At 35.8% G+C, this 72,089-nt stretch overlaps 1 protein-coding gene across 1 annotated transcript; it reads left to right on the top strand.

Annotated features, from left to right (window-relative positions):
* The first annotated feature begins 45,462 nt into the window (after positions 1-45,462).
* On the top strand, positions 45,463-45,885 carry LOC110920334 (putative uncharacterized protein DDB_G0290521). Its single transcript, XM_022164549.1, has one exon. The coding sequence runs from the start codon at positions 45,463-45,465 to the stop codon at positions 45,883-45,885; it is 423 nt and encodes a 140-aa protein (XP_022020241.1).
* The last annotated feature ends 26,204 nt before the right edge of the window (positions 45,886-72,089 follow it).

Genomic DNA, 72,089 nt, shown 5'->3' with positions numbered 1-72,089 from the left:
TGGTAGACTAGGTCATGTTAATTATAATTCCATTCGTCGTTTAATTAAACTTGATTGCACACCAACATTAGATATCGACTCAATTAATAAATGTGAAACTTGCGTGGAAGCAAAACAAACGAAATCGTCATTCAAAAAGGTTGAACGAAACACCGAACCCCTCGAGATGATCCACACTGATGTGTGTGATCTAAAGGCAATTCCTACTCATGGTGAGAATAAGTACTTCATCACGTTCATTGATGATAGTACTAGGTATTGCTATGTGTACTTACGTAAGAGTAAGGACGAGGCTATTGACAAGTTTATCTTGTTCAAATCCGAAGTTGAGAATCAACTAAATCAGAAAATCAAAATCGTAAGGAGCAATCGAGGAGGTGAATATGTTTCACCTTTTATTGACGTATGTTCAAAAAGTGGAATCATCCACGAACTCATGGCTCCTTACTCCCCTCAATCAAATGGCATAGCGGAACGGAAAAATCGTACTTTGAAAGAAATGATGAATGCCATGATGATAAGTTCTGGTGTAAACCAAAACATGTGGGGGGGAAGCAATCTTATCGGCAAATTATGTGTTAAACATGATACCCAATAAGAAAAAGGATGTAACGCCTTATGAATTATGGACGGGAAAGAAACCACCACATAAATCCTTGAAAGTGTGGGGGTTTTTAGCTAAGGTGGTGGTCACACCACCTAAGCGCCTACTAATAGGACCCAAAACGGTGGATTGTGTATTTATAGGATACACCCGTCCTTATGGTCCTTATCGTTTTCTTGTGCATGATTCTAAGAATCATGGAATATGCAAAGGCACCATAATGGAATCTAAGGATGCATCATGGTTTGAACATATGTTCCCATGCTTAGATAAAAGTGATCCGAGTTCTTCTAGACCCGTTGAGGAAATTGTTTCCGAGGGTGAAGTTGAAATCGATGAACCTCGAGAACAATCTAATACTGAGGAAGTTGAAATCAGGAAAAGTAAACGGCAAAGGACTGAAAAATCCTTTGGCCCTGAGTTTCTTACCTATATGGTAGAAGATGAACCTCAAACGTACCAACAAGCGGTGCATTCCTCAGAAGGACCTCAGTGGAGGGAAGCAATCAAAAGTGAGATAGACTCTATCTTACAAAACCATACTTGGGAACTAGTGGATCTTCCTCAAGGATGTAAACCACTAGGATATCGATGCATCTTCAAGAAGAAGATGAAACCAGATGGGACCATCGATAAATACAAAGCAAGGTTGGTGAGCAAAGGATATAAACAACAAGAAGGTTTAGATTACTTTGATACATATTCGCCAGTTACGCGAATAACATCCATCAGGATGGTGCTTGCCATTGCCGCCATTAGAAATTTGGATGTCCACCAAATGGATGTGAAAACAGCTTTCTTGAATGGAAATCTAGAGGAAGAAATCTACATGGAGCAACCCGAAGGCTTCACAGCTATTGGGCAAGAAAAGAAAGTGTGTAAACTTGTAAAATCCTTGTATGGATTGAAACAAGCTCCAAAACAATGGCACCAAAAGTTTGATCACGTCATGCTTGATACTGGGTTCAAAATCAATGAATGTGACAAGTGTGTGTATGTGAAGGACACAACTTATGGATATATCATTTTATGTCTATATGTAGACAATATGCTCATTGCTGGAAGTGATGACAAAATCATAAAATAAACAAAGAACATGCTAAAGGCAAGATTTGACATGAAAGACATGGGTCTTGCAGATGTGATTTTGGGGGTCAAAATCACGCGAACCCAAAGTGGACTTGTTTTAAGTCCATCCCACTATGTGGACAAAATTCTTGAGAAGTTCAATGAAAATGACTCTAATGAAGCTAGAACTCCACTTGACACAAGTCAACATCTATCCAAGAATAGAGGTGAACCCGTAAACCAGTTGGAATACTCAAGAGTTATTGGTAGCTTGATGTATCTTATGAGTTGTACTAGACCAGACATAGCATATGCTATGAGCAAGCTAAGTAGATACACGAGCAACCCAAGTTTAATGCATTGGAACTGTATCAATCGGTTGCTTCGCTACTTAAGATACACTCGGGAATACGGGTTGCATTATAACAGATATCCAGCAGTGATAGAAGGACACTGCGATGCAAATTGGATATCTGACACGAATGATTCCAGAGCAACAAGTGGGTATGTATTCACACTTGGAGGTGCTACTATATCGTGGAAATCGTCAAAACAAACAGTTATCGCTAGATCCACGATGGAATTAGAGTTCATCGCTTTAGCTAAAGCAGGTGAAGAGGCAGAATGGCTACGTCAATTTGTTGAGGATATACCAAGATGGCCTAAGCCGGCATCGGCCATTTGTATACATTGTGTGTAACACCCCAATCGCGTAATATAACAGCATGCGGCGGAAATATCGGGGAGTCACGTTACAAATTTCTCACAACTACTGGTACTAAATTGTTTCAATATCATTAACATCGTTTTACAAACAAAGAATACATGTAATTGTTCTTTTTAGAAGTCTAAGGCCTGTATGCAGTCCTATGTGTTGCATGCTTGAACAGTCGAAAACCTGAAACATATGCAAAAACAGTCAGCATAAAAATGCCGGCGAATACATAGGTTTTATTAGCCAATAAATGGCAAAACATTTGGTATAAATCTTAATTGTGAAAACTCGTGACAAAATAGGTTTGTATATGGTAATATGATATTTACTAAGTCATTTTATGCCTTATATTGAAATCTCGATTAAACCATTGTAAAAACTTGTTATTATGTTATTAGGAATCCAATCAAGGTTTAGTAATAACTGTTTTGAAATAATTCAAAACTTATATAAGTATTATATAAATCAAATCAATGAGTCATGATAATACTTCAGATATCTTTCTAAGAATCTAACATATAAAAATATGGGAGATTCTACAAAGATTTTGATAATCAAACATTGAAACAATTGTACACAAAATCCTAAAGTGATCCAGATAACGCTACAAGAATAATAAAATAAGAACACTTATATATAGGAAGTACCAGCGGTGTATCCACCATGTTCTTATTTTATTACACCCGTTTCGTTATCCAAATCACAACTACCACATAACACATAAATCGTCAATTTGTACCAACTTGTAAACACGGATTAAAGCACACAATGAATCCAATCAAGGACTCCAATATCAGTACTTTAAACATCCTACAAGAATAAACCTATGAAGATAGATAGATGCTATAAGGATTCGGGTTCTGTCACATTGAATCATTGAATCAAAACAATCCTAAATCCTAATGGTGATTCGGGATAACGCCACGAAAGGTAATACAATAAGCACACTTATATATAGGAAGTACCAGCGGCGTATCCACCATGTGCTTATTGTATTATCTAGTTTCGTTATCTAAATCACCAACAAACTACACAAAAACCAACCATCGAGTTGTAAAGTACTTCTTAAAAATCTCACTATGAAGATAGGAAGATCTAAGACTGTACTTCAAATATCCTATATGAATATAACTATGAAGATATGTAGATCACTTAAGGATAAAACATTACATTTGCATAATCGGAATAATACACATAAAAGCACTTAGTGAACACACGTATGCCATACATTTTGAAAACAGATCGATTACACATATGAATCACCCCAAAACATTTGAAAATAGTAAAAAAGGGGAACTATGTACTCGCCTGGGGTTGTGTATAGTCCCGATTCAAAGGGTATAACAAAGCTCAAAAGACCAAGAGTTCAAGTGTTGAAGCGATTCCTAGGGTAACAAATACCATGTTAGGGAATCGACATCTAAATCGGAAGATTGGGTAGAATGAGGTCTTGTAAACCAAATGAGTGTCGGAACTCATGTGATATGGTTTAACAAAGCCTATATTCTAAATCGAAACCTATCCTAAGCGCTTACGACCCATTAAGGTAGCTTACGCCACTTTAATGCGTCGTTCGCGCAAAAGCGCGTTCGAGACGCCTAACTAGTCCTATGACAAGTATTATATGCCTTAGCATATCTAATTATGTTATATAATCAGTTTAGATGTCAAAACATGTCTTACATATGCTTAAAATGAAATTATGCGGAAAAAGGGCATTTTGGTCATTTTCCTAAGGCATATAAACTACCTATCATACTACTAACTAAACGAAGTGGCCATAAGGTATAACCTTGGAAGGTTATTCCCTATACAACTATGGTCACATTATATGTTTGGTCGGATCCTAATGATCGAACAAACGGGTCGGGTTCGAAAGCCTAAGCGGTTGTTTAGACCGCTTATCTTACGACCCTATATAAGCACCCTCCTAAAAGTGACGAGCTAAACATGTTAAAATATTTTTAATGAAGTTAGAAAATAAGTTTGGTATCAAAACAAAGGGTCTTGATACCCAAGAGTAGTTTGTTGCAAAATACGCAAGAATACGCATTTTGACCGAAACTACGACTCGTCACTACGCCTAAATAACGTGGTAATCAGTAGGTATAGTCACAAGAGACTAAAACCATCGTGATTACGCTCACGTTATGAAGTTCAAACAAACTTCGTGTTGACCATAAACTGGTCAATGCAGAAAGTCAAACAAAGTTTGACTTTCGTGCTTAAACGTGCAAAAGAACGAAAGAATACTTACAAAAGGTCCAAGAAATGGAAGTTTGATCCGATTATTCTCAGGTATGAAGTATATAACTTCCACTTAGAGAACAAAATTAGATCAAAGGTGTGAAGAATGCAAATGAGGAAGGTGGGTATATATAGGATTCGGTCCACCGTTAAGATCGTTTATCGAAAATTGTGCTTTAATCATGGCCTTACACTTGGGCCCAAGGTTTTAGAATACCATGGGAACATGTAAAACCATCAAATACCTGCCCATAGGGTGCAAAACCATGGGTTAAAACCATCAAAACCTAAAAAATGGGCCAAGTTCAATGTATCTGCCAGAAATTTCAAAAATGGTCCATGCACTTGCAAAACTCAGTTTTTTTTGCACTTTAAGGCCCCGTTAACCCCATTTCAAAGCTCTAAAATGAAGTTAAAGTATAGGGAACTTGAAATGTGCTAAAAATATATCGGATGTCGGTTCGTTTGGCCGTATGGTTGCGTTTTTGGTTAATTACGACCAAACATGAACGAACGCGAAAAACGATCCAAATTACGCGACGAATGGAATTTTATCATACCAATCACTAAAATAAAATATTTTAATGATTACGTAAATTAAGGGTGTCCGGATATATTCAGAACGTAAGTTATGCGCGAAAATGCAAACTTATGCACTTTTTGACGCTTTTAGTCCCTATTGATCAAATAAGTTTATTTTTGCACATTAAACACCTCGAAGCCTATTTCTAAGCTATGTAAAGGATATTTAGGGTATGTTTAACTTATGATCAAGTTCCGGAATGTGCGATACTATGTGAATCAGCAGACTTTCGCAGTTTGACGCAAATAGTCCCTGAGTGTGAATAAACGTGTTTTTGACATACCAAGCTTTCAAAACCTATTTCTAAGTTATCTAAAAGTTATTTAAGGTATGTTAAGCCTATGCCACTATTCCGGAGTGTTTTCCGCATTAAACTGATTACGTTTACGCATCAGTTCGCGTTTAACTTTCTAGAAAGCGATTTAAAGCTTGAAACTGAACTAGAATCAAAATGTGAAATTGTAAAACCAAAGTAAACAAATTTTTGAGACCAAAACACATTGTTTCTTTGATAAACGATAGTGTCTTACATCATGTGTGTTTACGGAGCACAAGTGTCACATTGTGATAACCAGTCGGCACTTTGCAGAGCTCGTAGCACAATGTATAACGGTAGGAACAGACATATCAGACGTAGACATAATACGATACGACAACTAATCTCTACAGGAACTATCACTGTTGACTACGTGAGGTCAAAGGATAATATTGCAGATCCGCTAACAAAAGGCCTAAGTAGAGAGTTAGTACAGAAGTCGTCCATGGGAATGGGACTGAAGCCCTTGAAAATATAAGTTTATATGATGGAAACCTAACTCAGTAGACTGGAGATCCCAAGAGCTGAGTTCAATAGGAAAACCTAATTGTATGAATTAGTAAGGTCATTGTGGGGGATAACCCTACGTATATATATAAGGGAGTTTATTGCAAAGCTTAGCAAACCTCCTAGTCCATTCCTAAAAGTGACAAGTGTGAGGCTAAGCCTATGGCTTTTAATGATTCAACTAAAATAGTGAATCACCTATGTGAGAGAGAAGTGGGGTCGCTTTGAAGGGTATTGTTGGGGCACAATACTTAATGGCTCTCGCAGAACCAGGCATCATGTTCATGACCATAACGAACATAACTATGAGGACTTGACTTTGTCAGGGAGAGTCTTGTGTGAAGTGCATTTTCGTCTACACAAACAGCAGGTGAGTTCAAAGACATCGAGCTCTACTCAGAGCTAGTAGGCTAAGTGCATTTCATGAGTGAAGGATCAAAGGGTAACACCTACCTATCGTATGCAAAACTCAACTGCTGAAATGTAATAAGGAATTATGTTGTTTCTGAGATTAACCTCCATTCATGTGGGGGATTGTTGGAAGTTTAGTGTGAATGAAAGTCTCAAGTTGGTAATTCACCTTGTCGCACATTGGTGTGGGAACAAAAAGATAGGCTATTTATAAGGTGAAACCTTAATGAAGCCTTTGAAGTCTTATGACATGTTTTACCACAAGTCCTACCTGCGCGCGCAGGGGTGGTGCAAAAAATGGAACCGGATTTAGTTGAACTCGCGTATGCCCGCACGTCCTGCGGACATGGATGCAGCTCCGAAAGCCCGGGCTCGCGTGAGGCAATGATTCGTTTTTTTTAAGTTTATAAATGAAATGATTATTAGTATTAATGATCATTATTTTCTGTCAGTATTAAACTGCCATCATTATGAGAATTATTGTGATCATTATGTATCAGTTTTAACAACTACACTAATGACCTTTATTATGGTTTTAATTCTCTGCAATGATGGCCATAATTCAGTTATGCTTCGGTCACTATAAAAGGAGATCAAGCTGATCAGTTTAGATACACCTTAACAAACTTCTCCTCTCTCAATCTCAGTTTCTGCAACAGAGTTTCTTTTCTTTTCAGGTAAGTGTTCAGGTCCGGCAGTGCGCGGTGCTGCTTCGAACCGGCGTACCCTGGGAACAGACCACGAATCTGTTTAAGGGAATTGTGTCAAACACAAGCTCGGTTCACTCGTTTATTATTTCTGCATTTTATTACATTCTGTTATTTCTGTTTCTGATTAATTTTGCAGTTCTGATCAGTACCAGTTTTCTAACATAGTGTTCATGAACTACATCTAGAACTTGCATCACAACATCAATGTTCACCCATTTAACATTCTAATTGTAAGTGTTCATCCTATTGTCATGAAACCCACTTAGCTAGGTGTGGTAATCCATTCGAACACCTAATCATGGCAATTTTACTTTAAATCTCTACTTAGGGTTTGTTCCTAAGCAATCATATTTCACTAATTCGGCCATAGCCTCTACGATTCATACTTAAATCGCATCTTGTAATGTTAATCAAAATTCCACAACTTCATGAATGTCAAAAATTAGACATGCCTTACGATCCCCTTGACTTGGTGATCGTTTATATATATTCAAATCCGAATTTGGCCTTCGATTGATCCTTCAATTTGAAGATTTGGTTGAGCTAGGGTTTATAACCATGTTTTCCTTGCTCCTGGTCGATCGACACACACACACACACACACACTATGTGTGTGTTGTGTTTTCAATTTTATTAAATAAAACTTTGTTTCCTTTTTAACGATTTTGGTCCCTCAAGTTTAATTTTAGTTATTTGGGACTAGAACTCCATGTTTTATTACTTATTTACACATCACTAACTAGGTTAATTATTCCTAGTTAACTTAGTGGGTTCAGGGAGTTATAACCCGTTTTATTTTTAAGTCCCGTTAACTCGGGCTCCTTATAACTTTGTCTTCTCAAATCGTTTGCTTTCTTTTTATTTATTATTAGGTTTATTTGTTTAAATCCTAATAATTACCGGGTTGATCTTTACCGCTAACGGTATTTTACCCGCCCTTTAGTATTAACGGTGTTTTATAACCAAACCTCTTTTCGGGGTGTTACAGTGTACGAGCACCGACGTTTTTTTCTTTTATTGTTTGTTGTACAGGAGGCTGTGCGCACTAGCACACGGTCTAGCCCAGTACTTCTCCTCCGCCCATCACCGGCAGGAACACAGATTTTTGTATGGTGGCGCGTACGTGACCGTCATTGCCCGTTCATTGGGCCTCGTACCAGAGGAGAACCCACAGTTACTACCGCCCATAGCGCTGACGCGGATGGGTTTTCAGACGTTGTGGGGGATGCACCTGATTAAGTGGTTTGACCTCCTCGGTGAGCGGTTTAAAACCTGCGGAGGTCTCTTATGGCAACCGCGGGACCTACCGAAGCAGTTCGATCTAGTCTATCCTCCTCCAGATCCTGCTGCATCGGTCATGCAGGACCCTTTGGTGGATTTAGATGGACCAGCGATGCCACAGCCCAGCGCCCTAGTTTCATGGCACATTTTCCAGGTCATGCCCCGGGAGCTGCAGCAGATCCGCAGGTACGAGCCGAGCTTGACAAGCTGAACGATTTGATACGTTGGTTGTGTCGGGAGGCGTAGGATAGACGAGAGAGAGAGGGGTTACCCACCATACCGCTCCCACTACATTGAGCACCACAACAGCCAGATCCAGATTCGGACTCGGACTCGTTCCCGGAGGCATGGATATATTTGGTACTTAATGTTTAGTTGTAGTTTTTATTTTAGTTATGGATGTACAAACTTATATTATATATGTTCAGTTATTCGGTTACTTATTGATTGTTTGTCTTAAATTGATATTTCGTAATAAATGTTGAGAATATAATACGGAAACAATATAGTTTTCAAAATGTTATATAATATTTAAACGAGATAATATTTTAATGGTAGGATAATATTTAAAAAAATAAAATGTTAAAAACAATATAATATTTAAACGATCGAACATATTTAAATGGCCGATCTTGAAAACGGTAAATTTTTTTATTATACAAACAATAAAACTTTTTTTTCAAAAACACAAAATTTTTCACTTAAAAGACATCACCTCCAAAAACTAGGGATGAGCAAATGGTACCCGGTACCGAACCGGGTACATTTTCGGTACCGGTTCGGTACCGCTATTTACCGATTTTTACCCTCAAATACCGGTACCGAACCGTACCGGGTATATTCGGTACCGGTACCTACTTTTGGGGATTTTCGGTACCGTTACTTTCGGTTCCGGTACCGGTTCGGTACCGGTCGGTACCGAGCTCATCCCTACAAAAAACCATCAAATTACCCCACCAAAACATCCATTCTTTCAACCAAAAAAACACCCAATTCCTAGACGTATCGTATAGGCCTATACGAGGCGTCTAGGCCGCTCAAACTTTGGGCCTGACATCCCTCTCAGACCCTCTTGAATTTAGTGCCTACCCGTATAAGTATGTATATACGAGACGTCTAGAGCACCAAAGGTGTCCAAATAGCCCAGCTGGGTGTCCGAATAGATTGTGCCTAAAAATGTCATATCCAAAATAAAGGTGTTGTTGTGTTCTAGCCATTCTGGTTAACATGCAAACTATATTTTCTTGTAAACATTCTGTAAAGCTATATAACAGTATTTCCTTAACAATTAACAATTAAAATTCCAGAATTTGTTAAAAAACTGTAAAAACTTATAAAAAAATTCTAAACTTATTTATACATTTATATTAATATTTTTTAGTAACAATTATTATTATAATGTTTAATCGAGTTATCTACTAACTATCATAACCCAACCACAAGCCAACGGTTTTGCATGTTAGTTTATCTTCTTATGCAACATATATGTATTTATGTTGTAATTTAAAGATATTCATTGAACTACATGCATGGTAAGTCAATCGCCAACCACGTTATTTAATTTTTTCATCGTAAATTTTCTTAGCAAAATCAACATATCTCTAGTAGTGCTTAGATAACATATATACCAACATAAAATTGAAGCTCAAGTATAATATTTATATTGTTGGGTTGTAGGCATTGTGGGCCTTACGTATGCTTAATTTGGAGAGCAAGTTTGGTAAACCCTAGACTCGTTTCTATAAATATTTTGATGCACTTATAGTTATTTGACATCTAAATAAAAATATCATAGTTACTCTCCATGGACGTAGGTCAGTTTAAACCGAACCACGTAAATCCCCGTGTCCGTTTATTGCTTTCGGTGCCGTGTTCGTATTCGTATGTACTTGGTTCTAACATATATAAGTTTGTTGAGCTTAATAAGCCAACAAAGAAATATTATTGTTTTTATCAACATTTTTATTTGTTAATAACAAAAACAAAAACATATCGTTTGGTTCAGGAAACGAAATGAATCAATGATAGTTGATCAGATATATAAATATGATGGTAACTAATCAATGCGTATGTCCTTACATTTGAAACACACATACACACACGAGAGAGGGGTAGTAGATCGAGAGATAAATAGATATATAGAGAGAGTGAGATATATAGATAAGTAGATAGAGAGAGATAAATAGATATATAGAGAGAGGATAATGTATATTGAGACGCTTTTAAGAGTGAAGGGGGCATAATCAGTAAACTCTATCAGGTAATTTGGGTACTTCGGATACACGGCCGCAAACACCTCAAGTAGTGGAATCAGGTAAGAAAACTGGTTCCGAATAAGAATGTTGGAACGGGTTGGAAATTGGATTTAGGCTCATCGGATGTGCAATTAAATCGGGTTTATTCAGGTGTTTTTGAGTTGCAATGAGGTATCACTCAATAATTGTTTGATTAATTTGGGTTCATCGAGTAATTTTAGAGTACCCCTTCACTATAGAGGTATTTGATATAGTGATCATAAAGTAATAAAGTGTATATACTTAACAAGCTAAATCGGCATTAACTGGTCCTACGTGATCTCATATAGATGTCATCTATATGTGATACAAAACTCATCAAAAAAATAAATAAATATAATTCATCAATGGGATTGCTTTCGTTAACTTATTCTCTAGGTAATTTATCAATCATATAGTACAAATGAAATTTAAAAGAGGAGAGACGATTAAATGGACTAAATTAACGGATTCTAACATTTTGTCATATAACATTATGGTACATTGATGATGAATTATTTATTATTTTTTTTGTGGTTAGAATATGTGTCAGGACAGACAAGATGACATTCGGTTATTTAAGGATTGACATGAAAACTTTAATGAAAATAACAATGCACCTTAATTACGTCCATCATCTTGTCTTTAAGGTTATTAAAGGATTGACATGAAAACTTTGATGAAAATAACAATGCACCTTAATTGTGTCCATTATCTTGTCTTAATTTTTTTTTTTAACAGCAAACAGAATCAATCTCGAGCATTCTTGGAATACTCACTGGACCAAATAGAGTACTCCAAGAGTAACCCGAGTCCACCACCAATTCCGGGGAAATTCCGGTAACTCACCCGTCCGTAGACACGACGATAAAAATACTGGTAAAACCTGTTTGACTTAAGAATCGAACTCAAGTTTCTCTGGGTCTCCTATCATATAATACTTTTTATGTATTATATGAAGGTTAGAGTTGAAACCAGTGGCGTCTCTGAGAATTCATGTACCCTGTTTGAGGTCAAAAAAAATGTACCCTTATATCTTAACGATAAACAAGGCATTTACGAAAATGACAAAATCGTATTATTCGATAAACAATGTGTAACATCCGCCAAAAATGGATCTTTGATGCCCATCCGTTTTGAAAACCGGATCCTAAACGAACTTTTTTTTTATTTATATTAGATGTCGCGTATTTAGAAATTACTATAACTAGTTTTTTCGGGTTTAAAATATTAATTTTATGAATGAAACTTGTTAGTCCCGTTAATAATTACAAAATAAATAACTAACCTAGTTATAAATGTTCGATTAAACTAATTTCGTAATTGAAGGGACTGATTTGGTAATTCTTTAAAACTTTTAAGTGCAGGGACCAGTTGTGCAATTATTGGAAACTGTTAGATGAAACTCAATAAAAAAGAAATCAACGAAGGGACTCGAACCCGGGTCTCATCGGGCCCAAAGAACTAACCAAAGCACGCGCACCACTACACCAAAGATCATTTTATGTATATTGTTTGATTCAATTTCTTTTTATTAACGTATATATATCAGTTTAAAAAAAAAACACGTGCCTCTCGAAATCACGGCCCCTGTGCGGAAGTCCTCCCCGCACACCCTCATAGCCGCCCCTTGTTGAAACATTGTTAAAAAAAAAAAAAAAACCTAATGCACCATAACCATTTCAAAACGTTTGTAACTTTTTTTAAATAAAACAATTGTATACTTGAGATAAAGAAAATTCTTCAATTTATGACATAACTTTTTAAAGAATATAATGAAATATATAAAAGCTATTACTTAAAAAAACTAGATAAAAGTTAGCAATAACAGATTTTCTAATTTTGTCATTGAGAGGGACAGAGTGCAAACCCCACACACATCAGGGTAATGTGGTAACATTCAGAAACACTACCTCACACATCTCACGGTCTAGCAACCATTTCCCGAATGTGGGAGAGGATAAAAATGGTCATTGGGAGCGAGTTAATCATTAGAAAATGAAAACAAACCTAATATTTCTTACATAAACAAATTAAATCTAGCATCATTATTACACAATATGATCCTAAGAGACGAAGAGATGACGACATCACTGGAGTACGAGCTCGATCCTCAAAACCAATGAAGAGGTGAACAATTATTTCCTTAGAATGGCGGAATTTTACTTCGCACCATGCCTTTGGAGCGTATCTTCTGAAATTCATTGCGACTATCAACTTAGCACATGATAATAATGACGATGATAATGATTAGTACCTTCATACTTTTTATTTATTTACATGATGTTTGTTAATCAATGAAATGCTAGTTTATACTTTATATTAAACTGACATGGTAAATTACTTATTACTTTTTTTACTAATAAATTAGTTCTTTAAAAAAAGTTTGGGGGAGTTCAGGGAACTCCATCTTGTTTGTTTATGGGAGTTCAGAGAATCCTAGGAGAAAAATGATGGGACAAACTATGATTAGTGATTCATTCGGGAAGTTGAAAGATGGATTCTCGCACCATCACATCCATAAATAAAAAATGCATAAATAACTCATGACATATGACCATTCATTCGTTTGTATTAGGCCTTGGGGTATACCCTAACACCTAGGGTTAAGGTTGACATGATGTTGCAAATCACTCCCTCCATGTGTTAAGGGGCGTTAAAGTGGTTATCTGTTAATACGGTGTTAATTAAGATGCTTAATTAGTTTTTTTTTAAACCAACACCATTAAAAATTGGGTTGAGTGAGGTTAATATGGTTAAACCATTTCCTTGGGGTGAGGTGAAGTGAAATGAAGAAAAGTAAGTGATATGCCACATAGGTGGAGTTGAGAAGGGTTAAAGCATACCCCGCCTAACATGTTAGCGGGATGTTAAGAGATTGAATTGATTTTTTTTTCCTTATTTTATAAAAAACCACTAAGAAAAAGGGTTATGTGGAGTTAACAAGACTGAATCATTTCTTTGGGGTGAGGTGGAGAGAAATGAGGAAAAATGAGTGACGTGGCACCTATGTGGAGTTGAGAAGGGTTATAGTATACCTCAATGCCTTAGTTACTGATTTGGCTAAATCTGTAACACCACAACCCGCTTAGGGCTGACGTGTCACTATAACAATACTTAATCACAAGCATAATTTCATTAATACTTTAATCGTTACAATTTTCAACAAGATAAAAGAATAAAACTAATACATTTATTACATCATGTCTTTTTAACTCTCGAGCACTTCTTCATGTGTTCCCCAAAAGTCGATGCAACCTAATGCACACAAAAACAACAAAACAAAGGCACGTCTGAGCAAAGCGCTCAGTAGGTGGATAATGAAATAAAAGGAAAAAAATAATGTAAACTGGTAACATATAAACGATTAACATTTAAACTTGTAACGTGTAACATATCCACTTGTAACTTGTAACATATCATCTGTAACTAGTAACCACATAACTTGTAAGGATCATATAAAATTGAGCAACTTGTAACCAAAAATATCAAAATCCATAACCGATCTATAAAAAAATTAATAATAACGGGGTGCCTGATAATGTGGTTGAGACGATATTTCTTTTCGAAGGATTAATCCATACACCTAAGACATGCTTTCATTCTTTATACACATACATATTGAGACAGTGTCCCCATTTCTTTTGATCGGTTTGTGAACATTCATACATTTCGAGACGATGTATATTTCCTAGGATCAATTTATATATCTCAACTCACATATATAACACATATTCCTTAAAGCAGAGAAAACATGTAAAACAATTAAAACATGTAAACTAGCAAGACGATCTATCCACCCCAAAACATATGACAAAATCAATAAAAAAACGTATCGATAAAATAAATAACACATATCCACTTATCCACTTATAATAATATTTAGAAATGAAAATTCATGTTAAACCTTCATGTAATCGGTCAAACGGCAAATCACATTACGTTAAAAAATGAGCATATTAAACATTTAGAAACATGTAGGTCGATCGGTTCATATAAAATTCATATGGCAATTCGTATTATAAAAATAAAGATAAACAAATCGTACTATAAAAATAACATATAGGTGTTCGTACTTTGAAGTGAAGATATTCGAGATGTATTCTAGATTAACAAATTTAGGTGAGCATGCTGCCTGTAAATCCTTTTAATTCGATGAGTCTTTCAAGTTTCAAGTACTATGGTCATCAAAGAGATGCGAAATCAAGAGAAAAATTAAGGTGTTGGTACCTTGATGGTTGTTTGTAGAGGGGCGGGAGGGGGCGTCCGACCCCCCGGACTTTTCGCTCAGTAGTGTCATATATTTAGTTTTCGTATAGAAATTTTTGGGTATATACGTTTTCGACCCCCGGTTCTATTCAATTCTTTGGGTATATACGTTTTCGACCCCCCGTCATTCGGGTCAAGCTTCGCCGCTGGTAGCAAGCAACATTAGATAAAAAAAACATGGTCTATGTGGAGATGATGGCAGAAAACGTATGGTCCAAATACAACTACTCTATACATGATTTCTATTAAAATCTCCATTACTCAATAATTAAGATATTTCTTCCATTTGCTCAATTAAATCATTTTATTCAACTCAGTGACCGTAATGACATTTACGTTTTGTAATTCATTGTATATATTAACTAACTAGGTTATAACCCGTGAATACTCACGGGTTGTTAATCTATCTTTCTAAACAAATAAATATAACATATCTATTAATAAATGAAAAATTGTATGATGAATAAAATGTATGAATAAATGATAAAACGGTCTGTGACTGATTATATGAATGGATATCATAACAAAAAATGCATTGGAAGTCGAAACAATTATCGATAAAGTTTGCACACTAAATAATGTCAAAATTGTGTTATCCATTAAAAGAAACACTAATAGTAAACTAACATATGATAAGATGTAATAACTTAAAATTCAAAACCATTAAACATTGTTAAAAACTATTAACCATAACAAAGTAAATGTATATCATATGAAAACCAAATATCCAAAACTTAAATGGAAAACAACTAATCAGTACTCCTTTTGTGAGGTACAACCAATTCAACATTCAAAACTTGATGAGTTTCATCAAAAGAAAAGTGAACCGTATCACTCTGTTAATGCGAGCACGTTTCATGAATCTCGACCATTTGCATAACGCATAACGAAAACCTTCTCCTCTCTTTTCACGTCTGGTATGGTTGGTAAACTCCTCTTGCTCAGTCAAATGCAGAAGTCTGACGATCATAGGTTTTAAATCAGAATCAAGTTTAGCTATCCTTGAAACATTATCAGGCAGCCGCTGTATTGTTTTTAAAATAAAATTAATAAGAAGAAGAATATAAAAATAATAATGTATTTTTATGTGAATAATAAAAATGTAATTTTTAATATATAGTAGTTCCAAGAATAATATTAAAACTTACAAAATCTTTAGAAGCCATACGAACAAACTTATAAACACGACCATCTTGTTGTTCATCAATAGCTGGCTCTTCAACTGCATCAATATGTGCAACTACAGGCTGAAAATCATATGCAACATTTATTAGAATAACAATATAGTAATTAAATATATAAAGAAGCAACCAAATTTATACTTACCTCATCAACTTCTACATCAGCAAAATTAATTTCAACACCATTTTTACCAAAAATTGTTAAATGGAAATAATTCCCAAAACCTCTTGAGAATATTAAATAATAACCGGCCTCCAATTGAAACAGATTAACAATTATATCAATACCAATGGAGAAACCGACTTTACCATCAAGCGTTTCAATCTTGAAGTGAAAGATTTTGTTGCCTATATCTATAATGGAAATAATATCATTTGATGTATAATCAAAGAACTTGGGCAGGATAGACTCGGGAATGAGCTGTAGAAAGAATAATAAGAAAAATAAGAAAAATGTTATATATATATATATATATATATATGTTATAACCGGGAAATTTTCCGGGTAGGAAAATTTAATTTACAACAAATAAAAGTATAAAAATAACACTTTTAACATCTAAAGTATCATCTTTCCATTTTCTCCACCATAAATTTTTAATTCGGTTTCTTAAAGTTTTTCTTGTTGTAAATAGCCATAAAAACATACAAAAGCAAGAATGTATATTAATCATGTATATTTTTTTAAAATTTGTATACACGTATAGACAATACCTCACTGTCACTCAACACTCTAAATCAAACTATTTTGACCCGACTCATACCTATTCCCAACCTTGCCCCACCCACATCAGCTACAACAAAAAAACATCTACAAAAAAATACATGTTTGGATTCTAAAACAAATAATTAAAAAGGAACGGTTTCAAAAAAATATTAAAACCTATTTATTTTGAGAAACACAATCAATAGTCCGTAAAAACATATCACACACTAAAAATTTACATAATCTTTAATGGATTCAAAATTAACACAATATAAAATTTATTAGTTAATCATGAAAAAAGAAAAACAGAAATAAAAAACCAAAACAAAAGAATCATAGTTATTAGTACATATTAATACAATACAAAATTTATTAGTAAAAAAACAAAGATTTTCAAATTTCAAAAAATATCATAGTTAGATTTGCCAAAAAAAATAAACAAAATAACTTAAAAATTATAGAGATTAGCATAAACGATGAAAACTATCATTATACCGGATAAAAAAAAACACAAAAAAAAAAACGATAAAATTAAACTAAGTGAACAAAAACCTTTAAAGTTAGATTTTCATCAACAACAACATTTTATTTCCCCTTCGGATCATCCTAAGAAACATAAAACATTAACCTTTGAAAATGAAAAAATAAAGGTAAAACAATTCAGTTAATTACAAACTCCTATAATTTAGTAAATGAACACAAACCTTTGAACTTTGATTTTCATCACAAAGAACACTTACTTCCCCTATTGGTACAGTTTTTTTATCCCAATCATCTTTGAACTACATATAAGGGAAAAATGGTTAACAATCAAATACGAATAGTAATTAAATATAACAAAATAAGAAAAAAAAAACAATGACAAAAAAATAATAATTAGAAAACAAATAAACATACCAAAAATAATGGGTCATCTTCCTCAATAAGCTTTAAAAATGAAGGACAGTTGTTACTCTGATCCATATCTGGAAATTAAATATGAAGGCTTTTTAAAAGTTAAAACGGTAAACTATTTATAGAAACAAACTTATAATATCGGGAGAAACTTCTAAAACAAATAATTAAAAAGGAAAGGTTTCAAAAAAATTGAAAACCTATTTATTTTTAGAAACACAATCAATATTCCGTAAAAACATATCACACACTAAAAATTTAGATAATTTTTAATTGATTCAAAATTAACACAATATAAAATTTGTTAGTTAATCATGAAAAAAGAAAAACAGAAATAAAAAACCAAAACAAAAGAATCATTAATACATATTAATACAATACAAAATTTATTAGAAAAAAAACAAAGATTTTCAAATTTCAAAAAATATCATAGTTAGATTTGCCAAAAAAAATAAACAAAATAACTTAAAAATTATAGAGATTAACATAAACGATGAAAACTATCATTATACCAGATCAAAAAACACCAAAAAAAACAATAAAATTAAACTAAGTGAACAAAAACCTTTAAAGTTAGATTTTCATCAACAACAACATTTGATTTCCCATTCGGATCATCCTAAGAAACATAAAACATTAACCTTTGAAAATGAAAAAATAAAGGTAAAACAATTCAGTTAATTACAAACTCCTATAATTTAGTAAATGAACATAAACTTTTGAACATTGATTTTTATCACAAAGAACACTTGTTTTCCCTTTCGGTTCAGTTTTTTTATCCCAATCATCTTTGAACTACATATAAGGGAAAAAAATATTTAACAATCTAATACGAATAGTAATTAAATTTAACAAAATAAGAAAAAAAAACAATGACAAAAAAATAATAATTAGAAAACAAATAAACATACCAAAAATAATGGGTCATCTTCCTCAATAAGCTTTAAAAATGAAGGACAGCTGTTACTCTGATCCATATCTGAAAATTAAATATGAAGGCTTTTTAAAAATTAAAAATGGTAAACTATTTATAGAAACAAACTTATAATATCGGGAGAAACTTCTAAAACAAATAATTAAAAAGGAACGGTTCCAAAACAAATTAAAACCTATTTTTTTAGAAACACAATCAATATTCCGTAAAAACATATCACACACTAAAAATTTACATAATCTTTAATGTATTCAAAATTAACACAATATAACATTTATTAGTTAATCATAAAAAAAAAGAAAAACAGAAATATAAAACCAAAACAAAAGAATCATTGATACATATAATACAATACAAAATTTATTAGTAAAAAAACAAAGATTTTCAAATTTCGAAAAATATCATAGTTAGATTTGCCAAAAAAAATAAACAAAATAACTTAAAAATTATAGAGATTAGCATAAACGATGAAAACTATCATTATACCGGATCAAAAAACGATAAAATTAAACTAAGTGAACAAAAACCTTTAAAATTAGATTTTCATCAACAACAACATTTGATTTCCCCTTCGGATCATCCTAAGAAACATAAAACATTAACCTTTGAAAATAAAAAAATAAAGGTAAAACAATTCAGTTAATTACAAACTCCTATAATTTAGTAAATGAACACAAACCTTTGAACTTTGATTTTCATCACAAAGAACACTTGCTTTCCCTTTCGGTTCCGTTTTTTTTATCCCAATCATCTTTGGACTACATATAAGGGAAAAAAATGTTTAACAACTTAATACGAATAGTAATTAAATTTAACAAAATAAGAAAAAAAACAATGACAAAAAAATAATAATTAGAAAACATATAAATATACCAAAAATAATGGGTCATCTTCCTCAATAAGCTTTAAAAATGATGGACAGTTGTTACTCTGATCCATATCTGGAAATTAAATATGAAGGCTTTTTAAAAATTAAAACGGTAAACTATTTATAGAAACAAACTTATAATATCGGGAAAAACTTCTAAAACAAATAATTAAAAAGGAACGGTTTCAAAAAAAAATTAAAAGCTATTTATTTTTAGAAACACAATCAATATTCTGTAAAACATATCACACACTAAAAATTTAAATTATCTTTAATGGATTCAAAGTTAACATAATATAAAATTTATTAGTTAATCATGAAAAAAGAAAAACAGAAATAAAAAACCAAAACAAAAGAATCATTAATACATATTAATACAATACAAAATTTATTAGTAAAAAAACAAAGATTTTCAAATTTCAAAAAATATCGTAGTTAGATTTTCCCAAAAAAAAATAAACAAAATAACTTAAAAATTATAGAGATTAGCATAAACGATGAAAACTATCATTATACCGGATCAAAAAACACCAAAAGATAAAATCAAACTTACCTCTTGTGTTCGAAGAAGATTCAGATTCCTGCAGTTGCATAAGTCATCATCAATAAGTTCAAGACATTAACCATATGGAACTTTTCCTCCCCACAATAAGCTTGCAAAATCATACGGTGTTTCCTATGAATCGAAACAAAAAAACATATAAGCTTAAATAACTTATTGTCTGTTGATAAAATGAAAACCAAAGAAACATACCAAAAATATAGGATCATAGTAATCAATTAACTTTAAAAACGATTGGAGCCGTTGTTTTTAGGATGCATAACTGTAAAGGAATAAAGGAATTTTTAAAAAAAAATATAACGGTAACTTATTTATAGAAACAATGTCTAATTACAGAAACCGAGTTATAATTGAGAATAGAAAAATTAACCTTAAAAACAGTAATGTGTTTATGGAAACAAAAACCTCTTTAGAAAGAAATTAAAGGTATCTTTAAACCTAAATAGAAAAACTCATAAGTGACAAAACTAACAATATGAACTTCAAAAGATAATGACATAAAGTTTCAAAATTATGCCTAAACAGAAAATTTAATAAGAAAGAGTATACATATCAAAAAACAAACAATACCAACAACATTTAACTAACCTGTTTTGGTAGACGAACATTCCGAGTCCGAATTTCAAAAAAGATTGAGGATTCACCATGGGAAAATACAAACAATAAATTATTCAGAACATATATTACTAATTTAAAAAAAAATAGTGACACGAAATTTAATAAGAAATAAGAAAGACTATACATCAAAAAACAAACAATACCAACAACATTTAACTAACCAGTTTTGGTAGACGAACATTCCGAGTACGAATTTCACAAAAGATTGACGGTTAACCATGGGAAAATACAAACCATAAATCATTCAGAACATACATTACTAATTTAAAAAAAAATTACTGAACAGAAATGATAAAATTAAATATTAAAAACTTTAAAAAGATAAAAAAAATATATAAAATTTAACTAACCTCTTTTATTTGAGGAATTATCGGAGTACGATTTTTATCACAAATTACGGATTCACATGAAAAACAAATTCAACAAAATTCAATAACTGTCATAAATGGGGAAGACATGATAAACAACTAACTAAAACAACATACCTTTAATTTTTTTATCGGATCTACAGAAATAAGAACAAAGAAAACGTTATTAGCAATCGAAACAATCTTTATAAAATCAACTTTAGATCGGATCTAAGTGCAGATATAATGGATTCTTCATCCACCAAGTGATAGATCAGAATTTGTTCATTTTTAGATCAACAATATTTCAATTTTGAGATTTAAAATTTGAATTTAAGATTTTTAGTTTCAGTTTTAAAATCTAATTCATTCGTCTATTGTTAATGAATTCCCCATGATACACAAAGCAAAATAATATAAAATTCAAAAGAAAGTGTAAGAGTGAGATATCACGTACATTGTAAGATTCCTTGATTTGATAAAATTGAACTCCTCAATTGCTTCCTCTCCACACATCAGCATGGTATTGAAAAAAAAAAATCATCCAAATCAAATAAGTGAGATTGATTGAAACAAACAAAATAAACAATGAGAGGTTTATAAATCCATCTAAGCAATGAGAGGTTTATAGATTCATCTAACCTGTTACAAACTGACCTCGTTTTGACGCATAAGTCAAAAGCTACTTTCCAATGCATATATCTCATGATTTTTTAACATTAACAATGACAACCCGGATATGCGAAAATAAATCGATCCATAACATACTTCTCATATGAGTAGTCGTCATCGTTTTTACTCACAAATCTTTTTGAGAAACAAAAAATCTAACCATAAACACACAAGCTAACGATATCTTGAAGAAAAACAAACAAATTTTTTTCACATGTTGATGTTTTTTTGCTGTACACAAACACAAATCGGAAGATCGAGAGAATCAATCATGAAAAAGAGGATTAAGACAGAGTTAGACAAAAATTGTATAATCAATGTAAATAAGGAAAATATGATTACCTGTTTGTGGATCTTTCAAGATGTAACGAAATCATAGTTAGAATCCTTGAAAGGTGGTTGTTCTCCCCACATTAATAAAGCAAATTCATTAAGTATTTCCTATCAGTGAAAACAAAAAAAAAATAATTAAATACATAAGTCTAAATACAATATGTTTAGTAATCAAAAAACCAATAAACATACCAAAAAAAATAGGATCATCGTCCTCAATCAGCTTTAAGAATGAAAGACTGTTGTTACTCAAATCCATACCTGAAAATTATCATACTAAAAATAAATCACTAACGAAATTTAAAATTGCTCAAAATTTTAAATTTAAAATTTGAATTCCGGAAATAGAAATAGAAACCTTAAAATTTTAAATTTGAGGTTTCAAAAAACGTAACACCATTTATTTATAGAAATAGAAACCTTAATTCCGGAAAATTATCATACTAAAAATAAATCACTAACGAAACTTAAAATTGCTCAAAATTTTAAATTTAAAATTTAAAATAGAAACGTCAAAATTTAAAATTTAAAATTTGAATTCTGAAAATTAAATCACTAACATCCAATCTCGTAAATTATCATACTAAAATTTATCATACTAAAAATAAATCACCATTTATTTATAGAAATAGAAACCCTAATTCCGGAAAATTATCATACTAAAAATAAATCACTAACGAAATTTAAAATTTCTCAAAATTTAAATTTTAAATTTGAATTCCGGAAATAGAAATAGAAACCTTAATTCCGGAAAATTATCATACTAAAAATAAATGACTAACGAAATTTAAAATTGCTCAAAATTTTAAATTTAAAATTTGAATTCCGAAAATAGAAATAGAAACCTTAAAATTTTAAATTTGAGGTTTCAAAAAACGTAACACCATTTATTTATAGAAATAGAAACCTTAATTCCGGAATATTATCATACGAAAAATAAAACACTAACGAAATTTAAAATTGCTCAAAATTTTAAATTTAAAATTTAAAATAGAAACCTCAAAATTTAAAATTTAAAATTTGAATTGTGAAAATTAAATCACTAACATCCAATCACGTAAATTATCATACTAAAAATTATCATACTAAAAATAAATCACCATTTATTTATAGAAATAGAAACCTTAATTCCGGAAAATTATCATACTAAAAATAAATCACTAAAATTTAAATTTGGGGTTTCAAAAAAAAATCATTAACGAAATTTAAAATTGCTCAAAATTTTAAATTTAAAATTTGAATTCCGGAAATAGAAATAGAAACCTTAATTCCAGAAAATTATCATACTAAAAATACATCACTAACGAAATTTAAAATTGCTCAAAATTTTAAATTTAAAATTTAAATTCTGGAAATATAAATAGAAACCTTAAAATTTTAAATTTGAGGTTTCAAAAAACGTAACACCATTTATTTATAATAATAGAAACCTTAATTCCGAAAAATTATCATACTAAAAATAAATCACTAACGAAATTTAAAATTGCTCAAAATTTTAAATTTTAAATTTAAAATAGAAACCTCAAAATTTAAAATTTAAAATTTGAATTCTGAAAATTATATCACTAACATCCAATGCCGTAAATTATTATACTAAAAATTATCATACTAAATATAAATTACCATTTATTTGATATGAGTTTAAAACAAAATAAAAAAAAAGACAGATATCAGTTTACTTAAAATATGATTAGTAATTAGAATACACATAAACGTACCAAAAATATCGGGTCATCTTCATCAATAAGCTTTAAAAATGAAGGACTGTTGTGCAAGGGATCCATATCTGAAAAATATATATGAAGGTTTTTAAAAAAATAAAACGGTAAAGTATTTATAGAAAAACAATCAATATTCCTAAATCAACAATCAATAAGCTTTAAAAGATAATTTAGTCAATGGAGAAACTTCCAAATCCAAAAATAATAAGAAACAGTTAAAAAAAATAAAAAATATTTATTTTTTGGAAACAAAATCAATATTCCAAAGACAAAAACATTATACCGGATGAAAAAATTATCAGACCGCTGTAAATCTTCATCAACACAATCAAAACACATCAGACACAATCAAAACATATCATCATCAACAACAAACTAAAAGACTGTAAATAAAAATTTGAGTAACATGAGAACAAAATCAAAACATCAACAAAATATCATTTCATATGATTGGAATCGGATAATGCAAAATCATCATCAACAAACAACGAAAAAAAAAGAAAAATCAAACAATAAGCATCTGCGGAGAAGGAGATCAAGAACAAATTTTTTATAGATTGTTGATTAAACTTACATATAACAGGTTCGATCAACAAAAAAAAAAAAACATAAAAATCATCAAAAATTCACATTAAATATTTACAATAAATAACAATCCAATATAAATTACATACCTGCAAATTATGTGGAACGATCTACAAACAAATAACAACGAAAATGATTAAGATCTGTCGAATGGGTTTTGAACAAAAAAAAGTTCCTATAAGATCTAATAACATAAATAAACAGTATTTAAGGTTGATCAAGTAAATTTACCTATGATTTTTGAAAGATTCGGCACCTAAGATGATGATCGGAGATGGAATTTAGAAGAGAGAGAACCGAGAGAAAGAAAGTGTAGAATGAAAATTTTGGGTTCAATGATTGAGAAATAAGATTATATAGGATCCATATTGTATTTGGGTTATTTCGAAAAACCATATATCCAACCCAAATACTATTGGATCCCGCATGGATATGTAGTTTTTGGTTTGTGTATTCTCAAATGTGGTATGTGTATTAAGAATTAGACAATTTCCCTCCCAAAATCAAGGTTCACTAAACCAATGGTTGCCACATCATCAAAATGGCTTTATCATTCAAGGACACATAGCCCACATCATCTCATTTATTAATATATATAGATGGGGTGGTGGTCTATTGGCAAAGGCAAAGACTTTAAAACACCTAGGTTGGGAAGGGGAAAGTTTTGTGTTCAAGTCTTACAGACAACAGAGGATTAAAAAATTTAGCCATTCAAAAAAAAATTCATTGTATATATTTATAACCCCAATTAATAAAAAGTATAAATAATTGAACTTTCTACGTAAAATTAACACTAATATTTAATTTTTGAAAATTAGGGTGTTACATAATCAATACTCTAATATTTATTTTCACTATTCTTAGGATGTTTAGAGTATGACTCTCCATTAGAGCTGTGAGCTGAGTCGAACTAACCTCGGCTCGAACTCAATTCGAGTTGCCTCGGCTCGAGCTTGAATTTTAAATCGAGCTGAGATTTGAGGCTCGAGCTTGACTCGATTAAAATTCGAGCTAGGTCGACTCGGCTCGATCTAGCTCGAACTAACAAAGAACCGCAAAATTTAGTACTTAAAAAGTCTCTTCATAGACTAAGGACCATAATTGCAATTTAATTAACCAAATGGCTAAATATGCAAGTATAAACAGTTAGCTCACTTTGTGTAGTGTCTTTACCTTCTTTTATAGGGGAGATACTCCCTTAGTTTTTATTTTCTGAGCGATGTTGGACAAAAAATGAAGAATGTAAACCTTATCGAGTTGCCTCACGAGCTCACGAGCCGAACCAAGCCAAACTCGAGCTCGGCTCGTTTACAAACCGAGGCGAGCCGAGCTGGCTCGTTTAGAACCGAGCCATTTTCGAGCCGAGCTTTTTTCGAACTTTTTTCGTGCGAGCTGTGAGCTACGAGTTTTTTGAACACCCCTACTCCTCATACACACTACAAACACATTGTGTTGGGATTGAACCCTAACAGAGGAACAGATAATGTAAAGCCAAAACCGGATCTCATTAGTGGACCATCAATTAGCAGCAGTTTATCCTATGCTCTCCCCTTGACAGTGGTTATCTAACAGCTGATGGATCTTAAGTGCTGCTCAACTACAACAACTGATAAACCAAACTCTGATGATTATCCAACGACTGCTGAAGACAAACACTGATGCTCTATCTACTGCTGTTTCCTAAGTACTGCTGAAGACTCAAGCACTGCTCTCTCAAAGACTGATCACCTTTGAAGAATGCACTGAAGATTCAACATCTGTGCTAAGGCTACAACAGTGGAACGTGAAGCAGTAGTTTTTCTTAGTTTTGCTTTTTACTACTTATCAGATGTTACATGTCAGTAGTTTGTATAGAACAGTGTTTATAGTTTGTTAGGTCGTTAGATGTCACTATCATGGTGACGTCAGCTGAAGCTCATCAGTAGTTTGGTTTGCCTATAAATATGACAGTATTCTGTACTGTTATACTTGATCGTTTTGAGTGAGTTCTTCTCCTCAATTCAATCCTTTCATCTTGTGCAACCAGCTCTGGTGTATCAGGCTGAGGGGGAGTTTAGATTGTAAGCTTGCATTGTAATCTTTTGCTTTTATGTAAATCTTTTGACTCAATGAAAAGCAATTGTTTATCAATCTATACTTTCCTTTGATTGTGTTTACAAAGTTTGCTACTCATTTCCGCTGCACTTATATCATTTCATATGTTCTGATTAATCGTTTTATGCAAACAAACACAATCATGACGGCCCAAGATCCTAACAATTAGTATCAGAGCTTGGACAGTCAAATTCGATCTAACAATCAATTTGACATAACAGTTCAGCTCAAAAGTTATTGATACTAAAGGATTGGTTGTATTCAGTTGAAAAACAGAGTAACGAGTGAATCATGGTCAAAATAGTTATTCAAAAACTCTGTAAATCAACCAAGATGTCATATGACACACAAATCTCACACAACAAGTGTTTTCATGCATATGTCACTCATAGTTTTCAGATCTGTAAAATATCTGATAAATTATGGGATCGTTCGATGTTTTCAAAATTGATTTCAGTTGTTGTTTCGATATTTGTGATGTTTTCAACAAACACTAAAGTATGTACCTCAGTTCAGCAAAACTTGTGTTCATCCAAAACACTAGAATACTGCTGACATAGAAAAGGGGGAAATAAAACTTTAGGCAAAATCTCTCATGTGCTCAAAGGCAAGTTGAGTACCTTCACAAGGACCAAATCGACTTTGTCTAAAACACATTGAGAAAATAAGGTGTCAAAACAGTCCTAATCATAAGTGATGTGAGATCTGTAATAAAATATGGTAAAAAATGTTCAGATCTCTCAAAACATTGCTTCAAAGTGATTATGGACAAAGTATGTTCAAAATATAATCTCCTAGTGAGTATTTCTGAACATATGAATAAAAAGGGTAAAAAGGGAAAAGGAAAATGAACAAATCTCAAAGTGTAGCTATCTCAAAAACTTTTGAAATCAAAAGCGAAAGAGTATAAGCATAAAACACTCTTGAGGTTCAAGTCAGGTCATCAGTGGTCATTTTGCAACTGTGTGCATTCATCAATACAGGAATTGTTCTGGTAACAATAGCATCTCCAGTGATGGTGCTTAAAAGGAATTTACAATCAATTGACAAGAAAATGACCTCAGACAGTGGTCAAAAGAACTTGAGAATGAAATGATCATAAACGTATTTTGTAAAACTGTCAGATCCCTTTGATTATCTTCAAAACATCCTTTATTTTTTTTAAGGTGTTTTCCTCTTAAAAAAACCAGATATATTTTATTCTTTATAAAATATATTTTGTTCTTTTACTCTTTTTAATAGTAAAAGTTCATCTCTGGTCAGGATGTAATTTCCTTATTTTTTTTTGAAATTATTATCCCTAAATCTGATCAAAAGGAAATGACACACATATCAAGGTCATGTTAAGCTCAAGTTTGGTTTTCACAGATCAAAAATTGATTGCAAATTGATTTAGACTACTGAGATACTCTTGCTCTAGTTCAGGTAATTAGACACAAAATGAGCAGCTCAGGTAGAAATGTCTTCATCATCTGGGATGCTAAACCATTGTCTAAATAATGGACACTTGGCAAAACCTTGAACAAAATTCCTGTAGATAACTGCTGGCAATTTAATCTTGATAATTTACATCTAAAATGTATTTTGTTAAGAATAGCATTTCAAGTGCTCAACAGATGATAGATAAGATACTGTGCCTTCACAAAGCAAAATCAAGTTCTACATCTGACCAAGCAGATGCTAACATTGTTTGTCAAAAGTTGAAACACTGCTGCACTATCAGTTGTTGAAACAAAAAGTCTTCATTTTTTTACCACTGTTGTACCTAAAATGCTGTTGTGCCTCAACATCTGTTCTCTAAGGCATGTCCACTGCTGAGAGTCAACCTCTGCTTCTCCAAAACACTGATGTTTAAAATCTTTGTTTCATCCACTGTTACATCTACTGTTTCATTTTATTACCGTTGTAACTACTGATACTTGATCCATCAGTAGTTGTCAAAACAACTGTCCTCCATTATTTACCATTCCATCAGATGTTTGACACGTGGTCAGTTTTTAGCCTTCAGATCAAAATAACCGCTGCCACATCAGCAATCACTTTTTTCCCTAAATAAAACCCTGATTAAATCCAAACAGAGGATTACACTGTCGAATTGAATTCCAAGCATTCTCTTCACAAAGCAGTTTCCCTCTCATAACTCCAAAAAATCTTCTTCATAAAAAATGACGAAACCAAAATCGAAAACAAAATCAAAACCATCATCTTCCTCCACAACAGCAGATGCCACTCAAATGGCCGTTGAAACACCGGAGATTCGCTACAAAGCTCCACACAACTATGTAGGTATACTCACAAAACCTACCGATAACCACACTTTCGACTCCATCCTTGACATCCTTTCTGCATCAAAGTACAAAACTTTGATAACAGCAGCCGCTCCTATTTACCTTGATACCCAGAGAGAGTTCTGGAAAAATGCCACCCTTGAAAAACAAGGAGATATCATCGCCGCCATCAACTCCTCGATACAGGGTAAGAAGGTAAAAATCTCACCAAAATCCATCTCTGAAACCTTTAAACTCGATGATTTGAAAGGAAAAACCTCATTTACTAAAGACGAGTTGGTAAAGGATTTCATGAACAAGGGCTATGCAGAACAACCAAATAGGGATACCCTACAAAAGGTTACTTCCCTTCTGCACCCAGATTTTTATTCCACACACTGCTCATGTGTGTTTCTAATAAAACAACGTCTTTTAATGAGATACCAACAAAAATCCAATGCCTGGGGTATGCAATCTTAAACGATAAAAACTATAACTACTCCCAGGAAATATTTGATGATTTGGTAAAGAACGTTGATAATAAAGCATTTCTGCTCTTTCCAAGATTTCTAAGCTACTATTTTGAACAAAAATTTGTAGAGAAAGATGCAGAATTGCCCAAACAAGGTGTCTCATTCAAAATAAACTGTTTAACAATTGAAACATTTTCAAGAATGATGGCACCAATAAAATTAAAAACAAAGGAGGCTGAGCAGGTTCTAGAAACTGCTACTGATCCTCAAGCAACCACTGCTGAGCCCACTACTCCAGGTGATCAAAGTAGCACACCCACTGCTTTGAAACCAACACCTGCCACCAAAAAGACCAAAAGAAAAACATCCAGAAAACCCACCAAACCCACACCAAAGGCAACTCTGGAAGATGAGATCCTAGAGTCAATGCCAGTGACAACACAAAAGTCACATGAAACCACTGCTGCTACTTCCTCACAGCAGTTGGAAGAAAGATCTCAACCCCAGCCTAAAACTCCTCCTGCATCCTCACAAAAGGATCAGGTTGTAAGCACAGGGACCCCACAATATGAAGCTCTGGACCCACTCGGATCCATCTTCCACAGTCCTGATCCCAAGGACATGTCTCTTTCAATACCCATACCCTCACCAATCATATTGCCACAATCAATAATACCCCTGTTGCATGCAGTTGATATGGCACAGACACAAACCAGTTCCTCTCTATCGCCTATTACTAAGAGTATACCTCCACAAGTGACTGGGTCTGATGCTCATACCTCTGCTAACCCAGCAACAGCTGAGGAGGTTACACCCCCTGAGTTACAAGTAACTCTCGATGGTAGTTCAAGTGGAGCAGCAACTACAACTGATGGATCAACAGATCTTCAGTTGGACAGTTGTTACATTACTAAGACTCCCTTGAAGGCAATTTCTTCCATGGCAACATCGGTAACCACCAGTAAGTTATCTTTAACTGCTGGTAACATCAAAGGTTTATCGGTTGCTGAAGAAAGAAGTCCCCAGTACCAAGAAAAAGGGGCATCAATGGATGACTTTTGGGCCACAGTTCCTAAGTCACACATTGATACAACCACTGCTGGTGGGGATTCAGATGATCCTGTTAATTCAGGTGATGATTCAAAATACAATGAATTGACGGCCAGAGTTGAAAATCTGGAATCTTCTGTTGCCGAGATAAAAGATATGGTGCAGCAGCTGTTAGAAGCTCAAAAAGCCCAATCAACTGTTCCTCCTGCTCAAGTACCTGCTCCACAAGCATTTGCTGCAAATGAGCCTTGGAATATTTTCCAACCAGTGCTTGAACAACAGCAACAAATGGCTGATAAAAAGCATGCTCTTCAAGTACAAATGCTGACCAACATGGTGGAATCAAGGTTCAAAGACACTCAAGCAGGCATCAAGGCTATAAAAGCTAGCATACAAAAGACTGCTCAGAGTGAGAAAGTTCCATCTGCCATCTTCTTCATGGATACACCCCTGGCAGATAATGCCAAAAAGGGGGAGAAAATCAAGCTGAAAAAGAAAGGTATAGAAGATGGGATATACAGTGAACCAGAAGATACATCAGCAGTTACAAAAACAACTGATACAAAATCTTCAAATCAAACAGCTGATACTTCAGTAGTTACAAAAACTGCTGACTGTAGCCAAACAACTGCCATCACATCAACACACACACCTCCAACACACACCACTCTACCACAAATCACCACAACCAAAACAGTAGTTACAAAAACTGCTGTTTCACCATCATCTGTGTCTACAACACAAAAACCTCCACTACCATCACAAAAAACCAAACCTTCATCACCCCCTGCTAAAAGGCAGAAGACAACAGATGTCATAACATCTGTTGTAATGACAACAGGGGTTGAAACACCAGTTGTTTCAACATCTGTTAGTCAACCACTGATCACCTCTCAATCAACTGCCACAATAACCCCTGCTCAAAAGCAGAAGACAACTGCTGATACATCAGCAGTTGTAATGACAACAGCAGTTGAGACACCAGTTGTTTCAATAGTTGTTAGTCAATCATCCACCACTGCTCTATCCTTTCCTATATCTCAACCTAAGCTCTTTAGCAGAAAAAGAAAGCCAATTACTGCCGATGAAGGGATACATGATCCAAATGCTGAAAAGTATCCTCTAGAGCTTGAAGCCATCAAAAATGAGATGAGGCAGTTTATACAGAAACAGATCCCTCAAAAAGAAAATTCTCCTCACTCATAGGCTATATAGCTCCAGAAGATATAAATGATTATCTCAAGATAAAGGCAAGGTAAGCTAAAGTTAAAGCTAAGATTGACAGTGAAAATGAAAGGCTAAGCGAAGAAGACATTGCTAATAGACTGGAGTTCTACCTTGCAAAGGTTAAGCAGATAGAAGAATTTGCACAAGAGCTAGACAAAGAAAAGGCTGATCAAAAGAAGAAGTTGAGAGAACAACTTCTAGCCTTCATCATGAAAGAAAAGTTCTATCCTGCTGAAGAACAACAGTTTAAAGAATGGCCTTTAGTAGCTTTAAAGCATGAGGCTGAAAGGATCCAAAGAATCAAAAATGATCCTTTAAAGAAAAAGAATGCTCCAAACTGGAGTAAATACAAAAAGCTCATTGCTGACCTCACTGCTGAATATAAAGGAAAGAAAAAGGAGCAAGTGGATGCTAAGGTGGACACTGCTGAAGCCATATCAAAATGGTCTAGGCAGCAAACTGATGAAGCCTATGAGAGGCTGAAGAAAAGGAAGAAGAGAGAACAAATGGTGAAGCTGGAACAACAAATTGAAAGCCTCAAAACAATGCTAAAATCAGCAGACAACCTTACTCTTGTGACAAACCAAGAAGAAGGTAAACAGCTGTCTGACAAGGAGGTCAAAGAAAAGGAAGCAGAGTATCTCAAAGACACCATCATGAAAATGGGTCTAAAAGAAGATAGGTCAGCAAGAATTCAAAACCTTTTTAAGAAGGTATTAAACAGTCCTGCATCCCCAAACACTGCAACAGGCATGATAGAAAAAGAAAAACAAGAGCTTACTGGACAAGAAACTGCAGAAGACATAGCTGCAGCAAACAAAGACATTGAAGAAGCTTTAAAAAGAATGTCTGAGAGTTTGCATGTGTTTTCAAGGCCATCATCCCTCAACTCATCGGATAATAAATCTCTCCCAAGAAACCCATTGGATTCAAAAATACTAAAGTGGAAGTCTGATCAAAAGACCCACGTATTGACTTTGCTCAGATCCAATGGTGAGGTGAAGCACATATCAAGGAAAGAAGCACTAGGCCTTAGTGTTGAAGATTTGCAGGATCTCCTTGAGCTTTCACTGTGCAGGGATGAAGATGACCAGAGTGCCAAAGAATTAGAAGCTGAATTTAAGGAACAAGCTAAGGCACTCTTGATGAGTAATAAAGGTCCTGAATAAGGAAGGGTTTTGGCATTATTTGTTCTAGGGGGAGATTGTTGGGATTGAACCCTAACAGAGGAACAGATAATGTAAAGCCAAAACTGGATCTCATTAGTGGACCATCAATAAGCAGCAGTTTATCCTATGCTCTCCCCTTGACAGTGGTTATCTAACAGCTGATGGATCTTAAGTGCTGCTCAACTACAACAACTGATAAACCAAACTCTGATGATTATCCAACGACTGTTGAAGACAAACACTGATGCTCTATCTACTGCTGTTTCCTAAGTACTGCTGAAGACTCAAGCACTGCTCTCTCAAAGACTGATCACCTTTGAAGAATGCACTGAAGATTCAACATCTGTGCTCAGGCTACAACAGTGGAACGTGAAGCAGTAGTTTTTCTTAGTTTTGCTTTTTACTACTTATCAGATGTTACATGTCAGTAGTTTGTATAGAACAGTGTTTATAGTTTGTTAGGTCGTTAGATGTCACTATCATGGTGACGTCAGCTGAAGCTCATCAGTAGTTTGGTTTGCCTATAAATATGACAGTATTCTGTACTGTTATACTTGATCGTTTTGAGTGAGTTCTTCTCCTCAATTCAATCCTTTCATCTTGTGCAACCAGCTCTGGTGTATCAGGCTGAGGGGGAGTTTAGATTGTAAGCTTGCATTGTAATCTTTTGCTTTTATGTAAATCTTTTGACTCAATGAAAAGCAATTGTTTATCAATCTATACTTTCCTTTGATTGTGTTTACAAAGTTTGCTACTCATTTCCGCTGCACTTATATCATTTCATATGTTTTGATTAATCGTTTTATGCAAACAAACACAATCATGACGGCCCAAGATCCTAACACATTGGGTTAGATACGAAAGTTAAGATGACTAAATGGATAAAGAACAAAACAAATAAGGCACAAATGATCAATTTTTTGCTCAAATTAATTTCTTTAGATTTTTCTAAACTTGTATAAATTATTATGTTTCATTATTTCTCAATAAAAATAAAAACCATTCTTAACATAAAATCTTTATGTTACAATTTTTTTTAATATAATACACTATTAATTATAATGGCGTATCTAAACTAGCTACAACGATAAATAGAAATTGCCTAATTACAATTGTGTATCTAAATGAGATACAAGATTGTGTATAACTTCACTACGATGCGTCCAATGTGTCAAGTTCTGACATATAAACGGCCTTTGTGAGTCTAATGATGCTTCCACAACATTACAACGATGTGTTTTAAATCTATCTGTAATACAACGTCAGATGCGTTTAATTTGGTCCTAAAAGACATGTTGCATCTTGGCTACTTTGTTTCTTGAGACTTTTTATGTTTTGCATGCAATAACAGTTTTTAATTTGTAAATGAACATAAATTATTTCATATTTTCTAACATCAATTATTTTTCAAATTATTATAATAAAATCATATTATTTTCCTATTAAATATCAAGTTTTTCATATTTTCTAACATCAATTAATTTTCAGATTATTATAATAAAATCATATTATTATTTTCCTATTAAATATCAAATTTTGGTTGTGAGATGAATTTAGTGTTCAATTTTGTGCCAACATATAAGTCTACATGTCTCAAAACCTTTTGTCTTTCTTTGGGTGGGTCTAGACGTTGGTCGACCCTTCACGAGACAACTTCACACAAGCTTAGTTATATTTTTTTTGTTTTCTTCTCTTATAAGCTTAGTTAAAATCATCTTATATTTTTTTTTTCTTCTCTTATAATAAAGTGTAAAGTAATCTTTATAATATTCTTTTAATTTTATTACACCCTAAACTTAATAAATGTATTTAACTATTATTATTATACACCCTAAATTTAATAAATTTATTTAACTATTATTATTATTATTATTACTATTATAATTATTATTATTATTATTATTATTATTATTATTATGAATTTAAACCCGCTTCAACAATGTTTTTCAACCGTCTCGACTTACTTATTCTTTTATACGATAATGTTTTACGTTTTCGTTTATTTTATCGAGTTAACACACCGCAACAAACATGCGTGGTTCAATGTTTTTACGTCTATTTGTTTTTACTTAACAATCTCACAGCAACGTGCAGGTCCAAAATACTAGTTTTTATTGAAGTGTAACAATGTCTTTAATTAGCTACACAATGTCCAATAATTTATTTTGTAAATTCTTATGTACGCATTATTAATAGGTATTAATTTAAATCCAAAAAACATCAGTTATTAGCCACCATTTATGGATCCATCTACTATGCAATATGCAATGAATTTATTTTGTAAATTCTTATGTACACATTATTAATAGGTATTAATTTATATCCAAAAAACATCAGTTATTAGCCACCATTTATGGATCCATCTACTATGCAATATGCAAAGAAGTGTCTAAATACGCTACCTGTTCAATTATATTTACAACCAATATTCAGATTACTACACTGTTAAACTTATGACAAATTTATATGTGACATTAAAGGAGTCAGTGTAAAAATTTATTTAAATACCGTTATTTCATCAAAATCTTAATATTATTTTATTTTAAATGTTTATATGTGTCTGTTCAAAAAAATAAATGTTTATATGTGACATTACAGGTGTCGGTGTAAAAATTTATTTAAAACCGTTATTTCATCAAAATCTTAATATTATTTTTTTTAAACGTTTTAACATAACATGACCTTAATTAGTTTTCAAGACCCATTAATAACATAAAAATGCAATTTCACCAGCAATAGAATCCATTGCTAATCCATCTACGATGACACCAAATGGCTGTAATTCGTCGGTGAAGCTTTATGGGAAAACCGGGTTTTAGCAATGAACATTCCTAAGGATTTAAGATTTTGCTAAAAAAAACTGCGATTGATACTTTTAACAACAAATTTACTAGATCATACGGAGTGTGCGTGGAATTCTGGCGTTGTGGTCTTTCCACGACGGGCATACAAACCCGTGAATGGCGTGGAGGACGGCGTTGTGTGTGGGGTGGCAAGTTTTCCACCGACGTGGAATCAAATGTGGTGATGAGATGGCGTGTTCCGATTGGTGTGGCTTATAGCCGTTGAACCCCAATGACTACTTTAAAAAAAAGATTTTCAATTTAAAAAAATAATAATAATAACTAACTTTATAAAAAAACTCAACTATTTCACCATTTTCATCTCATTCTCTTCTACCCAACTCTAAACTTTATAAAATCCCTCTACTTTTTATAAAAAAAAATGCATCAACACAACCGCAACTTCGATCCGAACAACCCCTATGGTGTGGGAAAAATACCAAACACTACTTCGCCTCCATTGTCTCAAGCGAGTCAACTCCGTTTTCCCGTTCCGAACATATTGACGTGTGAGCATCTTCTTGCGAACCTACCTTTTATATTTCCACAACAAATGCAAGCTCAACAACAACCGCTCACTCCTCTATCCCAAACGCCCATACACCCGAATTTGTACCAGAAACTCAATATACCCCCAAATCTTCTACGCGAAAAAACGAAACCATAGAAAGAAAACCGAGGCCAAGAAGGAAAAAGCAAAGGAGAGTCGTCGCATATATTCGTGGACGAATGACGAAAAGTTGGGGTTGACGAAAGCTTGGCTTTCAATTTCGGAGAAATCGCTTCTAGGTATAACTTATTTTATACATATTGTTAAAAATACATTTGATATTTATAATATATATATATATATAGAGAGAGAGAGATATAGAGAGAGATAAAGTATATCGTACAATATGCCTTAACGTACGCTGCGTACGGGATGGCAAAATCACACGTTGTGTTACCAAAAGTGAAAATCGCATGTGTCAAAAAACCTGGAAATCGCTGTCACACCCCAACCAATGGCGGAAACATCGGAGTGAGACGAAATAGATTGCTCGAGACTTCATAACGCTATTTGTGTCGAGTATTTAATAATTACTTTTTTTACATTGATTGAACTAGATTATAACAAATTTGAATAACGACAAGGGTAAAAGAACTAAAATTTCATTTCATTAATAACGGTTTAATACAAGGTTTGAAAATTAAATACGGTGCAACAAGTATTAAGTTTAAATGCGTTTCTAGGCAATCCTACTAGATTCATTGCATCATCAAAATCCTGCAACATGTATTAAAAGTATAGGTCAATACAAAAAGTACTGGCGAGCATACAAGTTTGAATATAAGTATAAGTATAAAAGTTTATCTCAATCCAACGTGGCAAATAATAATCAGGTTGAATCTAGCATACATGAACAACCTAAGCATAACCAATAGCATGGATATACAAGTTGAAACTAACATGCATAAACAATCTAAGCATAACAGTTAGCGTGGATATACAAGCTGGAACTAACATGCATAAACAACCTAAGCATAACAAATGACGTGTTCGATGGATTGAGTGGTCGAATATGTTTGACTGTATAAAGTGGATTTTGTTAATTGATACATGTTGCACCCAAAAATGTGTTAAAGCGTATAAAGGGTCGAGTATGCTCACATTGGTTGCGTATGAGAATTCCTTGAAATATTGCACGAGTAAACATGGGGAATTCCAAGAAGACGAACAAGAGAGATTATCCGAACTGATGAAGGTGCGAGTTCTGACGTAGATTCCGGTTCCGGCGAACTTGCGGGTGAGCTCCGATGGTTTGCGGGTTTCTCCGGCGAGTCTGACGACGGCCCAAACTCCTCCGACGAGTTACGCAGGTTGAGTGAAGAGGTGTTGTGGGGGTTGTGAGGGTTGTTGTCGGAGAACACGAGAGTGTACCGGAGAAGGCAGAGAGTAGGGGAGGTTGTCAAGATGTGTGGGTGTGGTCGAAGACGAGTAGCTGGAATCGGAATCTGGTGACCGGAAAATCACAGAGAGAGGAGGCAGGGGTCTTAGTGAAGGGGGGCTACGGTTTAAAATGAAGAAGATGGGGGGGGGGGTTTAGCATGCTTAAATAGGTCTAGGGTTTGAGTGGATTGGGCCTAAAACCCGTTAGCGGCCCAATCATGTTTCAATACCCGTTTTCGCACCCGAATTTCATAAAATGTCGTAATATGTTATTTAAAGTTGAAAATATGTAAAATGTATGTTGGAAGTCGGTTTCGACGCGTACGTTCGTCAATTGCGTTAAAATCGCTTCGGTTGTCGTTTCTAGTCAGTTTTTCGATCCGATTTCGACTGTGATTCCAAAAATAGAAAAACGAACACGTATTTTCTAAAAACATGGGAATACGGAAATACGAGGCATTACAGTCTCCCCTACTTTAGGAAATTTCGTCCCGAAATTTATTTAAGAGGAAGACCTTGGGAAGGATGGCATTCTCGAAGTGTGTGTTTGGGTATAACCGAGAAATAGGTTGTGAGTGATCAAAGTTTGTATTCAATAATGTATGGGGAAACACTGAATCTCTCATGGCGTGTTTTTACGAAAGTTTGGCAGTATGGTAGGAACACTTATATATAGGAAGTACCAGCGGCGTATCCACCATGTTCATACCATATGACATCCGTTTCGCTATTCGACGTCATGTTACGTTCCGTATTATGATACACAGTAGAACCTACTATGGTTTTCATATGCCTACCAATATAATCATGTATGCATCCGTGAATATTTTGGTTTGTGCATGATCCACTTAGTTTGTACTAGTAATGTATGGGTCAGGGTATATTAACGTATTACGAGTGAGAATGATAGCGCATAGGAATTTAAGTATGCAAGCATGATTGTATTTAAGTATGAGAGAGTATGAAGTATGAGTATGAGTATGAGTATGAGCATGAGTAAAATCTTTGAACAACCACATGACATACTTGGTTAACAAGATTAACGCTTGCATGTGAATAAACAGGTCAACCCAATGTTTCCTGCTAGCGTCATCTTTATGTTATAATTTTGTCGCTATGAAAGACCGTATAGTATTGACTTAACATGACCACAAATCCATGTGGAGGTGCGTTACTCCTATAGTGCTACACAAGCACTATACATGTTAAGGTGAGGCTTCTTACGAAGTTAATGACAAGTTGTCAACCCAACGTTTACCGCAAGCGTCATCTTTTCGTAGCACATGTCATTATTTCGTTGCTATGAAAAGACTGTAATAGTTTTGACTTAACATAACCACAAATCCATGCGGCGGTGCGTTACTCCTATAGTGCTTCACAAGCACTATACATGTTAAGGTGAGGCTTCTTACGAAGTTAATGACAAGTTGTCAACCCAACGTTTACCGCAAGTGTCATCATTTCGTTGCTATGAAAAGACTGTAACAGTTTTGACTTAACATAACCACAAATCCATGTGGCGGTGCGTTACTCCTATAGTGCTTCACAATCACTATATATGTTAAGGTGAGGCTTCTTACGAAGTTAATAACCAGTTTATCACATAAGAATGTTCCAGCAATTCCGAATCAAGTATAATATATTAGTATTCATGCATTGAATTTGTTGTGTAATAAATTTTGAATTTTGAAAAGGGGAGGTTTGAATCGTGTCGTGCGTAAAATTGATTCTAGTATAACATTGATTTTGAAATGAACGAGGGGATAAGTATTAAATTGCATAGAAATTGAGATATCATAAAAGAGAGGCTTGATAAAATATTGGAGCGTTTCGGGTTGAGAAACTTCGACTATTCCAAAGTGAATCATAAGTCCTTTCAAATTAGGGAGACATGCTTCGGCCTAATAGGTAAAATACTCTCATCGCTAGGCGATTAACGGTATTTTACCATTCCAGTTAATACATGTCCCTAATTTGATCGAAAATACGAAACTTTGGTGAGATTGAAAATCGAAAAGTGGGACCAATCATCAAGGTGTGGATATCAATCCTAGCTTGACAATCTCGTCCCCAAAATGTGGTTTATTGAACGAAACAAGATATAATCTCGAGTCGTCAGTAAGGGTCCGCTAGAATATGAAATGGAAATTCCCATCAAGATATGGATATCACTCCTGACTTGATGGTGAAATTTCGTGCAAAGTGTTATGTCGGATGGATTGAAAATCGTCACCAAAGGCGGGAATCACCCCTATTTTGATGAGTCGTTTCGATTGTGGAATATGAGTGTTTTCAAGTCCTTAACGTGTAATTTGCGTATAATGTCTTAGGATTAACGAATCGTATAATTATGACGAAAGAAATAGAAAGGAGCAAAGTAGGGAGAATTTGAGTGTCTTAAAGGCATGAAACAAGAATGGTCAAGTATGGGTACTTAAACTATAGACTAGGTCAAAAGCATGGCAATTTTCCTAATTCCCTATAGTTATGGCTCTGATACCAATCTGTCACACCCCAACCGATGGCGGAAACATCGGAGTGAGACGAAATAGATTGCTCGAGACTTCATAACGCTGTTTGTGTCGAGTATTTAATAATTACTTTTTTTACATTGATTGAACTAGAATATAACAAATTTGAATAACATGTGTAAAAGAACTAAAATTTCATTTCATTAATAATGGTTTAATATAAGGTTTGGAAACAAAATACAACATGTTTGAAAATAAAATACGGTACAACAAGTATAAAGTTTAAATGCGTTTCAAGGCAATCCTACTAGATTCCTTGCATCATCAAAATCCTGCAACATGTATTAAAAGCATAGGTCAATACAAAAAGTACTGGCGAACATACAAGTTTGAATATAAGTATAAGTATAAAAGTTTATCTCAATCCAACGTGGCAAATAATAATCAGGTTGAATCTAGCATGCATGAACAACCTAAGCATAACAAATAACATGGATATACAAGTTGAAACTAACATGCATAAACAATCTAAAGCATAACAATTAGCGTGGATATACATGCTGGAACTAACATGCATAAACAACCTAAGCATAACAAATGACGTGTTCGATGGATTGAGTGGTCGAATATGTTTGATTGTATAAAGTGGATTTTGTTAATTGATACATGTTGCACCCAAAAATGCGTTAAAGTGTAAAAAGGTTCGAGTATGCTCACATTGGTTGCGTATGAGAATTCCTTGAAATATCGCACGAGTAAAGATGGAGAATTCCAAGAGGACAAACAAGAGAGATTATCCGAACCAATGAAGGTGCGAGTTCTGACGTAGATTCCGGTTCCGGCGAACTTGCGGTTGAGCTCCGATGGTTTGCGAGTTTCTCCGGCGAGTCTGATGACGGCCCAAACTCCTCCGACGAGTTATGCAGGTTGATCGAAGAGGTGTTGTAGGGGTTGTGAGGGTTGTTGTTGGAGAACAAGAGAGTGTACCGGAGAAGGCAGAGAGTAGGAGAGGTTATCGGGATGTGTGGGTGTGGCCGAAGACGAGTAGCCGGAATCGGAATCCGGTGACCGGAAAATCACAGAGAGAAGAGGCAGGGGTCTTGGTGAAGGGGGGCTAGGGTTTAAAATGAAGAAGATGGGGGGGGGGGTTTAGCATGCTTAAATAGGTCTAGGGTTTGAGTGGATTGGGCCTAAAGCTCGTTAGCGGCCCAATCATGTTTCAAGACCCGTTTTCGCACCCGAATTTGTCGTTGAAAATACGTAAAATGTATGTTGGAAGTCGCTTTCGACGCGTACGTTCGTCAATTGCGTTAAAATCGCTTCGGTTGTCGTTTCTAGTCAGTTTTTCGTTCCGATATCGACTATGATTCCAAAAATAGAAAAACGAACACGTATTTTCTAAAAACATGGAAATACAGAAATACGAGGCGTTACAATCGCATGTTCAAAAATAACTCAAATCGCATGTACAGAAAGAAATTGAAATCGCATGTGAAAAAAATGAAAATCGCATTTATAAACCAAATTTCGCATTTGATATGGAATCTCGTACGGAGCGTACGTTAAGGCATTTTGTAGAATAACCGGCATCTATATATATATATGGATTGGATAAAATAGGAACCACCTTTAGATGCGAGAACCGTAGGAACCATTATCCACCCTAGATCTCTCATGTATGAGTGGTTGAGATTGAATTGTTTAAGTTTGATTTGTCTTGTGGTGATTTTATTGATTAAAAAAAGAATAAATAGTACAAGAAGGGGATTTTGAAAAATTTGACTTGTGTACAATTCATGTCAACTTGTCAAGCTGACAATCAAACATCATAGACTACATCACTCTTCATGTCAATAGTAATTACGTTGTTCTATGTAAAAAAGAATTAATTATAACACATGTTTTTATACAAAAAATTACACTACATGGATAAAAAGAAAACGTCTTCAATCTCTGATCTTGATCTTCATTTTTTTTCGTTATCCTCGTCATTTGAACGTAAAAGCCTCAACACCTACGAAAATCAAAGAAAAAACAGAGTGTTTACATTCCACAAACGTTTAGAGGAGCTCGGGCTGGCAATCTGGGGCGTAAAAAATAGTTTTTATCCTGTGTAATAAAAAACATTTTTTTTACATTCGACACCGTGCGCGAAACTTTTTTACATTCGACAACGTACGAGAAATAATTTTTCAAACGTATGTAAAAATTAAACATTTACGCGTGTCGTCTTTACATTCGTTTGAAAAAATAGATTTACGCGTGATGTTTAGAAGAGCTCGGACCAACGATCAGGGGTGTAAAAACATTTTTTTTAATTCGACACCGTGCGCAAAAAGAAAATATTTTACATTCCACAACTTACGTAAAAAAAATTTCAAACGTACGTAAAAACTATTTTATGCCTTCCATTTTTACATACGTTTGAAAATTAGATTTACGTGTGACGTTTAAAGGAGCTTGGGTCGGCGAGCGGGGGCGTAAAAAACTTTTTTTACGCACGTTGTCAAAATATTTTATTATTTATTTTTTTATATAGTGGTGTTCTCATAATCAGTTCGTGTAAATGTTTACGCACGTTGTCAAAACTTTTTTTACGCACATTGTCAAAACTTTTTCACGCACATTGTCGAATGTTCTTTTAAAAAGTTGTAATGTAAAGTCATCAAACGTTAACGAATGAAATAGAAATTCTCAATAAACATACAAAACAAACATAGCTTGCATTTTTTAAAGAACATTATGTCAGAATTAGGGAAAATAGAGCATAAAGAAATAGATATCATTTTCGATAATTTTGTATTTTCTAATAAACATATAAAACAAATATAGCTTGCATTTTATAAAGAACATTATGTCATAATTAGGAAAATTAGAGCAAAAAGAAATAGATATCATTTTCGATATTTTTGTATTTTCTAAATTACGTAATACTTTTTGTGTTTGAATTTAAAACCTAAGATATTTTTTCCTAATGTTAAATATAAAAAGTATAAAAGAGATGAAAGCAGAGAGATATTGTTATGTCAGACATATAAATGATGATGCGATGTGTTTTAGAGATAAGAGAGAGTTGATGTGACATTGAAAGAAAAAGACTAAAATATCATTTTGAATTAAATTGATTATAAGTGATGTGCTAAAATTCAATTGGGTGGGAGGAGTTCTCATGGTTCTCGCAACCGGTAGTGGTTCCTCCTTGAACCGAAACCTATATATGGGTAAGGTTATTGTAAAAAAGGTTAAAAGTGTGAGAAAGGTGAGAAATATTGTGGAGATGACATGTGTCCTCCATCTAAATTAATTTAAAAGGGTAAACAAGTAATTTTATAATTAATTCAATTAATTCAAAACTTACCGTAACCGCCACCTTAATTATAGGAACAAGATTTTTTTTAAAAGATCTCTAAAAAAACACTACGAATAACACTGCAACCACCATTCAGCACATATATAACACCATTCAATAATTATATAACACCATTCAGCAAGTATATAACACCATTCAGTAAGTATATAACACCATTCAGTAAAGAATATAACACCATTCAGTAAAGAATATAACACCATTCAGTAAAAGAATATAACACCATTCAGTAAAGCAATATAACACCATTCAGTAAAGAATATAACACCATTCAGTAAAGAATATAACACCATTCAGTAAAGAACATAACACCATTCAGTAAAGAATATAACACCTCTGTATCATCTTCTCCACTTCTGGCACCACCACTGCCGCTCCGCCGCCGCTGTCGTGTACAGAGAGAGAGAGATCATTGATGCAGAGGGTGAAACCCGAGTTTTAGAGTGGTTAATTATCATGTTTTATGTGTATTTGATGTGTCTATTTGCTTGGAATGAAGTAACTATGAGATTTTGGTGATTTGTAGGTAAAACACGTAAATCGGTGCATTTACGATGGTTAAAGATGAAGTTGTGAGCTTTGGATGGGATATTGCAGCTCGAGGATGAATATTGAAGTTTGCTCGGGTGATATGAAGGTTCACGAGTGAAAGGAGTATGAAAGAACAAAGTCCAAGGACCATTCGGTACTTAATTGGAAGTTGCTTGGTGTCTAAATGTGCAAGAAATGAGATTCTACAAAGTATAGGGGCCGTTTGGTAATTAATTGGAAGTTAATCATAGTTGAAATATTGAAGATATAAGTGATATTGAAGTTTGAGGGGTCTCCGAGTCATTAAACGAAAGTTATATGATGGGTATATGTTAAGAAGATGATGGGAGTTTAGTTGGGGGACCAATCTTGCCATTCTATGAAAGTTGCACAATTGTTGGAGAAAAGTGATGCAATTCACGTTCTTACCCATGGTTTGTAAACCACGGGTCATGGTTCAGGAGTGTATAGTTATAAAACCAACAACAAGTCTATACCGTGACCCCCACTTCAGACTGTGACTCCCTGTTCAGAATCCCTGTTAGTGCAGCAAAGGTAAACTGTGACCCACGGTTCTGAAGTGTGGGTGAGGCTGGGCAATAGGGGAGCGCGAATTGGGCTTATTTTAGGGGGTTTTATAAGATAAAAACCCTAGTTTCTCATTATCTATCACACACAATCGATCCTAGGCTTCAAGATACTCAAGATTCAAGGTTTCTCCCATCCAATTCCATCAAGATTCTCAATTTCATCACCGAATCAACCATGATTTCTTCATCAAATCAAGTTTTTGAAGATTCTTCGTGCGAGATGAGCGGCTAAACTTTTTGTGGTTTCCTCCGGATGGAGGGTTTTTGTAAGTTAGACAATTCTATGTGTTTGCTACAATCGTTTTATCGTGGTGATCTAAGCATTCGATGCTTTTCACTTTGATTTGATTTGATTTATTGGTTGTAAACAATTGCATTTATTTAAACCTTAATTTCTAAGCATTCAGTTCCCGAGAGTTCTAGTAATTGGGATATATTTGACATGGGGTTAGGGTTTGTAAGTGTAATTGATAATCATTCGATAACCTCCCGTTATGTATTGACCGGAGTACTTAGTCGTTGGTTATCACAATTAGTTAATCTGGTTTAACACCTATGTCTATGTAGGTAACGATTAAACACATAGTTGAAGTTAACTGGAAAACCTGAAATCTGGAGGAACCATTTTCTCACCTATTGATTTAAACCTTAGTTTTTATTCGTTAACTTAGACAATTCTCTCAAACAGTCAAACTCTCAATTGATTTTTATTTCTTAGCATTAGTTAATTAAATACTTAGCATAATAACACTTTCCACAATCCTCCTCTGGTTCGATATCCGACTTACTCTATCTACATAGTTTAGTTGGTTTTTGCATGTCCTTAACGACAGACATCAAAATGGCGCCGTTGCCAGGGAGGCGTGCGCAAAGTGCTTAGTGTTAAGTTCTAGTTTTAGTTAAATATCCAAAAAATCCAAAAATAGTGTCTTTTTAGTTTGTTCTGTTTTGTTCGGATTTACGCGAGAGAACAGTAAAGCATACAAAACGAGTACTACATCGTGAGAACAAGATTCTACAATCACCTATACCAACATCTAAAGCAATGGAGAACTTAGCAACACCGGAGAAACAACCCGCAACTTCACAACCACAACAATTCTCGCCAACACCTACCCAACCTTCACCAAACACTACCATACCAGTTCCACCACAACAACCGCAATCTACACAACCTACCTCTACATCTCCAGTACCATCATTCTCAACCTTTTTCCCAAACTTTGATAACAATGAACCAACTTCCACCCAAACAACATCTCTTCAACACCCAACTACAAACCAGACTGTCAATTTACAGCAGTCGTCTCCTTACGTTAGAATCATTCCTGATGACACTCCATCACCGATTCAAACTCAAGCACCTAATGCAACAATCAATATTACCAGCCCCAAAATCAAAATAACTATCAGAGGGAAAATAACGTCGGTTATCAAAGGAACTACCAGCAAGGTAATGGTCAGGTGAATAATGATATGATGGAGATGTTGAAAGCAATTCAACTTGATTTACAACATCAAAGGCTTGAATTGAAAAATCTTGCTCAAAAGGAGGAGATGCGAGATAAAGCCGTTCAATCATTAACCACACAAATGGCCCAACTTGCAACCGATGTGAAGGAGCTGAAGCAGCAACAAGGGAAGCTTCCTAGTGACACTCAAACGAACCCCAAGCATGGGAAGAATATACCAGTCAGCGGGGTAAGTTTCGTTCCTAAAAACAATTTGAATGATAAATTTTTAACTTCTTCTGTTTCCCATGTGATTGCAGGTTTAAGTGGCGCAAATGAGGATGGAGATGGGTGTGACTCAGGAGAGCCGGTCGTCCCGATTCGAGTGTGAAAGTTCAAAATCCACAAGGCATTGTTGGATTATGGAGCTGGGATGAGTGTTCTTCCCGGTAGCCTTTATGACCAGTACGACTTTGGTCCGTTACACGCAATTGATCAAATGGCCATGTTTGCGGATGCGAGTTTAAAGAAACCTCGAGGGGTTGTAAAGGATGTGGTAATTCAGCTCGGCGAGTTCTACTACTCGGTCGATTTTATGGTGGTTGATTATGCAACCGCACCGACCTACGCACAACCGAAGGCAATTTTGGGTCGCCCGTTTCTGTATACAGCAAATGCACAAATCGACTGCAGGAATGGGATGGTAATTTTAAGTTACAAGAATCGTAAGCTGTATTTCAATGTATTTTTAAAATCTATTGCTTATGATCTCCTGAATGATGTGAGTCCCACAGGTGCTACTAATGTGATTGGTTCGAGTGGAGGTAATTTTTGCAGGTCTGAGTTAACGAATGATGGAAGGCAGGTGAACAAGACAGCTGTGAGAGGAAGAGCAATTGCAGGAAAACCACCCGATGGTGGGAGTGAGTGGGGCAACAAGGCTGAGGTTGAACTCAACTGGCGTGGAGCTGCGAACCTTCCACAAGATTGGACGATGATGTATGGAGAGAAATGGGGAGACAAGCGTTCAGATGAACCCCCCTAAGTACATCAGGTACGGTCTGGCTGAAGACCTAAAACTTAGCGCTCTCGGGAGGCAGCCCGAGGATGTAGAGCAGTGTACCTTGTTTTGTGTTGTTTTGTTTTGGTGTTGTGTTTGTGTTTTGACAGGTTCTTGATTCAATCATCACGGATGCAACAATTCAAGTGTGGGGATGTTCTGCAACATCCCCAGTGAGATATCAAAGAATCTATGGAATGCATCTATTCCGGTTAAAGCACAACAGCCACATCACTACAGACACATGATCAGGTGCATGTGTTTATCTATCTTACTTTGTTTTTTGGTGTGTTTTGTTGTTTTTGGTGGTGTGAACCTTTGTTTTGTTTAGGGGATGCGTTTGGTTTGTTTTGTGATGAGTCAGCCGCTCATTTAGGATTGTTGGTTTGTTTTCCCGGGCTATATTTTAAAAGCACCATACATTGGGGACAATGTATCCCAAGTGTGAGGATGTGGGAGCCCGGGAAGGGATTCGTGGATAAAGTTTGAAGATATTGAAATGTGATTGAAATCGATGAAATTTGGTAAAAATTGAAAATTTTGAAAATTTTAAAATTTTTCATCGCCTTAAACAAGCTAATTGGATACGAAAACCCGAAGTTTCAATCACTAATAGGCTTCTTACCGGTAGTAGACTAGATTAGTCCCTTGTCATGGTTGTCGCTTTAAGTTTCATGAGAGTAGGTTTGACAAGTGTTTTATAGGAAACGAGTTGAAAAGAGATGTCTGTCTAGGGGTAACATGTTTTAATTGCATATGCTACATGTCGTCAACCTTTTTACCTTTTCTTGGTGAGATCTTGAGCCTGTAGATGGATAGGATACATTATATGATAAATTCATTTGTTGAGTGCAGGCTACGTGTTATTCTGTGTTAGAACTTGTATGATTCGATGCATGCTAAGACTGTGGGTTTGACATGTGCACATATATGATAAAGGCATTAGGATTTCCGTTACACCCTGTGTGTTTGTCTTTTTTTTTGTGTTGTTCACCAAATTTCCATTAGTAGCCCTGTTGAGCCTAACTACCTTTCGTTTGTTCGCCCGTTATCTACTGTGAAAAACCGACCGTGATGATATTGTCATGAAAGAAAAAAGAAGGAAAAAATGAAAAAAAAAGAAAAAAATAGAAAAATATGTGAAGGAAAATGAAAAAGAAAAGAACAAAAAATATAAGTATTGTGAGTATCGTTTATGTTCTTGGGTAGAAACCAACCCAAAAGTATTTTTGGTTTGAATAAAGTTGTCACGGTTTGGTTATTGTTTGTGAGCCAATTAGAAAAGAAAAAGAACCTAAAAATATATTCCTACCTTTACCCTAAGCCAAAACCCGAAAGTCCTTTTGATATGTGCCAAGTTAGATGATACAGTGGAGGTGTGATTGTCATACAAGCCTATGCTTGCAGGATTTCATGTTTGCTTATTGAGTGTTAATATACTAGCACATTACACGCTAGTCCAGATATTAACCCGAGAGGAGAGTACATTGTGAGGGGTGTGTAGCATGTGTCTAATTGTAAACATGTTAGTTTTAGATAGACAAGTCTTAAGTTTTTTTAAAAAGTGCATCAATTACTTGTCAGACTGTCAATCTCGATTGTGTCTGTCTATGGGATGGGTATGACTTGGGACTGAACAGGTTGAACCGGTTAGGGAGTTTAGAGGTGTTGTTGCTATGGTGACTAGTTCTAGTTGGTTTGCTTGGGGACAAGCAACGGCAAGTGTGGGAATGTGATGGAGAGGGTTGAACCCGAGTTATAGAGTGGTTAATTATCATGTTTTATGTGTATTTGATGTGTCTATTTGCTTGGAATGAAGTAACTATGAGATTTTGGTGATTTGTAGGTAAAACATGTAAATCGGTGCATTTACGATGGTTAAAGATGAAGTTGTGAGCTTTGGATGGGATATTGCAGCTCGAGGATGAATATTGAAGTTTGCTCGGGTGATATGAAGGTTCACGAGTGAAAGGAGTATGAAAGAACAAAGTCCAGGGACCATTCGGTACTTAATTGGAAGTTGCTTGGTGTCTAAATGTGCAAGAAATGAGATTCTACAAAGTATAGGGGCCGTTTGGTAATTAATTGGAAGTTAATCATAGTTGAAATATTGAAGATATAAGTGATATTGAAGTTTGAGGGGTCTCCGGGTCATTAAACGAAAGTTATATGATGGGTATATGTTAAGAAGATGATGGGAGTTTAGTTGGGGGACCAATCTTGCCATTCTATGAAAGTTGCACAATTGTTGGAGAAAAGTGATGCAATTCACGTTCTTACCCATGGTTTGTAAACCATGGGTCATGGTTCAGGAGTGTATAGTTATAAAACCAACAGCAAGTCTATACCGTGACCCCCACTTCAGACTGTGACTCCCTGTTCAGAATCCCTGTTAGTGCAACAAAGGTAAACTGTGACCCACGGTTCTGAAGTGTGGGTGAAGCTGGGCAATAGGGGAGCGCGAATTGGGCTTATTTTAGGGGGTTTTATAAGATAAAAACCCTAGTTTCTCATTATCTATCACACACAATCGATCTTAGGCTTCAAGATACTCAAGATTCAAGGTTTCTTCCATCCAATTCCATCAAGATTCTCAATTTCATCACCGAATCAACCATGATTTCTTCATCAATTCAAGTTTTTGAAGATTCTTCGTGCGAGATGAGCGGCTAAACTTTTTGTGGTTTCCTCCGGATGGAGGGTTTTTGTAAGTTAGACAATTCTATGTGTTTGCTACAATCGTTTTATCTTGGTGATCTAAGCATTCGATGCTTTTCACTTTGATTTGATTTGATTTATTGGTTGTAAACAATTGCATTTATTTAAACCTTAATTTCTAAGCATTCAGTTCCCGAGAGTTCTAGTAATTGGGATATATTTGACATGGGGTTAGGGTTTGTAAGTGTAATTGATAATCATTCGATAACCTCCCGTTATGTATTGACTGGAGTACTTAGTCGTTGGTTATCATAATTAGTTAATCAGGTTTAACACCTATGTCTATGTAGGTAACGATTAAACACATAGTTGAAGTTAACTGGAAAACCTGAAATCTGGAGGAACCATTTTCTCACCTATTGATTTAAACCTTAGTTTTTATTCGTTAACTTAGACAATTCTCTCAAACAGTCAAACTCTCAATTGATTTTTATTTCTTAGCATTAGTTAATTAAATACTTAGCATAATAACACTTTCCACAATCCTCCTCTGGTTCGATATCCGACTTACTCTATCTACATAGTTTAGTTGGTTTTTGCATGTCCTTAACGACAGACATCAATCATCTGGTCGTTCGATGTAGAGAGAGAGAGAGATCGCATGACCACCACCACTGCCACTTCCGGCACCACCAGTGCCACACCACCACTGCCGATCCGCACCACCACTGCCGCTCGCCGCCGCCGCTCCAATGCGATGTAGAGAGATAGATCGAAATTGTAGAGAGAGAGAGAGCATCTGTTCAAGCGATTGGAAAGAGAGATCGAAATTGTAGGGATTTTGATTTACAGTTTCCTATTCTGAATGGATATAAAGACTTTATTACCCCTATAATTTTCAATTCAGTCCCAAAAAATAAAACAAATTTTACAATTTGGTCTCTATTAATCTAAACCATTAGATCAAAGATCTAATGGTGTAGATTCTTTCTTATCCTTCTTACTTTTGGTCTTTTTTACAGGAATCTTTACCTATACACACACACACACACACACACACACACATATATATATATATATATATATATATATATATATATATATATATATATATATATAAGCGGGATCAGAGAAAACTCCTCAAAGTGTGAAAACGGTGAGAACGATTCTCAGCCACAGGATCTTAGTGGTTTGTGGATGAGATTGATGTGATGATATTTTTGTAAATATTAGGGGCCTTGGAACTAACAGGAGAGGTAAAATAGGAAGATCCAAACAAGGGTGCACTTGCTAATCACATGCTATTTCCCCCGATCATATTTAAACGCCAATAATTTTTTTATACGTGATTATTTTTTCAAAAAAGTCACACCATGAAATTCAACATTTTTTTATTTTTCCAATGAGTATACTATTGATATATTTTTCGAAAAAAATGAAGTGAGTTTTTATGGCGTTTTAAACTTTGTTTTTTTACGGCGTTTTCAACTGCGTTTTTATGTCGTTTTTCTGAAATAGGTGTTTTATGCCGTTTTTCAACTAGTTTTTTATGGCGTATTCTGAACTAAGTGTTTTTATGACGTTTTCAATTGAGTTTTGATGGTGTTTTTCTGAACTGTGTGTTTTATGGCATTTTCAACCGGGTATTTTCATAGCGTTTTTCTGAACTGGGTGTTTCTATAGCGTTTTCAACTGAGTTTTTATGGTTTTTCTGAACTGGGTGTTTTATGGTGTTTTCAACTGGGTATTTTTCATGCGTTTTCTGAACTGCGTGTTTTTATGGCGTTTTTATTTGAACACCCGATTCATGTTTTTTTTATTTCAAAAGTATAGCAATAGTATACTCATTAGAAAGATAACAAAACACTCGATTTTATGGTGTATTTTCTTTTAAAAATAATCACGTATAGAAAAGTTACGAGAGTTTAAAAAAGATGATGGAATATGCATGTGAGTGGCATGTGCATGGTCTTTGACATGTGAGTGACATGTACATGGTCTTTTTGACAATATTACCCTTGGTGTAAGTTAGCACCAACGCCACATGTCAAGACCAAAATCGTTCTCACCACTTTTACACTTTTAGTTGTTTTCCCTAAATCACACCCCTATATACATATATATATATACATACATATATATATATACAAAATAGGTACCAACCAACATAGTAATGATTTTTGGAACCCAATAAACAACCTTTATCACACAACCTTAGGATGAGATAACTATCAGAAAAATGATAGTCTCTCGTCAAAGTGGCGTGAAATAAATATCGCCATAACCGCCACTACAACAACCTAAAGAACAACCCTAAAAGCGGCGAAACCGATGCCGACTTGTTGAAGCGTGTGATGGCCTTGTATACGGAAGGGAAAAAAGGGGGCACCATTAAATTTATGCATTATTGGGATATTGCAAAGAATTCCCCAAAATGGGCACGAGTACCTTTAGCGGGACAATCGTCGTCCAAAAAGTCTAAATGTTGTTCCTATACTAATCACTCGGATGCTCGTACCGAGCATGACATCAACTTAAGCAACAATGATGTTGAAGCCGAACCCCCAATTGGAAGAGATAATAAAAAATATGGCACAAAAATCTTACACTACAAGTGATGAAAGAAACCCCGCTTTGGCCGTCATCGAAGAACAAACAGCTATGTTCAATAACATCCAACAAGAAAGCAACACCCACAAAATAAAAAGTGCTTGAGGTTTTAACAAAAAGTAAATTTGAAAAACAAGAAGAACTTTGCGAAAGAATGGCGAGCGGATATGAAATTCCTCGTTATGAAAACCGATCACCTCGGAGACTGAGGTATTGCAAAATACATTTATTTTCCGTGTACAGTTTTTATAATTTTTAGTAGTTTTAGTTTCGTTTTTAGTCAGAATGTGTATCCTGCTGACCGATTGGTGTTTTCCAGGTCTCGGGAGTGAAGAATAGCTAAAAAGGGCAAAAAATGGTTCATATTTGCCAAAAACAGAGCACCGGTGTCACACCCTGACTTTTGCGGAAGCATGATTATGTGTGACTTTATTAATATCATTGCATTCAACCATAACAAGCATCTAAATGAATAAACTAAAGATGACCATCCATTAATTTAAGTTCTAAAACATAATAACAACATTGTTTTAGAATCCAAACACAGACTTCAAATCTGAACTACAAACCATGCAATTTGTTTTAGAGTTCCATAAAGACTTCTCAAAAGACACTAATGAAAGCTTGGTTTTGGAATATGTATCCTATCCAGGATAGGGTACATACTCCCAAACCATACGACACCGGATGACATCTTTTATTCCAAACAACACTTGAAACTTCAACGCCTGCCAGATCCATACTTAATTTCCTGAAATACATGTAGTTTGAAAACATCAACAAAAGCTGAGCGAGTTCATGTGATTTGTATGTGTTCACGAATCATCCTTGTAAACATTTGTAAGTATGTATGTATGTATTTGTAAACTGGTATGAAGCGACAAGGAACAGATCAATTAATGTGTAGCTAATACATTAACATGTGTGAAACAGCGTAGGAAGGCTCAAACCTAGCAGATTTTGTACCGGGCCACCGGTTGTAAGACATAGTCACCTCATGGGCCAAAACCCCGATCCACATGGGTGTGGGCTTGCTACACCCAAATAGATCTATCACTCATGTCCCTCGGTCCTAAAACGAGGATTAATGGTCTTAAGAGTGCGCCTACCCTTTCACATGATCTAACAATATTTTCCTTAGCTAACCGTACCATTTGTAATTGTTTGTAAACATTTTGTAACATGTACTTCACCCCCGAAGTTATAAAACAAAAACAGCTAAAGAAAAGGGGGACATGAACTCATAGTTTTACGTTCTTCGTATCCGATGAAACCCAAAGCTTCCTCTAGAACGCACGACTACCTACATGCGTACTACGGTCCATTAGACGAACGGGCCATGCCTTGATTTAGTATTAGTTAGTGTTTGAGTTACGTTCTTTGTATCTTCAACATTATCCCATGTTATATAATTATTTGTTAAAATAATAAATATTTTAACTTAAATTATATTTATTAAATTTTGGAATAATAGTTAAAACAATATATTAACTTGACACTTTCCACGTAATTATACGTGTATTTCCTTCCCAAGGATGGGTGTGTTCGTATTCTTGTATTTGTATATTTTTGCCATATATTGGGGTCGTATTCCGGTGTGTATTTATACGTATGAGAATACGTATTTTTATTGTATTCATTAAGTATTCTTATACTTAATTTCGTATTAATATTTCCGGAATATTATCCTTAATAAAAGTTCACCATATCCTTAATAAAGGTTCACCAATATATATTTCCAAAATATATATTTCATTGAATATTACTTAGAAAAATTATTTCTAATTTTTCTTTGGCAAAAATATTTGTATTTTCTTATAAGTTCCAAAAATAATATATTTTCAAACCAAACTTGGAAAATATATATAAACTTATTTTTCTTCCACAAATGATATATTTCTCATTTATTTGAGAAAATATATCTTTCACCCCAAAAATATTGTATTTCATGTTTGTTGAGAAAATATATATTTCTTACAAAAATAATATATCTTCTAAGAGTTTCAAGAAAAATATATATATTTATACTTGCCAAAAATATATATTTTTCCCTTGTAAAAAATATGATATATTCTTGTAATAATTGTAAAAATCATATTTTTGTTCTCTTGGTGTCCGAAATATTATTTACCAAAATATGCATATGAATATTATTTCCGGAGTATTTTGTAAGTTATATTCCTTGGTTCGGTTTCATCAATATTTTGTGTATAACTTGTATCTTCATATTCTTGGAATTTTGGTAATATTTTGGATTGTAATTTTTGGTATTTTGATGAGTTATATTATTTCAAATCCTAAAATAATATAACTTATACACATAATATAGAAATAATCACACACATGGTGACTTCTAAATATATATTTTCCTAAATACATATTTAGTCACTTTTATTTGTAAAAACCAACCTCCAATATTTATAGTTTTTGTGACAAAAATTATGGCAAAGTTTATGTGAAAAATCCATGGTTTGAGATATTCTTGTAAATATTTGTTTAGAAATATTTTTCTAAGTGTTAAATTTTCAGAAAAATTTTGCCATAGTTTCCCTTAAAAATGGAGATTTCCATGCTTTCAAGCATATCATTTTCTTTTGTAAAAATCAACACAATCAATTCACAATCAATAACAAACAACCTTTACTTAGCAATTTTGCCAAAAACAAGCATAATCTACTACTTCTTGAACTTGAATACTTGTAAAAATTTGTAGTAACTTACTAGTGTTCTTAGTAAGCCTTGTTACCTTCTAAAGTGTGATTGTTTCTTTGAAAACTTCATTTTTAAAGAATATAGATCTTTACAACTTATGATCATATTTTCTAAAAATGTTTCTTCATGGATATTTCTTGTTACACATATACTTCTACGAGTCATTGGATTTTATCACCCCCTAATTATTGGCTATTGGCCACTGCCACCCCCAACTATCACTTTGACGCCCGAAACCCCCAACTTAACACTTAGTGTCTTCTGTCACAACGTCGTTAACTGATCACTAACTTTTGATTCTGTTACTACACATTTAGGGTGTCCTAAGATCCCTAAAACCTTCCTAAGATCCCTATGACACCCCCAAAAGTATAGTAACGGGATCTAAAGTTAGTGATCAGTTAACGATTTGGTGACAGAACACACTAAGTGTTAAGTTGGGGGTGAAGGACGTCAAAGTGATAGTTGGGGGTGGCAGCGGCCAATAGCCAATAATTTGGGATGATAAAATCCAATAACCCTACTTCTACACTTGTTTAACCTTCAAATATATGGTTTATTTGTTTAATAACCAAGATTTAGTGAAACTTATATTTTTAACTTGGTTTCTTGAGAAATCATCCATGAAATTTTAGATCTATATGATTAACAACTTACTTTGATCATTATTTTACAAGAAAACATTATGTTCTTTCAAGTTCATGCTTTATGTGTGGATGATCTATCATCATACAACATTTCCATTCACTCATCTTGCTAGATTATGTTTTTAATCATGATCTAGCAAGATCATATGATGATCAACATCATTTTCACAAGCAATCAATGATCAACAAGTATTTCAACACATAAACAACTTAGTTTCTTCATTATTCAAGCTTATGTTCAAGTTCTTTTCTTGTAATTCTTAGTGTTCTTCATGATTAACTTTATGTAACATCTTTTAACCACCTAAAATAGAAGTAAATTAGAGAGATCAAAGTTCTTACCACTAGCTCAAGGCTAGGGATGATCAAGAGGAGAAATCAAGTGGATAAAAGCAAATGAGAGAGGTTCTTGAACTTCCGAAAGTTCCTAGCTTCCTTATACGGCTTCTAACACCTTTGAGTAGTAATAGAATGGATGGAAAAAGGTTGGATGATGGTGATGATGAGGGTGTTGGGTTCGGCCGAAGGTAAGCAAGAGGGAGAGGAGAGGAAGTGTGTGTTTGTGTGTGAAAGATATGAAGCTTGGAACTCTTGGTTTCTTTTATTATATGCCATCACCAATTATCTCATGTGTATTGTGTTTGGTAAAGTTAAAACAAGATCTATTATAATAAACTAATAAAATCTTGAGTGGGCCATGCTTAGTTGGCCGATTATAAGTGGGGGGGGGGGTAGTAGACTAGGTTTAAACATTAAGTTACTTCATACTTGGAATGTAAGTATTCTAGTTAAGGACTTAGTTATTAGATATTTATATGATGTGTTATGATGTTCGGGGACCATAACTAGCTTGGTAATGTTAAAATAGTGCTTCTAATGAAAATTTGTTGTTTCGGGTAATGTCCGGTTGTTCGGTTGGTTACCGGTTCGTTAAGGTGCTAAACTATACAGTTTAGTGTGCTTTATGTACCCTTTAATGACAGTTTTGATTCCCGACACTTAGGAAAGCATTCAGGACATTTAGTCATATTTCTGCATGATATTAGTTGTTTAAATGCTGAATTTGCTGATTTTCTGCAGAATTCTGCAGTTTATGTGAGTTTTAGGCACTTTCCGGCACTTCAACTATCACTAAGAAGGCAGTTTTGTTATCCTTACTTTCCTACACACTATACTAGTGTAATATTTGATTTCTGGCTCATTATGTGTCTCAATACAATGTCTGTCTATCTACTGAACTCTGTCAGCATTTTTTTGATTTGTCTGATAACTGTGCTAACTGTGTTTCGTGCATCATTTAAGTCAATAAAGTTCTTATTCAATAACGATATAACATTAAGCAATATGTGATGCACATGTATGTATTTGGCAACAATCAAAAAGCAATTCAAGTCATAAATTGTAAATCAGCACAATCATTAATCATTAATTATTGCCTAATTAATTGTACGGATGCATGCAAATTTGACAGTTGTCACAACCGAATCGAGTTCAGGAGTGAGAGAGCTAAAATGACACGAAAATCGAGATAAAGAAGAACTCCCCAAAATGGGCACGAGTACCTTTATTGGGACAATCGTCGTCCTCAAAAGTCTAAAAGTTGTTCCTCTACTAATCACTCGGATGCTCGTACCGAGCATGAGATCAACTTAAGCAACGATGATGTTGAAGCCGAACCCCCAATTGGAAGAGATAAACAAAAAAGATGGCGCAAAAATCATACACTACGAGTGATGAAAGAAACCCCGCTTTGGCCAACATCGAAGAACAAACAGCTATGTTCAACATCATCCAACAAGAAAGAAACACCCACAAAATAAAAAGTGCTCGAGGTTTTCGAATGAAAAGTAAATTTGAAAAACGAGAAGAACTTGGCGAAAGAAAGGCGAGCAGATATGAAATTCCTCGCAATGAAAACCGATCACCTCGGAGACTGAAGTATTGCAAAATACATTTATTTTCCGTGTATAGTTTTAATAATTTTTAGTAGTTTTAGTAGTTTTAGTTTTGTTTTTAGTCAAAATGTGTATCCAGCTAATCGATTGGTGTTTTCCAGGTCTAGGGATTGAAGAATAGCTGAAAAGGGCAAAAAATTGTTCATATTTGTCAAAAACAGAGCATCGGATCGAGTTCAGGAGTGAGAGAGCTAAAACGGCACGAAAATCAAGAAAAATAAGAACTCCCCAAAATGGGCACGATTACCTTTAGCGGGATAATCGTCGTCCAAAAAGTCTAAAATGTGTTCCTCTACTAATCACTCGGATGCTCGTACCGAGCATGAGATCAACTTAAGCAACGATGATGTTGAAGCCGAACCCCCAGAAGAGATAAATAAAAAAGATGGCGCAAAAATCATACACTACGAGTGATGAAAGAAAGCCCACTTTGGCTGGCATCGAAGAATAAATAGCTATGTTCAATAACATCCAACAAGAAAGAAATGCCCACAAGTTAAAAAGTGCTCGAGGTTTTCGAACAAAAAGTAAATATGAAAAACGAGAAGAACTTGGCAAAAGAAAGGCGAGCGGATATAAAATTCCTCGCTATGAAAATCGGTCACCTCGGAGACTAAAGTATTGCAAAATACATCTGTTTTTCGTGTACAGTTTTTATAATATTTGGTAGTTTTAGTTTCGTTTTTAGTCAGAATGTGTATACTGTTGATCGATTGGTGTTTTCCAGGTCTCAGGAATGAAGAATAGCTGAAAAGGGCGAAAAATGGTTCATATTTGTAAAAAACAGAGCACTGGATCGAGTTCAGGAGTGAGAGAGCTAAAACAACACGAAAATCAAGAGAAAGAAGAACCCCCCAAAATGGGCACGAGTACCTTCGTTAGGATCTGAGTTTCTTTTGATTGTGCTTGTTTGATAATAATGAAGATGAAACAGAGTTAAATGCAGCGGAAATGGTAAGAAACTTTACAACACAATCAGAGAGAAATAGTTTTCAATAAACATATACTTTTCATTAAGTCGAATGATTACAAAAACATAATGATTACAGTACATGCTTACATACTAAAACTCGCCCTCAGCCTGAGCTCAATGGTTGATCGTACAAGATGCTTGGATTGAAGGAGAAAACTCCATGAATAGAACAGTACAAACTTTTCTATTTATAGTACAGATCAAACCACTGAGAATCAAAGCTGACGTCACCATGAAAGTGACATCTAACAACCTAACAAACTCTAAGGACTGTTACATACAACCACTGATTACCAACCTACTGATTACATAGATACTGTTTCTATATGAGCATCAATGCTTTCTTCAAAGGTGATCAGTCGTTGAATGGGCAATACTTTAGTCTTCAACAGTACTTAGGAGACATCAGTAGATAGAGCTTCAGCTCCTTAATCTTCATCAGTGCTTGGCCTATCAGCGGTTGGGACGATCAGTGTTTGGAGACTATCAGTAGTTAGATCCACTGTCAAGGGGAAAGTCTTTGTACAAGTACTGATTATGATGATCCACTGCTTTGAACCAGTTTTGGCTATATATCATTTGTTCCTTTGTAGGGTTCAATCCCAACAATCTCCCCCTGGAACAGATGATGCCAAAACACTTCATTATTAAGAATCTTTATTGCCTCATCAAGAGTTCCCTAACTTGACCTTTGAATTGTAATTCAAAGTTCATGGAATCCTCATCATCCTCATCCCTGCACAGTGTAAGCTCAAGGAGATCTTGTAAGTCTTCTACATTTAGGCCAAGTGCTTCTTCCCTTGATATATGCTTCACTTCACCACTGGACTTGATCAGAGTCAATACGTGTGTCTTTTGATCAGACTTCCACTTTAGTATTTTTGAGTTCAGTGGGTTTCTTGGGAGAGTCTTTATTTTATATGAGTTTGGATAAGGAGGCCTGGTAATGACTACTTTGGCAGAATCTTGTGATTTTGCTGAGTCTTGATTTTCTGCAGTTATTCTTTAAAGAGCTTCTTTCATAATGAGATCTTCATGAGCCTTGATCTCCTGTTCATCCATTTGTTTTTGCTTCTTTCTTTGGTTTAAGGCAATGATGGAAGTATCAGAAAATGTGAACAAGGTCTTCAAAGAAAGGGCCTGCTGCTGTGGATCATCAGCTTTCTTGTCTTTGTATTCAGGCTTCTTTGGAAGGCTAGGATCTATCTATCTCCTTTTTCTCAGCCTTTCATAAGCCTCATCAGTGTATTGCCTAGTCCATTTTGCTATGGCTTTGGCTGTACCAACCTTTGCTGCAACCAACTCTTGCTTCTTTCTTTTATACTCCAAGGTAAGATCAGCAATTGTCTTTTTGTATTTGCTCTAATTTGGTGCTGTTCTTTTCATGCCTGGATCATTTTTGATTCTTTCAGTTCTTTTAAGTTCAGCTTTGAGAGCAACGAGTGGCCAGTCTTGGAATTGTTCAGCTTTGGCAGGGTAAAAATTTTCACTCATGATCAATTCTATGAGATCTTTTCTCAGATCTACTTGTAAATCAGCATCTGGAGGCAGGTTGGACATCTCTTTACTCAGGTCTCTTGCACAGTCTTCTAATTGTTTAACCTTTGTGAGCAAGAAATGCATTTGACATGAGATGGCATTATCACCCTGCCCTTTGCATTCATATTTGGCTCTCCATTCAGCTTGCTTTGCTTTGAGTTTTAGATATTCATCCATGTTTTTAGGATCTCTAAAACCTGCAAGAGATGGGAATTTTCTCTTTGAAGGGTCGTCCACTGTGTAGAATTGTTTCATTTCATTCTTCACTGCATGCAGTTCTAATGGATAGGTGGCAGCTAATGGTACAACATCAGCAGGATCAAATCCTTGAAGTACTATTGGATCTTTGATTTGGTTGGCTAAGGTTGGTGGAATGAATGGTTGAGGTTTGATGACATTGTAAGGGGCAGATGAAATGGGAACAGGTGCTGGTATGTCATCATCATGCACTTGAAACTTTCTTTTTCTTGTATACACCTTTTTGGGAGAAGGTGTTTTTGTTTGAGTTTTTGGAACTGAAAGGACAATGGCTTGTGTAGGAGGGTTTGAGGTGATGGGTGACTAACAAACAACTGTTGAAACAACTGGTGTCTCAACTACTGTTGTCACTACAACTGTTGTTGTATCAACTGTTGTCTTCTGCACTTTGGCAGGTGGTGTTTGGGGTGGAGATATATTTTGTGGTGTGACAATGGATTAAAAAATGGCAAGGGCAGTGGTTGAAATAACATTTGTTGAAACCGCTGAGGTATTAACAACTGTTGATACAATAGGTGTCTTAACATCTGTTGGTATGGATGTTGCTTTAGAGGTTTGATGTGAGGAACTTTTGGGGATTTGAGGATGTTTGGTGGTTTTGGGAGGTGTGGTTTTGAGTTGGCTAACCTTTCTGGTAGTCTTTTTGGGTTGGCTAACCTTTCTGGTAGTCCTTCTTTTGTATGAAGTATCCTGTGCCTCATCTGTAGTACCCTATGCCTCCTTTACCATCATAACTTTCTTCTCATGTTCAAATCTTTTTGACCCTTTTATTTCCATAGACTCTTTCATGTTTGCTTTAGATTAGCAAATACATTTTAAGTCTCATCAACCTTTTTAGAACCATCTGGCCTTGGAATTTCTACCATCAGTTTAGACATTTGATCTGGTTTAATATATAAACCTTCTTTTCCCTTTTTACCTTTCTCACCCTTTTTATCATCATCAGGGTTTTCAACAAAGATGATTGAAGGAGGAGCAGTGCCAGTGGTTTGGATCAGATGAGTTTTAATGGCTTTGATATCTGCTTGAGTATCTTTGTACCTAGCTTGCATGACATTTCTGACCATTTGAAGTTGAACTTCATGCTGTTAATCTGCATATTGTCTTTGTTTGTGAAGCAGAGGTTGAAACAGATGCCATAGCTCATTTGGGGAAGGAGCAGATGTTGTAGCAGTGGGTGTATCCTTTTGAGATTGTAACAACTGTTGCAGCATGTCTTTGATATCTGCAACAAATGTTTCATTTTTATCAACCCTCTCCGTCAATTCTTTATATTTTAAACCATCACCCAATTGAATGGGATCATCTGATTTCTCACTAGCAGTGGTTGTATCAGTAGTTGACTTAGGAAAAGTTTCCCAAAAATCATCCACTGATGCCCCTTTTTCTTGGTTCTGGGGACTTCTTTCTTCAGCAGTGGTTACCATTGTAAACACATCAGTGGGTATTGGATACACACTAGTGGTCACTTTGGTTCCCAATGAAGAAATTACCTTCAAGGGAGTCTGACTAATGAAACTACTGTCCAGGTAAAAATCAGTTGATTCAATACCTGTAGTAGCTGCTCCACTTGCACTACCACCAAGAGTTACTTGTAACTCAAGGGGTGTAACCTCCTCAACTATTGATGGGATAGCAATGGTAGAGGAATCAGACTCAGTCACTTGTTGGGGTATGTTCTCAATGATAGGTTGTTGAGAAGAACTGATTTGTGCCTGATCCATATCCAATGCATTCAACAGAGGTAAAATGGATGGTGGGAGTTGTGCAGTGAGTATGGGAGTTGAAAGAGAATTTGCCCCGGGAGCAGGGCTGTGGAATATAGAATCAAGTGATTCCAGAGCTTCATAATTTGGTGTCCCTGTGGATACAACCTGATCCTTTTGAGAGGATGCGGGAGGAGTTTGAGGCTCGGGTTGAGATCTTTCTTCCAACTGCTGTGAGGAAGTAGCAGTAGTGGTTTCAGGTGACTTTTGTGTTGTCACAGGCATTTGTAACACCCCGTGTTACCGAAAGTCAAAGTCAAGTTTGACTCCTTTGACCGTAGTTATCCTATTTTATGTTTATGTTTGCGTTAGTTGTATTGTGTGGAGTAATTAATTACAATCGAATTAAATCAAAGTTTATTTATCAATACGAATCGCTTTACGACTGTGAATAATATGAAGTAACATTGCGATAAAGTCAACTAATCAATAATCGAGCTAATCTAATCATCATCGAACTCGAGACTCGAATTACGCGAATTCTGGTGTTAATATACGTGTGTGTGTGCCTTATGTGTTACTTGTGCGTGTCTACCTTATGTTATGTGTGGTAATCAATCGAAACTCGAAACCCAATCGAACTCAATCGAAATCGAATCATGATAATTGGTGGAGAAGAGATAGCGCGAGATATAGATGATTGTATGTTAGATATAGTGGTTGGGATTAAAAGTAATTTGAATAGGAAACTCTATCGTACTCGCATCGACCTCAATCGAAATCGAAATATCAAAAATCGTCGCACCGAACACTCGAATCGTACAGCAGAACGATCAGGCTACCAGCTGATCGAACAGCCAGCCGATCGGATTTGGGTGATTCCTGTCCGATCAGGAGGAACAAGTAAGAATGAGGGTTCTATGGTTTGACTCGTTGTCAAATCACCTCGATATAACGACAAACAAACCAGAACAGCCAAGTGTTAGACGAACAGGCCGACCAGGTCAGGATGCTGACCGATCGGACTGCTGTCTGAATGGATAGCCAGCCGATTGGACAATCAACCGATCGACCAGGCCAGCCGATCGGCTAGCACATGGTCCCACACTTGAATAATTCATTGAAGTCTAGTGTTGAACGAACTGCTTACTCTTCGGATCATGAGATACTATACTTCAACACTTAGACGAATTTCAACATGTTCAATGCACTAAAAGTGCCACCCGATCGAACAGCCGTCCGATTAGGTGACACCCTGCTAAGAACCTGTCAGCTGAAGTACCTAACCGATCGGTTAGCCGGTCGATCGAACGACCATTCGATCGACCGACCTGAATGGTAAAGATACTTCAATGATTTCAAATGCTACAACAAAAACTTTAAAAGTCAAACCATCATACACAAACACATCCTTCTCAAAGGAAGAAACAATCCACTCGAACAGCCATCTGATCGGTCTACCGACCGACCGGACAGCTGTCCGAACGGACAGTCAACCGAACGGTCAGCCGTCCGATCGGACTACCGTCCGATCGGAGTACCATCCGATCGACTAGCTGTCCGACCCTCCAACACTTGTTTTCCGTTTTACGCGTTGCTTATCGTTATACTATCGAACTATTCAGGCTAACCCTACTCTCAAGTGCTCCCTTCAATCCATCAATCACTGTGAGTATACTCGACCCCTTTTTGTTTTCAGCACTTTTGGGTGTTACATATGTGACAACCGGTAATTTACGGATCTTAATTACGTGATTAACAGATAATTAATGCGATAATAAATAGTGTTTACATCGCGGATTAACTTAATTAGGCCTTTGGAGTGCCCAGGAACGCTTGTCCGACTCTACAGTACGCGTATGAAGATTCGCGTGGAATCTGCGGAACATCAAATGACAACGAACTAATACCGTACAAAATACTGACAACGCCTCTGTTATACGCATTTTAAAAAATTTTATTCTTTCGACAACTATGGATTTCGGGTTTGGTAGCGGGCCTCATATAAATTACAGGCCACTTACACACGAGATGGGCTTGTGGGCCCTGGGCCCAAGCCCAAAACCCACAAGCCTAAACCTGCGCATACTATACTAGATTTATTTCTTGAGGATCTATACAAGATCTCAACTAAATCTTATAAAAATCTCTACAAATCTTTTCTTAAGATCTTGATTCAAAGGGTAAAATACATGACTTGAATGTAATGAAATTACACCAAAGGAGCTTTAGCCCTCAAATCTCTATATAATCACGTGACCCTCAATTGTATACTCACACAAATTAAAACAACACTGCCCACCATCTCCTTTCCCCTCTCTCTCTTCGGTTATACATCCAAGCACTTGCACAAGAAAGTAAATCTCATTCTCACACACACACACCCGGTTCAGTCTCTCTCCGGCAACTGATGCGGCGGCGGAGCCGCCATACACGGTGGCGGTGGCATTTCCGGCGAAGACAACCAGCGAATCACCACCACCGTCTGGTGGTGGTGTGAAGCGGCGCAACATAGAGAGAGAGCACCGAGAAGAGAGAGAGACTGAGAGGCGAGAGAAAGAGGAAGGACCGCCGGTCAGTCTCTTTGACCGGTGGTCAACATCAAAAGTCCGGCGAGAGAGGTGGAGTAGGGCGGCGGTGACTGTGGTCCGACAAGTTCTCCGGTAAAGCCCCTGTTCTCATTCATCTTGCTTTCTTTTCTAAAGATTTTGATGATAAAATTCTGTTGATTGATGACGGAGTCGGAGGTGGCCGACTGTGGCAGCCGGCGACAACTTCTGTGATGGTGGTAGCGGCTCAGGTCAAACACGGGTCAGACGGGTCTTGTTTCAAGTCTCGGGTTTTGGTTCGAGTCCACTCGATTGAACCGAGTTAACTCGGTTCAGGTTGGTTCACTCCACCTCTATTTTTGTTCAACTTTGTTACGGTTTCGGTTTGCTCAATACTTACTCTCGGTTCAGTTTCAAAAGTCGTACGGGTTGACTCGGTCAACTCAGCTTACGGGTCAACTCGGTCCGGGTCAACAGTGGTCAACAAGATCAGACCAGGTGACGTCTCGGGTTCCGGACTCGGTTCGGTTCAGATCAACGATACGGTTCAAGTCGACCCGGTTAAACCGAGCTCATTCGGTTCGGGTCTTGGTCAAAGGCAGTCAACAAGACAACGACTCGGGTCAATTCAGTCAACGACCCGGTCAACTCAGTCAAACTACCCGACGTTTCGACACAAAGACTCGGTAAAAGATTTAGAAAGAATATTATTTGCGTTAACTTTAAGTTTATAATAACTCCGTGAACGAGCTCGAACCAAATTAATTTAGTGTTTATCTTATACCTTTGTCATTTTTATGAAATCTTATATATTGATTATTGGTTGAATTTTGATAAAAGTAACGACAACTTGTGTCGTCGGGGGCGTCCAAAAACAGAGGAAACTCTGCCCGTTTTTCGAGAAATCCCGTAAAAGGAAAACATGTTTTATTGAAAAGCGACTTTTATATAAACGTGTATATCACTTTCGACGACGCTTTATCACAAACGAAAATGACAACTCCTTTATAAAATAAATATATTTTATATATTTATGTCAAGCGCCAAACAACTCGTATTCGTTTTACAAAATAAATATAGTTCACATATCTGTTTCGAATACCATACAGCGCGAATCCTTTTATAAAAATAAATATAATTTATATATTTATTTCAAACGAACTCGAATCCTTTTATAAATAAATACAGTTATATATTTATTTTCCAATACAAGTCGACGATTCTTTTACAAAATAAATATAACTGTTATATTTATTTTATACGCCTAGACAGCATATACGTATATTTTTGGCAAATATACACAAGACGTGATATATAATACAAATTATTATATATTATTTGCATACGACCTCTCAAAAACGAGCTAACAAATATAACTTAATCACTTTCATTAAGTTAACAACTTACGTCAAATCGTTCAGTTAACGATTCGGTAGAGCTCGGTAACACGTAGTTACCGTTTTTGCTTAGAAACTTATTAGATATTCCATGTTAGGAATATTGTAGAATGCACGCTAGCGATCCACGTCTTGGGAACGACATCACAAAGTCGTATTTAGCTAGCTTCGCACAGGAATATTCAGGCGAGTTCATAACCCCCACTTTTTACTGTTTTACATTTTTTTTGTAAATGTTTTCGGGGTGGAAAGACATGCACGATTTTCTGAACATACAAAGTTTTGAACAAACGCAAAAACTCGTATTTCTAAATCATATCAATAATGGATTTCGAGGAACTCAAATGATTTACGAAAGGTTTATACTAAACATACCGGTTTTTACAAAACAAATGCTTATTTTCGAAATATGAATGATTTTTCATAACTAAGGAGTCAGTCAGGGTGGCTGGGAAGGTTCAGTCAGGGTGGCTGGGAAGGTTCAGTCAGGGTGGCTGGGAAGGTTCAGCCAGGGTGGCTGGGAAGGTTCAGCCAGGGTGGCTGGGAAGGTTCAGCCAGGGTGGCTGGGAAGGTTCAGCCAGGGTGGCTGGGGTGGAATATATGTTACAGTAATTACGAATACTTTTTTTTTACATGGTATGGTTAGCGTAAGGAGGATTACTATTTAGATCATGTGAGTGGGTAGGCGGGAACTGGAGGCCATTAATCCTCATTGTAGGACCGAGGGACGTAAGCGGTAGATCTATCTGGGTGTAGCGAGCCCAACCCCAGGCCCAGCAGAACGGACCTTGGGGTGACTTTGTGCCCAACGCAAAATCCGCTAGGTTTGAGTCTTCCTACTTGCACTTCACACATATCAATGGCCTTGCAAACCATTGGTGATCTCTTTTTCCTTATTTGCTACATACCAGGGATTGTTATCATACACGCTTACAAAGCACTTAATTTATACAAAATAAAAACCATGTTTTATACAAATTCAAAGTATCGGTTTATACGAACATAGAGTCAAAGTCAGGGTGGGCATTGACGATTATACATACTTTACAAATACATGGTTTTACGATCATAGATCGTTACAAATACAAAGTCCTCATATAACTGAACAAGAAAATGATTTTTAAATTCATTTTCTCAATACTATTTCAAAAACCGGTTACCAAAGATTTATTTCAAACCTTTCACAACTCAAAAGATTTATTTCAGATCTATTACAAACAAACTATGAACTTGCTCAACTTTATGTTGACTTTTTTCGCGTGTTCTTTCTCAGGTTGCATTTCTAAGACAAGGCACGGTTGGAATAGGAGGACCATGAAGAGTCGAGTACTTAGTGGGCGTTCAGTTTCTAGAAAGACTTAGCTTATTTGCTTCCGCTGTGCAATGAAGATACCAGTCCAGTCACGCCAATGCTCTGATAATTTCGGGGTGTGACAACATACGTTACATATTCTAAATCACAATCGAACACACTACTCAATTACTTTAAACGCTAACCGTTACCGCATGAATTACGTGACTAAATGAATGCTTATTGTTATGTTTACACGTGGAATGCTGTCTACCTGCCTTAACGACGATAGTACTATAGTTTGGACTCAGCACCCGTTCACACGGGGGTTGTTAAGGACAATTACTTGCATGGATTACGGTGGTAATCATGTATTGCGAACTGCCTCGGGCAGTCAACCCGCAGTCACTGGTATCGATAGATCCATGTCGATAATTAACATGCTTCGTTTTCCTCTGTGTACGTGCTGGTTATGCGTAAACTATTTCGAACTCTATATGCTATTATCAAATTTGTATGCTCACCTTTACATTTTATGTATTGACTTTATTTTAACGTATGTGACAGGTGTTTAAGATGCTTATCTGCTAGGAAGGCGAAGCTAGAATAAAAGTCTAAAGTATAGTTGTCTGTAGATCTTGCAGCTTGAGTCTCTAGACATAGATAAACAAGATTTATATTTAAATCTGAGTTGTCGGAACAAAATATTTGCCTGGATCTTATCTGTAATACTTTGTTTGCTATTTGAGGTACGATATGGGACGTATTATATAAATTGAATAGTAATGATAATTGTTATGGAAACTTCTGGACAATCTGTTTCGCTCAGTGCCATGCCCCGATGATTCCGCCATCGGTTGGGGTGTGACAGATTGGTATCAGAGCCATAACTATAGGGAATTAGGCTAGACACGACCTAGTCCGGGTCGGTGTCTTAGAGACCTAGACTATAGTTAGGAACCAACAGACCGAGCTTTTGTGCTATATGTCCTGCTATCACTCGCCTACACTACACTATCACCGCACTCGAATTTTCAATAATGAGAAGGCGATTTAGTCAAGATTAGGTGTGAAAACCGCAAACTCTCGACTAAAGTGCTGGATCAATGCTGTTTTATCAACTTATCAATGATTTCTTCGTTATTTTTAATAACGAACGCTTGTTCAACGGGAGAATTATACCAAATCAGGAGTGAAATCCATATTTTGATGAATAATCTCCTCTATTTTACAAAAATCAAAGGGAAGTTCTCAAGCCAGGGGTGAAACCCTAACCTTGACGGCTATTCCATAGATTTTACCAAAACTCTCACCAAAGCCTCGACGGACTCCAACGACCTGAATTCACGAGTATGACCTAGGGAATGCGTGCTGAATGCCCAAGAATCGAGGCAGAAACACGATCCCGAAAGTCGAAATGTGACGACAAGTCCATGAGAATAGTCGAACCGCTTTGGGTAGTCAATGTCTAATAGTCGCAAACAATCTATTTCTCGATTTTATGTGTTTAGATTCTGAGCCTGCAACTGCCGACTCTGATAATTCGCCGATTTTATGTGTTTTATATGAATTTATCTGTTTATGTGTTTAAATTTTTGTGGAATTTCTCGATTTTGCTATCACTTCGATCGACACACACGGCCCGCATTGCTCTTCTATCTCAAAACGCTAACAAGTCGCTGCATATCTAGACGAAATTATGCTACGATGTACGCCTATACTACTCGATATATATACGCGACCGAAATATACGAACAACACGTGAGCTTTGAATGATAGGTTTTTGTATTCTGACTGCCTCTGTGATTGAATGTGTATGTGCTCCTATGCTTCTGTGTTTCTGTGTTTCTGTGCCCTACGTGCTTACGTGCTTATGTGCTTCTGTGATTACGTGAATCTGTGGTTATGTGCCTATGTGTTTATGCAATACGTATTTCGACGTGTTCCTGAGCTTTAGTAAGTAGTAGACGTGTGAGGTGAGATTCGATTTTGATGTGTCTGAGACCTACGACGATGTCTGTTGCAGACAATGTCGTCATCTGGACACCGAACCCCACTTACCCGCCAAGAAAAGAGAGACAGACGTCTTGCTGCTATCATCGCCAAACAATTAGCAAAAGCTGTGAGCGAGGTTTATGAGAACGTCAGCAAATCATCTAAGGAGTCGAGAACTAAAGCTCCCAAAGATGCTACCAAGACTGTTTTTAGCTTCAAACAGTTCAAGGCATGCGGACCAAAGGAATTCACCGGAGAAGATGGCCCAACAGCTATGTTTCAATGGTTTGATTCCATCGAAGTCACTCTGCGCCAAAGCGGCTGTCCAGAAAATCTCTGTACCCTAAACGCAACCGACGTCTTCCAGTCCCGAGCCCTTGATTGGTGGACGGCCGAATGAAACAAACGCGGGAATGATGCAGCTTATGAGCTGACATGGAAAGAGCTGAAAGCCATTATGATGGACGAATTCTGCCCTCCCCATGAACGCCAAAAGCTGGAGGACGAGTTTTGGAACATTAAGCAGAAGGATGGAGACAACGCTGCCTTGACTGCTCGCTTTAAACAGCTCAGCATTATCTGTCCCAATCAAGTCAAGACGCCAGAGATAGCCATCAAGAAGTACATTCGAGCTCTACCTGATTGTGTTGCCGATTTTGTTTACGCCGCGAAGACATCATCAATTGAAGAGACTTACTTGCTTGCCGCCGAAATCAACGACAAGCGAGTAAAAGCTGGTTTCTGGGATAAGCCCTCCAAGTCTCTGCATCAAGCCACCACTGCACCGACCGCCCAAACCGCCACTGCTCAACCATCCAAGTCATCACGCCGCAAGAAGAAGCATAACAACAGCAGCTCCAGCAACAAGAACTGTGCTGTCACTACCACTGCTGCTCCTCTACAGACCATACCGGCTAAGCAGCAGTCTCACCACCGACCAGCACCAGTTACTCAAGCACCGCCAGTGAAGCGTGCTTACACAGGTCCCCACCCGCTCTGCCCGACATGCTCATATCATTATCCGGTGGGTCTTGCCTGTCGTTTCTGCGCTCATTGCAATCTGTACGGTCATTTCACTGCCAACTGTCACTATGGTCCCCGTAACACCGCAGCTCCTGCTATTGCTCATCAAGCTCTACTCCCAGCCCCGCAAGGCCAATAAGCGGCTCAGGCACCCGCGATCAACGCTCGAGTCTGCTTTGCATGTGGTGACCCTAACCACTTTGCAAACATGTGCCCGAACAGGGTTGTGAAGCAAGAGCCCCAGCAGCAGCAGCAGCAGCCTCAGCAGCAACAACAAGCAGCACGCGCCAGAACCTTCAACATCAATGCTCGTCAAGCCCAGGCTGACAACAACGTGGTTAATGGTACGTTCCTTGTGAATGGTATTTATGCATCATGTTTGTTTGATACTGGGGCCGATAACTGCTTTGTGTCGTTTGAATTCGAGAAACTCCGTAGTCGTAAGCGCTCGTATCTCCACTCGTCATTCGAAGTTGAAGTCGCTACTGGAAGAATCGTCGCCGTTACATCTGTTCTTCGTGATTGTACCCTCGAGCTCAACAATCATATCTTCTCAATCGACCTCATTCCGATGTAAGTCGGAAGTTTTGACATCATAGTAGGCATGGACTTTCTTCGCGAAAACCATGCTGAAGTTGTGTGCTTCGACAAGATGATTCGATTCTCACTCGCGAATGATGATTTACTATGTGTCTATGGTGAAACTGCTTCGAAGGGTCTCAAGCTCATGTCATGTGTCCAAGCTAGCAAGTATCTCCGCAAGGAATACAGAGCTTTCTTGGCCAACATTGTAGTAGCGGAGAAGGAAAAGAAAGGGAGTCCTGGTGTAAACGATGTTCCTGTTGTTTGTGAATTTCCGAATGTATTCCCCAATGATCTTCCAGGCTTGCCGCCAAGTCGTGATATCGACTTCCGTATCGACCTCATTCCTGGAGCTAACCTCGTAGCCGAAGCCCCTTACTCGAGCCATCCGAGATGCGGGAACTCTCGAATCAACTCCAGGAATTACTTGAAAAAGGTTTTATTCGCCCGAGCACCTCTCCTTGGGGCGCGCCAGTCCTCTTCGTTAAAAAGAAGGATGGGTCGTTCAGGATGTGCATCGACTACCGGGAATTGAATAAGTTAACCATCAAGAACCGTTATCCCATACCTCGCATCGACGATTTGTTTGACCAACTGCAAGGTGCTACGTGTTTCTTGAAGATCGATCTACGCTCAGGCTATCATCAACAACGCATCCAAGAGGAAGATATACCTAAAACCGCTTTTCGCACTCGTTACGGCCACTATGAGTTTGTTGTTATGCCTTTTGGTTTAACCAACGCACCCGCGGTTTTCATGGATCTGATGAATCGTGTGTGTAATCCCTATCTGGACCGTTTCGTCATCGTGTTCATCGACGATGTCTTGATCTATTCCAAGTCGAAGGCCGAACACGCGCAACATCTACGTTATGTTCTCGAGTTACTCCAGGGGAACCGACTCTATGCCAAGTTCTCCAAGTGCGAATTCTGGTTAGAAGAGGTTCAGTTTCTGGGTCACATCGTGAATAGTCAAAGTATCCATGTCGATCCTGCGAAGATTGAAGCAGTTAAGAGCTGGGTTACACCAAAGAACCCGTCTGAAGTCCGTTCATTTCTCGGATTAGCAGGCTATTATTGACGATTTATCGAAGGATTCTCCAAGATCGCTGTGCCGCTTACCGCCCTTACTCATAAAGACAGGTCTTTTGTTTGGGGAACTGCACAAGAGTCTGCTTTCCAAACCCTCAAGCATAAGCTTTGCAATGCTCCTGTTTTCACATTGCCCGACGGAAACAACGACTTCATTGTCTATTGTGATGCTTCC

Source organism: Helianthus annuus, chromosome 1 (genome assembly GCF_002127325.2).
Source record: "Helianthus annuus cultivar XRQ/B chromosome 1, HanXRQr2.0-SUNRISE, whole genome shotgun sequence".
In the NCBI taxonomy this organism is placed as follows: domain Eukaryota; kingdom Viridiplantae; phylum Streptophyta; class Magnoliopsida; order Asterales; family Asteraceae; genus Helianthus; species Helianthus annuus.
The sequence above is the reverse complement of the archived record's forward strand: the minus strand, read 5'-3'. Positions and strand labels throughout refer to the sequence as shown.

Coding starts and splice junctions, on each gene's coding strand:
- LOC110920334 (XM_022164549.1), top strand. CDS start 45,463: ATGGAGAACTTAGCAACACCGGAGAAACAACCCGCAACTTCACAACCA.